The sequence below is a fragment of the Eleutherodactylus coqui genome, chromosome 4, assembly GCF_035609145.1.
Source record: "Eleutherodactylus coqui strain aEleCoq1 chromosome 4, aEleCoq1.hap1, whole genome shotgun sequence".
Classification (NCBI taxonomy): domain Eukaryota; kingdom Metazoa; phylum Chordata; class Amphibia; order Anura; family Eleutherodactylidae; genus Eleutherodactylus; species Eleutherodactylus coqui.
Window position 1 is genome coordinate 298,500,773 of NC_089840.1, and position 72,089 is coordinate 298,572,861.

Consider the following 72,089-nt stretch of genomic DNA (forward strand, 5'->3'; position numbering starts at 1 on the left):
CCTGTAATGTAAGGAGCTGTAAGACCTGCTGACATGTATGGACCGCGGACAGGATACATAATCCCAACACACAGCAGGACTATAAGATCCCTGTAATGTAAGGAGCTGTAAGACCTGCTGACATGTACGGACCGCAGACAGGATACATAACCCCAACACACAGCAAGACTATAAGATCCTGTAAGGTAAGGAGCTGTAAGACCTGCTGACATGTACGGACCACAGACAGGATACATAACCCCAACACACAGCAGGACTATAAGATCCTGTAAGGTAAGGAGCTGTAAGACCTGCAGACATGTACGGACCGCAGACAGGATACATAACCCCAACACACAGCAGGACTATAAGATCCTGGGGACATTCACATGTTCCACGTCTGATGTTGTGTACCTGATTCGGGGCAGTAAATGTCCTGTTAGGGGGGCTTTATATTGGGGAAACAGGACAAAAACTGAGAGCGAGGATGAGATCTCATCGCCACACGATTACAGAAAAAAAAGAATTCCCTGCGGCCGAGCATTGCTCTAGTCATGGACACGACACCTGAAAGTGATTATACTTAAAGGCAATTTCAAATCACAAAGCCATAGAAGAATTTAGGAGTACAAATATAACAACTTTTGACACTTTCAACAGAGGGTTTAATTCTTCATGAGGATTCATGCGTGCCTAAGTATGAGAAATCTTTAGCCCAGATAACACTGCTAGCCTGATGACCCCCTAACACTAATACAGGGACCATAGAACCTTCACATCTATCAGTGGACTATTTAAGTATTTATTTCTCTACTCATCTTGTTGTGGTATTCTTTTAAGTGCAAATTAATCACATCCATGTCTGTGCCTGGTCATATGTGTGTGTGTGTATATATATATATATATATATATATATATATATATATATAAATAATCACTCACATACCTTCTACATAATATATATATATATATATATATATTCATTCATGCCTCTTTGGATGTGTTCCATTATTGCCTGAGGAAGAACCCTGATAGGTTCGGAAGCTCGCTATAACATCATGTATTTTTGTTGGCCATTACAATGTCTCATATCTACCCCTCATTCCCACAGCGTAACCCGCAGCAAGATCCCTGTTCTTTGCTATGGGTGACGATACATACGCAACTCCACTATGAAGTAGAGTGCGAAATATAAAAAAAGACAAAAATCACACCGCGCATGACTGCGTGCATGAGTTACACTGTCAGTGAATTCAAACTAACGTGTCGGAACGCACAACTCGCCGTTCCTCTGCACGGATGGTATAACAGCAGACGGCCAGTTGCAGGTCTAACAGAAACGGAAAGACTCCAGGGGGCAAAAGAGCGCAAAACTTGTATCACTGAGCAGCGGGAAAACATCTCCTGGTCAGATGGATCCAGATTTCTGTTGCCGATGGGAGGTCAGAATTTGGCGCAAGCAGCATGAATCGCTGCCCCCTTCCTGTCAGCTGGTCAGAACACGTCAGCACCGCCATCTAATCTGCAGCAACTACAAGAAGCTTCCTGTCCGCAGGGGCCGAGATTCCTGAAGAACCATTTAATCACCGAGTGGGATCTACAACATGATGTGTTGCTGAGGGCCAAAAGAAGTTGAACGCTACTCGATGGGGGTCTAATAAAGGGGCTGCTCAGTCATTCCCTCGGTGTAGAATTAACAGGATGTTACTTCAGTGCTGCACTCGTTTCTTCTTTCAGCTCTGGGTTCGTTGCGGGTGATCGGTGACAAGGAATCGTTAGCAGGTCAGCGCCAGTAGTCATGTCTGCTCAGACATATAATTATGATTCCAAACCTTCAATAGTTTTGGATGGTTTAATAAAGCCATCATCACAGCGGCCTCCGAAAACCAAATTCCCCCCAAAATGTTGGGGTACCTGGATGGGGGTCAAATAGACCCATCTTGATCCCGTATCTAGTAGGATGGACTCATATCATGAAATGCATGAATCATTTGAATGACAATTACTATAATTCCATATGGCCATGCTCCGCCCCCAGCGACAATCCTGCTGCACGTGCCACTGTCTGCTCATTATATGGGTCGTATAGCCCCAAACTGCAGATTGTTGCTCTCCTGGGTGTAATGTGCTGCTGGATTCCTCTAATTGTGCAGTTCGCTGCTTGTGGCACGTAAACCTGTTATTTGGGTGACATAATAATCACCGGTGTAGTGGCGGCTCGCTCTGCTGAATCGCGGCTCTTCCTGGAAGACTGAAGGCTTTTATTAGTGCCGATTTGTGCCGCCTGGTTGACACGTGACGGCGCATACTGGATTTGTATCATAAATCTGTTATTTGCTTCACCGAGAAATTTGCAAACAATAAACCCAAAAGTTTCCATTTCCAGATCCGTATTGACGCTTCATCTCCTCTCCGTCTGTCCACGTGTGCTGCCTGCCTGCATCTCATCAGAGGCTGCCGTTTCGCCCCCAGAGCTGCGGTTCTGAGGTACACTGATGCCCACTCTTACATCTTCCTTTAAGGATGCTCCACAGGTTCTTAATAGGATTGGAGCCGGGAGAAGATGGCGGCCACACCACAATTATATCTACTTCATGCCCATAGCACCCAAGCAGTCAGTGGTTGGTAGCATTGGTGGGGGTTGGGGGGCACTGGCTCACATTGTTTTATGTCAGAAGGGGTCTTTATATATCAGCTGGGAACCGCACATATCACTCAGTTCATTCTAACCCCCTAACTAAAGAACCATCTCCTTTCCCAATATTCTGGCATAACTTTCATTTCCTGACATCATATCCAGCTGTGATGTGAATCACTCACACATCCTCTATATCCAGCTGTGCTGTGAATCACTCACATATCCTCTACATCCAGCTGTGCTGTGAATCACTCACATATCCTCTATATCCAGCTGTGCTGTGAATCACTCACATATCCTCTATATCCAGCTGTGCTGTGAATCACTCACATATCTACATCCAGCTGTGCATCACTCACATATCCTCTATATCCAGCTGTGCTGTGAATCACTCACATATCCTCTATATCCAGCTGTGCTGTGAATCACTCACATATCCTCTATATCCAGCTGTGCTGTGAATCACTCACATATCTTGTACATCCAGCTGTGCTGTGAATCACTCACATATCTTCTATATCCAGCTGTGCTGTGAATCACTCATATATCTTCTACATCCAGCTGTGCTGTGAATCACTCATATATCTTCTACATCCAGCTGTGCTGTGAATCACTCACATATCCTCTACATCCAGCTGTGCTGTGAATGACTCACATATCTTCTACATCCAGCTGTGCTGTGAATCACTCACATATCCTCTATATCCAGCTGTGCTGTGAATCACTCACATATCTTCTCCCAGCTGTGTTGTGAATCACTCACATATCTTCTACATCCAGCTGTGCTGTGAATCACTCACATATCCTCTATATCCAGCTGTGCTGTGAATCAGTCACATATCTTCTATATCCAGCTGTGCTGTGAATCACTCACATATCTTCCATATCCAGCTGTGCTGTGAATCCCTCACATATCTTCTATATCCAGATGTGCTGTGAATCCCTCACATATCTTCTATATCCAGATGTGCTGTGGATCACTCATATCTACATCCAGCTGTGCATCACTCACATATCTTCTATATTTAGCTGTGCTGTGAATCACTCATATCTACATCCAGCTGTGCATCACTCACATATCTTCTATATTCAGCTGTGCTGTGAATCACTCATATATCTACATCCAGCTGTGCTGTGAATCACTCACATATCTTCTATATTCAGCTGTGCTGTGAATCACTCATATATCTTCTATATCCAGCTGTGCTGTGAATCACTCATATATCTTCTACAGCCAGCTGTGCTGTGAATCACTCACATATCTTGTACACCCAGCTGTGCTGTGAATCACTCACATATCTTCTATATTCAGCTGTGCATCACTCACATATCTTCTATATCCAGCTGTGCTGTGAATCACTCACATCTACACCCAGCTGTGCTGTGAATCACTCACATCTACACCCAGCTGTGCTGTGAATCACTCACATATCTTCTATATCCAGCTGTTCTGTGAATCACTCACATATCTTCTATATCCAGCTGTGCTGTGAATCACTCACATATCTTGTACACCCAGCTGTGTTGTGAATCACTCACATATCTTCTATATCCAGCTGTGCTGTGAATCACTTGCATATCATCTACATCCAGCTGTGCTGTGAATCACTCACATATCTTCTCCCAGCTGTGCTGTGGAATCACTGACATATCTTCTACATCCAGCTGTGCGTCACTCACATATCCTCTATATCCAGCTGTGCTGTGAATCACTGACATATCTACATCCAGCTGTGCTGTGAATCACTCACATATCCTCTATATCCAGCTGTGCAGTGAATCACTCACATATCTACATCCAGCTGTGCTTTGAATTACTCATATCTTCTATATCCAGCTGTGCTGTGAAACACTCATATCTTCTATATCCAGCTGTGCTGTGAATCACTCACATATCTTCTATATCCAGCTGTGCTGTAAATCACTCATATATCTTCTACATCCAGCTGTGCTGTGAATCACTCACATACCTTCTACATCCAGCTGTGCTGTGAATCACTCACATATCTACATCCAGCTGTGCTTTGAATTACTCATATCTTCTATATCCAGCTGTGCTGTAAATCACTCATCTCTTCTATATCCAGCTGTGCTGTAAATCACTCATATATCTTCTACATCCAACTGTGCTGTGAATCACTCACATACCTTCTACATTCAGCTGTGCTGTGAATCACTCACATATCTTCTATATCCAGCTGTTCTGTGAATCACTCACATATCTTCTATATTTAGCTGTGCTGTGAATCACTCATATCTACATCCAGCTGTGCATCACTCACATATCTTCTATATTCAGCTGTGCTGTGAATCACTCATATATCTACATCCAGCTGTGCTGTGAATCACTCACATATCTTCTATATCCAGCTGTTCTGTGAATCACTCACATATCTTCTATATCCAGCTGTGCTGTAAATCACTAATGTCTTCTATATCCAGCTGTGCTGTGAATCACTCACATATCTTCTACATCCAGCTGTGCTGTGAATCACTCACATATCTTCTACATCCAGCTGTGCTGTGAATCACTCACATATCTTCTACATCCAGCTGTGCTGTGAATCACTCACATATCTTCTACATCCAGCTGTGCTGTGAATCACTCACATATCTTCTACATCCAGCTGTGCTGTGAATCACTCACATATCTTCTATATCCAGCTGTTCTGTGAATCACTCACATATCTTCTATATCCAGCTGTTCTGTGAATCACTCACATATCTTCTATATCCAGCTGTGCTGTAAATCACTAATATGTCTTCTATATCCAGCTGTGCTGTGAATCACTCACATATCTTCTACATCCAGCTGTGCTGTGAATCACTCATATATCCTCTATATCCAGCTATGCTGTGAATCACTCACATATCTTCTACATCCAGCTGTGCTGTGAATCACTCACATATCTTCTACATCCAGCTGTGCTGTGAATCACTCATCTTCTATATCCAGCTGTTCTGTGAATCACTCACATATCTTCTATATCCAGCTGTTCTGTGAATCACTCACATCTTCTACATCCAGCTGTTCTGTGAATCACTCACATATCTTCTACATCCAGCTGTGCTGTGAATCACTCACATATCCTCTATATCCAGCTGTGCTGTGAATCACTCACATATCCTCTATATCCAGCTGTTCTGTGAATCACTCACATATCTTCTATATCCAGCTGTTCTGTGAATCACTCACATATCTTCTATATCCAGCTGTGCTGTAAATCACGAATATGTCTTCTATATCCAGCTGTGCTGTGAATCACTCACATATCTTCTACATCCAGCTGTGCTGTGAATCACTCATATATCCTCTATATCCAGCTGTGCTGTGAATCACTCACATATCTTCTACATCCAGCTGTGCTGTGAATCACTCACATATCTTCTACATCCAGCTGTGCTGTGAATCACTCATCTTCTATATCCAGCTGTTCTGTGAATCACTCACATATCTTCTATATCCAGCTGTTCTGTGAATCACTCACATCTTCTACATCCAGCTGTTCTGTGAATCACTCACATATCTTCTACATCCAGCTGTGCTGTGAATCACTCACATATCTTCTACATCCAGCTGTTCTGTGAATCATTCACATCTTCTATATCCAGCTGTTCTGTGAATCACTCACATATCTTCTATATCCAGCTGTTCTGTGAATCACTCACATATCTTCTCTCAGCTGTGCTGTGAATCACTCACATATCCTCTATATCCAGCTGTGCTGTGAATCACTCAAATCACTTCTATATCCAGCTGTTCTGTGAATCACTCACATCTTCTACATCCAGCTGTTCTGTGAATCACTCACATATCTTCTACATCCAGCTGTGCTGTGAATCACTCACATATCTTCTACATCCAGCTGTTCTGTGAATCATTCACATCTTCTATATCCAGCTGTTCTGTGAATCACTCACATATCTTCTATATCCAGCTGTTCTGTGAATCACTCACATATCTTCTCTCAGCTGTGCTGTGAATCACTCACATATCCTCTATATCCAGCTGTGCTGTGAATCACTCAAATCACTTCTACATCCAGCTGTTCTGTGAATCACTCACATATCTTCTACATCCAGCTGTGCTGTGAATCACTCATATATCCTCTATATCCAGCTGTGCTGTGAATCACTCACATATCTTCTACATCCAGCTGTGCTCTGAATCACTCACATATCTTCTACATCCAGCTGTGCTCTGAATCACTCATCTTCTATATCCAGCTGTTCTGTGAATCACTCACATATCTTCTATATCCAGCTGTTCTGTGAATCACTCACATCTTCTACATCCAGCTGTTCTGTGAATCACTCACATATCTTCTACATCCAGCTGTGCTGTGAATCACTCACATATCTTCTACATCCAGCTGTTCTGTGAATCATTCACATCTTCTATATCCAGCTGTTCTGTGAATCACTCACATATCTTCTATATCCAGCTGTTCTGTGAATCACTCACATATCTTCTCTCAGCTGTGCTGTGAATCACTCACATATCCTCTATATCCAGCTGTGCTGTGAATCACTCAAATCACTTCTACATCCAGCTGTTCTGTGAATCACTCACATATCTTCTATATCCAGCTGTTCTGTGAATCACTCACATATCTTCTATATCCAGCTGTGCTGTGAATCACTCACATATCTTCTCCCCGCTCAGTCTTTAGTTTCAGTGTAATATCAGTGGCTTTCAGCCCTTCGCAGACATCGGACTGCTTCCCGCTTGTCATCTTCAGGTCTTCCTTTCTCTCAGTAACTTTCCCTTTAACCAACTTCAGCCGACAATCTGCCCTCTTTAGGAGATAAAAGCCCCCAGAAGTTGCTGTGTGACTGCAGACCCGGCATGCGGCTCCATCTCAGGCAGATGAGTTGTGGTGATTGGATGAACGCTCACCGGAGGCCCAATGTCCACGGACGGACGATTGGCAGTTCAAGCCGCCCGTGGGCCATGATGGGCGCCGCAGCTGAGATTAAGCATGCGGGTTTGATTTACGGACGGCTTGAACTGCCAATCGTCCGCAGGGGTGCGGCGCGGAGTCCACAATTCAATTCTGGACATTTGGCCTCCGGCGAGCGTTCATCCAATCAGCACAACTAATTATCTGCCTGAGATGGAGCCGCATGCCAGGTCTGCAGCGACGCCATCTTCTGGGGCGGGCGGTTTCTGACAAATATATATATATAGGCGCTGCGGGACGGTTCGCGCTGCCAACATTTTCCACGCCGCATGGAAGGTTTGTTGTAACACGTTGTGGATTTTTTTGCGGCTGAGAACCTGCGGCGCCCCCGTCAGGCGTGAACCGCCCCTCGTCACGGCGTCTGCATGGGGGCGCTGTGTAGCAGCTGAGAACCTATAGCGCCCCCGCCAGGCGTGAACCGCCCCCTGTCACGGCGTCTGTAGGGGGCGCTCCGTGTAGCGGCTGAGAACCTGCGGCGCCCCCGTCACGGCGTCTGTATGGGGGCGCTCTGTGTAATGGATGAGAACCTGTAGCGCCCCCGTCAGGCGTGAACCGCCCCTCGTCACGGCGTCTGTATGGGGGCGCTCCGTGTAGCGGCTGAGAACCTGTAGCGCCCCCGCCAGGCGTGAACCGCCCCCCGTCACGGCGTCTGTATGGGGGCGCTCCGTGTAGCAGCTGAGAACCTGCGGCGCCCCCGTCAGGCGTGAACCGCCCCCCGTCACGGCGTCTGTATGAGGGCGCTCTGTGTAGCGGCTGAGAACCTGTAGCGCCCCCGCCAGGCGTGAACCGCCCCCCGTCACGGCGTCTGTAGGGGGCGCTCCGTGTAGCGGCTGAGAACCTGCGGCGCCCCCGTCAGGCGTGAACCGCCCCTCGTCACGGCGTCTGTATGGGGGCGCTCCGTGTAGCAGCTGAGAACCTATAGCGCCCCCGCCAGGCGTGAACCGCCCCTCGTCACGGCGTCTGTATGGGGGCGCTCCGTGTAGCGGCTGAGAACCTGCGGCGCCCCCGCCAGGAGTGAACCGCCCCCCGTCACGGCGTCTGTAGGGGGCACTGCGTGTAGCGGCTGAGAACCTGCGGCGCCCCCGCCAGGCGTGAACCGCCCCTCGTCACGGCGTCTGTAGGGGGCGCTGCGTGTAGCGGCTGAGAACCTGCGGCGCCCCCACCAGGCGTGAACCGCGGCGTCTGTATGGGGCGCTCCGTGTAGCGGCTGAGAACCTGCGGCGCCCCCGCCAGGCCTGAACCGCCCCTCGTCACGGCGTCTGTAGGGGGCGCTCCGTGTAGCGGCTCATAGCACGGTGGGCGCGTTGCAGGAAGCTCCGGCGTCCCCCAATAACACTGGGGTGCAGGCGCCGCGCTGCCCCCTTGGGGCAAACCTGACAGGATGCAACTGTAACAAACCCCCAGGTGTGCAAGGAGAAGCTGTTTTCTGTCAGGGCATGCTGAGAGCTGTAGTGCCTCTGACACACTCCCCGTGCTATCTGCATATTACACAGGCCGCATGCTGAGACTTGCGGTCCGCCAGCTGCTGCGGCCTACGGTACCTCCGCCGGCTCCTCCGCCGCACGCTGTGGACAAGCAGCCACCGCGGTGCATGCCGGGATACGTAGTTCTCGCTCCTCATTGGCAGGCGACGATGGGTGGGAGGAGGACGAGTCCGGACTACAACTCCCGGCAGCCCCCGCGTCCTCGGTCGCGCAGCCAGCGGCTCCATTCAGCTGAGAGGAAGTCGGGGTGTCAGTTGATGGTGAGGACGGGGTGCGGGTCATGTGACCGGGGGTGATGTGTGGGGGAGGGGAGCTGGGTGTCAGGTGACGGTGTCAGTGTCAGAAATGGATGTTTTGGGGGTTTCTGCGCCCACAGCCTGTATTTTAGGGCGTCAGCGGCGGCCCGTCTTGCCGCAGTCACATGACGCCTTGTTCACGCGCTCCATCAGTAGTTGGCGCTTTGCCTGACCCTTCGAGCCCGTTCGCCTGCAGCGTGACTGTCGTGTCCTACAATGCGGCTGACCTGCGTGACTGCGAACGGCGGCGGGGGTTCTGCGGTGACCTCCGGATGCTGGTGGCCGCGTTCCTTTAGTCCGGCATCTGTTAGTCTGGAATCGCGTGTCTCCGCTGTGATAAGCGCGGCTTCTGTTAGATTATTTTCCCAGCAGGGATGAGCGGACGAAACGACTGATCCGGCGCCGCGGACATAAAGACGGTTCGTCCTGCAGCTTCTGCTGGACGTTTTCAGTTCCTCAGGATCTCTGCTGGCTGTCAGTGAATGAGACCCTCGTTTATACCGAGGCCCAGTGAGGGGTCGCTCCGTTGTGTCCGCAGGCCGCGCCGGCCAACGCTTCTCTTCACATTTGCGCTCTTTCATCTGTTTTTTTTTCTCTATTCAAAACGTAGGAAAGTGAAGTGCGACAAACGGAAGGAAACGGCAAAACCGTGAGCCGCGGGTTGTTCGCTCCTGGTGCGTCCGCCTCTCGGCGCTGCCTGCGGCTCCGTTCTCCGTCTCCTGCCTTTTGTAGATGGAGATAAACTGATTTTCCGTGCGGATTTTGCTCGCAGTTATCGTATTTTACACACAAAATTTCGCCTCAAGGAGCCTCGTGCCGCGATGTGCGAATCCGTGTGCGACAAAAGCCGCGGTGCGGTGGAGTGTGATGGTTCTTTTTAGGCAGATTTCCCGCGGACAGTCCTGCGGTGACCTCGGCGGTGGGACCTGCTCTCAGGCGCTGCGCTAATCTTGTGTATTACCGTCACGTCCCGCAGCGTACGAACACAAAGCGCGTGACTTCCCTGCGGATTTCGCCTTTTTGGCGCGCAGTAACGCTGTTGATTTATGTCTACACAAATACTCCGGGAGGCGAAGCAGATTTCTCGTTCCTCGCTGCGCATTTTCCCGCCGCCCATAGACCTGCCTGCGCCGTTTCACTGCGTATATGGATGACAGCGGGGCGCGCTGCGTGTACGTGCGCAGGTCTGTGGGGGTCAGCCGCTGTTAACTGCCGGTGAGCCTTTATAGCGGCCGCTGCAGGAAATAGCCTGCACTAAGTCAGTGCCAACTGAAATCCGTGGCGCGGCGCTGAATACTCGCGGATTTCCGCCCTAGACGTCACTCGAGTGGCCAAAATCTGTGACGATCAGCGGCGCCGCGGAGCAGCGAACGGCGAATACACAGGTTATCTGTAGAGAATGCGCAGCGGCGGATTTACCCCACAGAGACGCTGGAGGTTCTCCCCGCGGACAATGTGTGGCGCAGCTCCCCGCGGGACCCTCACATGTGCGCGGTGCGATGTGACTGGAACCCCGCGTACAAATACAACCGTTTCCGTTCGTGTCTGTGCGCCGTAAACAGCGTAACAAACAACAATAATTTGGAAGTCCGTTCCCAGTATGGTGTCCGTCCGGAGGTGCGGCCTGGATACAATGTAATGAGCCTCAGCCAAAACGTGTTCTGGATATAAACGTGTTCTCATTCACTGACAGCAAGCAGAGGTCTGGCGAAGCACAAAGTCTGAGAGAAGTTGTAGAACGTTCCATTGTTCAAAGAGGAAACCTTCTTTCCATAAAACCCCACGTTCCGGTTTGGCGGCGGAGGGGATGTCATGGCCGCACAGCGGCGTGTCTGCAGATCCGGACCGCAGGCGTCTAGCCGCTCGTTAGCGTCCGTTTCCATGACTACATATTTGTTATAATATTTACTTAGACTGCTGCGTATTTACGGCAGAATTCCGATAATCCGGCATGTTCCAGTCGGTTGTAGAAGTCCCGCATTATTGTAATCTCCCAGCAGGGTGCGGTGTGTAGCGGGCAGCGACGGACTATCAGGGTGCGGTGTGTAGCGGGCAGCGCCCGACTATCAGGGTGCGGTGTGTAGCGGGCAGCGCCGGACTATCAGGCTGCGGTGTGTAGCGGGCAGCGCCCGACTATCAGGCTGCAGTGTGTAGCGGGCAGCGCCGGACTATCAGGGTGCGGTGTGTAGCGGGCAGCGCCGGACTATCAGGGGATGCCCACTAATCCGCACTGCTGACTGTGTCTGCAATTAACAGGATTTTGGCGCCATTCGATGCCGGATTAAAGGAATTTCTCCGTGTTTTCTCTGTATAACGGGTGTCCTGTGCGCTGAGATACGGCTGATTATCTAGAGTCGCTCTCTTTGGCGCTGCGCCGGGCGGATCTGGCGAGTTTTATATCAGCAGACAAATGGGATTATTTCCGGGGTTTTCGGTTGTCGAATTCTCTTATCGGAAACGGCTTTTATTTATTGCAGGCACTAAGAATGGCGCCAAAGATAACGACGGAACTCCTGCGCCAGCTGCGCCAGACGATGAAGACCTCCCAGAGCATCACGGAGCCCATCCAGGCCTACATCGTGCCATCAGGGGACGCACATCAGGTGACTCCGCCTCCCGCCGGCAGCGGCTGCTGCGGCGCCTCGTTTCCAGCTCATCTGATACATTTAGGGAGTTCGCCCCAAAATAATTAAGTCTGTCTCACTGTAAAGCAGCTTCTCTGTAGGCCGCGTTCACACGGCGAAACCTGCAGCGAAGTGCCTATCTCACTGCGGACACGGCACGCGGATTTATACTGGGCGAGTCTGCGTGCGAACTTCCTGCGGCAGATTCTGCGTCTAGAAGTCCCGTATCGCTGCTCGTGGCGTCCGCTGCCGCCAGGGGATTCAGATGTGCGGCGGATTCTGCGCTGACATTCGCTGTATTATCGAGGCCGCGCTTGTTTCGCCTCAGACGTCGGACGCGCCGATATAAAGATGTTGGTGAAGTCGTCCTCCTAACATTGCAATAAAATAGAAAACCAGTAAAACCGGTACGAGATGCAAGGAGAGGACGCCAGGGAGCGGCGCGGAGCGGCACCGCCGGGAGAGCGAACCTCTGCAACGTGTTGTACTTCTAGGGGGAGAGGCTGCTAATCCAGCACAGCGGGGACAGTGCAGCCGGATTATGGGAGAGTCTGCTAATCCAGCACAGCGGGGACAGTGCAGCCGGATTATGGGAGAGTCTGGTAATCCAGCACAGCGGGGACAGTGCAGCCGGATTATGGGAGAGTCTGCTAATCCAGCACAGCGGGGACAGTGCAGCCGGATTATGGGAGAGTCTGGTAATCCAGCACAGCGGGGACAGTGCAGCCGGATTATGGGAGAGTCTGGTAATCCAGCACAGCGGGGACAGTGCAGCCGGATTATGGGAGAGTCTGGTAATCCAGCACACCGGGGACAGTGCAGTCGAATTATGGGAGAGGCTGCTAATGCAGCACAGCGGGGACAGTGCAGCCGGATTATGGGAGAGTCTGGTAATCCAGCACAGCGGGGACAGTGCAGCCGGATTATGGGAGAGTCTGCTAATCCAGCACAGCGGGGACAGTGCAGACGGATTATGGGAGAGTCTGGTAATCCAGCACAGCGAGGACAGTGCAGCCGGATTATGGGAGAGTCTGGTAATCCAGCACAGCGAGGACAGTGCAGCCGGATTATGGGGGGAGTCTGCTAATCCAGCACAGCGGGGACAGTGCAGCCGGATTATGGGAGAGTCTGGTAATCCAGCACAGCGGGGACAGTACAGCCGGATTATGGGAGAGTCTGGTAATCCAGCACAGCGGGGACAGTGCAGCCGGATTATGGGAGAGTCTGGTAATCCAGCACAGCAGGGACAGTGCAGCCGGATTATGGGAGAGTCTGGTAATCCAGCACAGCGGGGACAGTGCAGCCGGATTATGGGAGAGTCTGGTAATCCAGCACAGCGGGGACAGCAGTGCAGCCGGATTATGGGAGAGTCTGGTAATCCAGCACAGCGGGGACAGTGCAGCCGGATTAAGGGAGAGTCTGGTAATCCAGCACAGCGGGGACAGTGCAGCCGGATTATGGGAGAGTCTGGTAATCCAGCACAGCGGGGACAGTGCAGCCGGATTATGGGAGAGTCTGGTAATCCAGCATAGTGGGGACAGTGCAGCCGGATTATGGGAGAGTCTGGTAATCCAGCACAGCGGGGACGGTGCAGCCGGATTATGGGGGGAGTCTGGTAATCCAGCACAGCGGGGACAGTGCAGCCCGATTATGGGAGAGTCTGGTAATCCAGCACAGCGGGGACAGTGCAGCCGGATTATGGGAGAGTCCGGTAATCCAGCACAGCGGGGACAGTGCAGCCGGATTATGGGAGAGTCTGCTAATCCAGCACAGCGGGGACAGTGCAGCCGGATTATGGGAGAGTCCGGTAATCCAGCACAGCGGGGACAGTGCAGCCGGATTATGGGGGAGTCTGGTAATTCTTCAGCACAGCGGGGACAGTGCAGCCGGATTATGGGAGAGTCTGGTAATCCCGTACAGCGAGGGCAGTGCTGCCGGATTATGGGAGAGTCTGGTAGTCCAGCACAGCGGGGACAGTGCAGCCGGATTATGGGAGAGTCTGCTAATCCAGCACAGCGGGGACAGTGCAGCCGGATTATGGGAGAGTCTGGTAATCCAGCACAGCGGGGACAGTGCTGTCGGATTATGGGAGAGTCGGGTAATCCAGCACAGCGGGGACGGTGTAGCCGGATTATGGGAGAGTCTGGTAATCCAGCACAGCGGGGACAGTGCAGCCGGATTATGAGAGAATCTGGTAATCCAGCACAGCGGGGACGGTGCAGTCGGATTATGAGAGAATCTGGTAATCCAGCACAGCGGGGACAGTGCAACCGGATTATGGGAGAGTCTGGTAATCCAGTACAGCAGGGACAGTGCAGCCGGATTATGGGAGAGTCTGGTAATCCAGCACAGCAGGGACAGTGCAGCCGGATTATGGGAGAGTCTGGTAATCCAGCACAGCGGGGACAGTGCTGTCGGATTATGGGAGAGTCGGGTAATCCAGCACAGCGGGGACGGTGTAGCCGGATTATGGGAGAGTCTGGTAATCCAGCACAGCGGGGACAGTGCAGCCGGATTATGAGAGAATCTGGTAATCCAGCACAGCGGGGACGGTGCAGTCGGATTATGAGAGAATCTGGTAATCCAGCACAGCGGGGACAGTGCAACCGGATTATGGGAGAGTCTGGTAATCCAGTACAGCAGGGACAGTGCAGCCGGATTATGGGAGAGTCTGGTAATCCAGCACAGCAGGGACAGTGCAGCCGGATTATGGGAGAGTCTGGTAATCCAGCACAGCGGGGACAGTGCAGCCGGATTATGGGAGAGTCTGGTAATCCAGCACAGCGGAGACAGTGCAGCCGGATTATGGGAGAGTCTGGTAATCCAGCACAGCGGAGACAGTGCAGCCGGATTATGGGAGAGTCTGGTAATCCAGCACAGCGGGGACAGTGCAGCCGGATTATGGGAGAGTCTGCTAACCCAGCCCAGCGGGGACAGTGCAGCCGGATTATGGGAGAGTCTGCTAATCCAGCACAGCGGGGACAGTGCAGCCGAATTACGGGAGGTTCTGCTAATCCAGCACAGCGGGGACAGTGCAGCCGGATTATGGGAGAGTCCGGTAATCCAGCCCAGCGGGGACAGTGCAGCCGGATTATGGGAGATTCTGACCCGGTGGGCATATATGGATCTATATACAAGACCCCGACCACCCCGTTATTACCCCCCCCCCCCCCCATCTAGCGGCGTTGGACTCCTTTGGCCTTCAGTAGTTGGTCGCGGTGTCTGTTCCTCCAGGGGATGAAATGGTTCTGCAGCGTCTGAGGAGCGGGCCCCGGCCTAGGAGACAGCGGGGTGGAGTAGTTCACGTGTCACGGTGGCCCTACTGTCTCCCACCCGGAGGGTAACCAGAGGCAAGTCCAAGGGGCGCGGGAAGGCTATATTAAATAGAGGAACCCACGCCCATCTCTCCCCGTTTCCACGGCGGCCGCTCTCCTCTCTATGGGGAGAGATGGGCGCAGTGGAATGCAGGTGGCGAGGTCGGGTGTTTTGAAGCTTCATTTCGCCTGCGGAAATCTTGCGGTCATTCCGCAACAGTGCCAACAATGCCAGTCCACGTTAGATCCCCGGCAGTACAGCAGTGCAGAGGAACACGGAGGGACTTACACAGGCCATGTTATCTGTGGTTCTGTGGCCCGGGACACCGACTCTTGTAACTCCACCAACACTCCACCGCTCCGCACTCACGGGATTCTGTAGAATTGCACTTCGCGCCACACGGTGGAAAACTGGCACTGATTGCGGCCCTCCTCATATACTCCAGTCCACACGGGGAAAGAAGAAGGGGTTCACGGCATTAGCAGTCTATCCGCTCAGCCTCTTCATCTCCTCTAGTACTCCGGCTGAAGGTGTCCGAGTACAGGCCGGGCTCTCTGTACTACTTGGCCAACCAAGACCAACTCCAACAGCAGCAGCTCCGCTCTCATGCACCAACATATATATCACAAGGTCACATGACAAACAGATACATTTCCAGACATAACCCAGACAGTAACCCATTCAGTGCTGCAATACACATTATATTCATACACAAAGACAGTGGAAATACACGTAAGATAGGACTACATAGATCATGCAGAAACTTCCAGAACACATGTGCATCAACTTCTCTACACTACACAGGAATACCGGCCCCTGCGGACAGGAAGCTTCTTGTAGTCCCTACAGATTAGATGGCGGTGCTGACATGTTCTGACCGGCTGACAGGAAGGGGTCAGCGATTCATGCTGCTTGCGCCAAATTCTGACCTCCCATCAGCACATAAATCTGGCTCCATCTGACCAGGAGATGTTTCTCCGCTGCTCAGTGATACAAGTTTTGCGCTCTTTTGCCCGCTGGAGTCTTTCTGTTTCTCTTACACACAATGGCGCTGGGACTGGTCGCCCGCTGTTATACCATCCGTGCGGAGGAACGGCGAGTTGTGCGTTCGGACACGTTAGTTGGAGCTCCAGCGTTGTATTCAGCTGACTGTGCAGCCTGTTGGTCAGACCGATTCCTGACATCCTCCTCCGACCCCTTTCAGTGATGAGTTGTTTCCATCCGCAGGATCCTTTTCGCTGGATGTTTTCCTCGATCGCGCCATTCTCGGTATACTCTTTGTTACACGACATAACCCCACAAGGCTGGCAGTAAAGTCCTGACCCCGGCTAGTCTAGCACCGATGACCTTGCTGGAAGTCGCCCCGATCGCTGGATGTGAATTCACACTGAAACTGATCCGCAGAAAACTTGTCACGTGACTTTATGCCGCACTCCGGGGTCACGGGGGTAATTACCGTACAGGGAAGCGCTGATTGGGAGAGGGCTGGGGGTCTAATATAAATCTAGGGGTTCTAATAAAGGGGTCATCGAGTGTATAGGTAATGGCGCCCTTGACGTCACTTCTCAGCTTATGTGTGCGTATGAGCAGGGACGGCCCACTGACGGATGACTCCAGGCTCCTTCTGGGGTTTCTCTTATGCGTGTTTTGCATCATTGACTCCTTCCTGCGACTCTGCTGCTGAATGACCCCCCCCCCCCCCCTCCACGGTCGGTCGCAGCAGATAATCTCGCGGTCGGCTGCATTCCAGTGTCTAACGTCTCCATTGTTTTTTTTGCAGAGTGAGTACATCGCCCCCTGTGACTGCAGACGGGAATACATCTCTGGGTTCAATGGCTCGGCAGGTGAGTGAAGGAAGGGTTGTCCTCACACTGTAGAGCTTAGCCAGGGGCAGGAAGCTGAGATATGAGGAGCTGTTTGCTGGGGCTCCTCACACTTATCTGTTCCTTGGTCATGGAGGGACCACAGCGATCTCTGAGGATCTTCCTTCTGTATGGCCGCTGACAGATGAGGATACACCATCCGTAATATGGATGAGGGTCCCGGCCTGACTGTGGGTCTCTTAAAGGGGTATTCCGGCCTTTTACAACTGATGACCCATCCTCAGGTGATCGATGGGGATCTGCTGCTCGGGATCCCCGTCCATCGGCTGATCGTCCGGCAGTGTAGCGGGCCGGGTGTCGTCCTCAGTGGTCAGGGGTGGAAGTGTACTAGCCAACGGCCTTTCCATTGAACTCAGTGGAGTGATGCCTCCTGTTACGCCTTCAGCTCCCCTTGTGGTCGGATGTCCGCAGCACTCCTGCTGACTCCCCTGCTGTCCCCGCCGCACTGACAGCGGCCGGAGGGGCAGATCCTCCTACTAAGCTGATTACTAGTTGTCAATGTCCAGAAGACCCCAGTAAGCCGTATGGAGAGCATCGCGCCACATTTACATGGACCGATATCGCGCCTGTGCTTCTGCGATTCTCAATACGAATGTGCTGCGTTTTGCCAGAAGATTCCCTCTCCTCGGTGAACATTCAGTTTTCGCGCTCCTGTAAATCACGCTTTATTTTTGTAGGAAAAATACAAATCGCAACTGCATGAAAATCGCCGCGCAATTGTTTTATTGCTCCAATGGAAAGAATGAGTGATATCGCCCAAAAATGGGACGTTCTGTGATTTGGATGAGAGAAAAATCAGACATATAAATACGGCGCGCGAATAGTGGGTTGTGCTGTCGTGCGTCTTGTAACACGCAAAACTGGTGTGAGAATATTCTCCGTGTGAATAGGACCTCCTAGTTTGGGCCCGGAGACCCGTCGTGTCGGACTCCACATCATTATCAGCCGAAACAACAGTTTTTTAACCCTTTAGAGATGCCATATTGTCCGTAAGAATAACCTGACGGCCCTCCGTGTAATGGGCTGCACAGGTCAGCTGCAGCAGCGCCACCCTGCAAACAGCTCCTCCTATCTCAGCCTCCTAATCTTATGTGTATCTGATATCGTGGCTCTGTGGCCGTCTGATGGGTCTCTTTGTCCATGTAAACAGGCACAGCGATCGTCACAGAACAGAGTGCGGCCATGTGGACGGACGGGCGCTACTTCCTGCAAGCGGCGCAGCAGATGGACAGTAACTGGACGCTCATGAAGATGGGTGAGGGGCATCGTTGTTAAAGGTCATTCCCTAAATGTACTTCTGTCACCTACCCACAGAGAAGGGGTCCCGTGTGCCCCTCTTACTCACTGTGGGCTCACAGAAGATAGGAGCGACGGCCGGGCTCGTGTGATGCGGCACCGTTCATGTTCTATGGGACTGGCAGAGATCACCCAGCGCTTGTACATCTCCGGCAGTCACACTGAAGTGAATAGGATGGTGCTGCACACGTGTGACCGCCACCGCCCACACGTGTGACCGCCACCGCCCACACGTGTGACCGCCACCGCCCACACGTGTGACCGCCACCGCCCACACGTCAGGACTTGGCCTTAACGATCAGTGGAGGTATCAGCGGTCGGATCCCCCTGATTACTATGTTATTCTCTGTCCCATGGATGGGGGATAACGTTCTTTCGTGGAACGAGCGGTTTAAAGCTTGGACCCCTTTAAACTTACATCGCTGCTACCTGGGCTCTGTGCAGCGTAATCTACGTTCTGCTGTCAGCGGGTGATCGCTGCCCCCCAGCCTGTGGTCTGAGTGCTGTCATTGGGACCTGATTGCTGAGCGCTCTATGAACAGCTGGGGTATAAAGAACAAAGCGGTTCAGCTGTGTTCTGCATACCCCGCTCGGAGCGCTCAGCTGTATAACAGACGGGCATTTAGAGCAGAGAACAGCTGGATGCAGAAGACAAGCGGCCCCACTTGTCTTCTGCATCCCCCGCTCGGAGCGCAAAGTGAGCGCTCAACGTTTGAGCGATCACCTTGTACTTAAAGGCACACAACAATTGTCGCTCGAAAGACATCTTTTGAGTGATAATCGTCTAAACCAGGCTTTAGACTCTTTATACAAGCCTTGTAACAATTACTGGGAATTAAAAGCAAAGCCAGACTCCATGTACAGACAGCTGTTTTAGCGTATTTGCCCTGAAACAGCTGCCTATAGGTGGCGCTGTGGAGGTATTATTCCATCTCCCTTATTTGCATATTTATAATGCATTCAGTGTCCTCTATATACTGTGCCCTGTATATAGTCATAGCAGGGACTGCCTGTATATAGTTACAGAGGGCACTATACTGTATGATGAGATTGCAGGGGGGCGCTATACTGTATTCAGTGTCCTCTATACTGTGCCCTGTATATAGTCATAGCAGGGACTGCCTGTATATAGTTACAGAGGGCACTATACTGTATGATAGGATTGCAGGGGGGCGCTATACTGTATTCAGTGTCCTCTATATACTGGGCCCTGTATATAGTCATAGCAGGGACTGCCTGTATATAGTTACAGAGGGCACTATACTGTATGATAGGATTGCAGGGGGGCGCTATACTGTATTCAGTGTCCTCTATATACTGGGCCCTGTATATAGTCATAGCAGGGACTGCCTGTATATAGTTACAGAGGGCACTATACTGTATGATGAGATTGCAGGGGGGCGCTATACTGTATTCAGTGTCCTCTATACTGGGCCCTGTATATAGTCATAGCAGGGACTGCCTGTATATAGTTACAGAGGGCACTATACTATATGATGAGATTGCAGGGGGCGCTATACTGTATTCAGTGTCCTCTATACTGTGCCCCGTATATAGTCATAGCAGGGACTGCCTGTATATAGTTACAGAGGGCACTATACTGTATGATGAGATTGCAGGGGGGCGCTATACTGCATTCAGTGTCCTCTATACTGTGCCCTGTATATAGTCATAGCAGGGACTGCCTGTATATAGTTACAGAGGGCACTATACTATATGATGAGATTGCAGGAGGGCGCTATACTGTATTCAGTGTCCTCTATACTGTGCCTTGTATATAGTTACAGAGGGTGTTGCACTGTATGATAAGATTGCAGGAGGGCGCTATACTGTATTTTATTCCATCTCCCTTATTTGCATAATACCCAGAGGAGCGTGCATGGCCATTTGAGTCTCCTCATCCACCGTCTAGGTGCTCTCCCTAAGGAGAAAATATAATGTTTCTGACCCCCGTCCCAGGCCTCTCACTAGCAAAGCCAGACTCCTACTGTACACTGATGAAGGGCGAATACCCTGAAACAGCTGTCTGTACATGGAGTCTGGCGTTGCTTTTAATTCCCAGTCATTGTAACAAGGCTTGTATAAAGAGTCTGACTTTGGCTTGAAGGAATGCTGCCTTCCAATAGGTGGCGCTGTGGAGGTATTATTCCATCGCCCTTATTTGCGTGTTAAGATGACACATGCCAGATTTGACTTTGTGATTAAGGCATGAGCACTTGGCCCTGAAGGGGTTAAAGTGGATTTCCAGGATTATAGTGTTATAGTACATCACTGGGGGCCCAGCAGGCTGATGAGGTGATTGAGGGGTACGGTGCTGTGACAGGTAAGTGACATTTGCTGGTGTGCTTCGGCCCCTTCAGCCAGCTGGCCAATGGGGGTGCGGCGAGTCGGAGCCCCTCCAATCTGCTATTGCCATCTACTCTGTGAATTTGCATGAATCTCATAAATTTGGTGCAATTTCTGCAAAATTTCATTTTTTTCCCCAACGCATCAGAAAAGTCCTCAGCCGGAAGACCCCTTTAATTAGGACCACTCCCCTGTTTATCCCTTTAATAAGTTCCATGTTGGATCTGCATTCTAATCTGTCTTTTCCTTCTTGCAGGCCTGAAGGAGACCCCCACGCAGGAGGACTGGCTGATCAGCATGCTCCCTGAGGGCGCCCGGGTTGGCGTTGACCCGTTCATCATACAGACGGGTAAGGAGCGGCTGTAGTGGCACCAGTACTAACAGTATAACGGTCTCCAGTGACTGCAGGACTGCGCCTCTCCTCTGGCATCTGGCAGGACCCGCTGGGGGTTGCAGTTTGCAGAAACCGGTGGTTTTATACTGGAATAACCCTCGTCAGCCGCACCCATTCTGCAGGCTGATGGTCTCCTGCCGGAGGTGAAGCTCCGCGGTATACGACCACTTCTGGCACACAGCGTCTTCCGCTGACTGACTGCTTGTGTCGGTCGTATCCCCGGCGCGGTGCCATCACGCTGTTGGGAAAGTTTAAAGGCTAAAACCATTGATGCCCTGTCCTCCGGAGTTCTGCGTGTGCCGAGGAAAGCTGGCGACTGCCCACAACAGGGCCGAAAAGACCGGGCAGCAGCGTCCTCTGCCCATGATCAGACGTAACGAGGGGCTTGTGGATAATTGGCTGCAGTTTGACGTCCCCCATCAACAGATGACCCACAGCGCCTATATATGCTGTGAAGGTCGCCGTGACTCGCTGCCGTTGCGGCTCACCGTTGGCGCTCTCTGAATGCTGCTGGAACGTTTTGCACCCTGCGTGGACGAGATTTTAACACCCAAGGGTGCAGCTGGCAGACCTGGGACCGATTAAAGTGTCAGCCGTCCTCCACAGTGTAACACTTACTATGTGTCTCACAGGCTGGGGGTCCGTGTTATGGGCTGTGTGCTCTTGTGCCCTTTAACCCCTTCGTGACGGCCTGTTTTGGACCCAAGGATGCAGGATCTTCTGGGGATTTTCATCTCCACTTTTCAAGGTTTTTCCTCTTTTGACAAATCTATATTTTGTCTGCACCGCTGCGTCCGCGCTCTCCTCCATGACCTTTTTTATGTTTCCACGGATGGAGCGCAGTGCGTTTTTTGCATGACAGGCTGTAGTCTTTATTGGTGCCGTTTTGGGTACATGAGGCTTTTTTGATGACTTTTACTGTGTTTTTTGGGGAGGTCAGGAGGGGTTACATCACTCCTTAGGGAGAGCACAAAGTAGGTGAGTGAAGAGACTTATAAGGCCATGCGTGCTCTTCTGGGTAATATGCAAATTAGGGAGATGGAACAATACCTCTGCAGCGCCACCTATTGGATGGGAGCATTCCTGCAGATCAATGCTTGACCCTCTATACAGATCTATAGAGCAATGATTTGGAATTGAAAACCAAGCCAGACTCCATCCACAGACAGCTGTATCGGGGTCTTTGCCCGTCATCAGTGTGCAGGTGGGGCTGCAGAGGTATTATTCCATTGGCCTTTTTTGGGAGGTGAAATGAACACAAAAAACACGTTTTGGCTCCGTTTTTCCCCCTTCTTTGTAGTGTTTACTGTGGGGGATAAAATAAGTTTATTTTATTGTATGGGTCGTTACAGATGCGACAAACGTGCCATCCATAGGACGTGAGCTGACACCCTGTAGCCCTAAGGGGTTACATCTCATCTACACTGCTTGTACTATAAATGCTGCGGACCGAATGATCACACGGAGGATCCGCAGCATGCGCCCTGTGTCAGCGTGCCCTAACTGGTTATTCTGCTGTGCTGCCCCTCAGATCAGTGGAAGAGCATGGCGCTGGCCCTGAAGAATGCCGGGCATCTCCTGGTACCGATCCAAGAAAACCTTATAGACGCCATATGGAGCAGCCGACCCGAGAGACCCTGCCAGCCGCTCATCACGCTGGAGCTCAGCTACACAGGTCAGTATGGAAGCCGCCCGCCTCTCCTTACCTCCCTATTTCTGATTTCTCCCAACATGAATATATGGACATTGATTTGGGATAATGGATTCACTGCCTCCTGCTAGTGGCATATTATGCGCTGAATAGATGATGGCAGAGATCTCTGTACTGCCCCCTAATATATATACATAGTTATTAGAGCGCCCCCTTGTTACAGCCCTGGGTATAATACATGATGGGGGAGATCTCTGTACTGACCCCTGATATATCTGTACATAGTTATTAGAGCGCCCCCATGTTACAGTCCTGGGTATAATAGCTGATGGGAGAGATCTCTGTACTGACCCCTGATATATCTATACATAGTTATTAGAGCGCCCCCTTGTTACAATCCTGGGTATAATAGATGATGGGAGAGATCTCTGTACTGACCCCTGATATAGCTATACATAGTTATTAGAGCGCCCCCTTGTTACAGTCCTTGGTATAATAGATGATGGGAGAGATCTCTGTACTGTCCCCTGATATATCTATATATAGTTATTAGAGCGCCCCCTTGTTACAGTCCTGGGTATAAATAGATCATGGGAGAGATCTCTGTACTGATCCCTGATATATTATATATAGTTATTAGAGCGCCCCCTTGTTACAGTCCTGGGTATAATAGATGATGGGCAAGATCACTGTACTGACCCCTGATATATTATATATAGTTATTAGAGCATCCCCTTGTTACAGTCCTGGGTATAATAGATGATGGGAGAGATCTCTGTACTGACCCCTGATATATTATACATAGTTATTAGATCGCCCCCTTCTTACAGTCCTGGGTATAATAGATAATGGGAGAGATCTCTGTACTGACCCCTGATATATTATACATAGTTATTAGAGCGCCCCCTTGTTACAGTCCTGGGTATAATAGATGATGGGAGAGATCTCTGTACTGACCCCTGATATATTATACATAGTTATTAGAGCGCCCCCTTGTTACAGTCCTTGGTATAATAGATGATGGCAGAGATCTCTGTACTGACCCCTGATATATCTATACATAGTTATTAGAGCGCCCCCTTGTTACAGTCCTTGGTATAATAGATGATGAGAGAGATCTCTGTACTGACCCCTGATGTATCTATACATAGTTATTAGAGCGCCCCCTTGTTACAGTCCTGGGTATAAATGATGAGGGGGGAGATCCCTGTACTGACCCCTGATATATTATACATAGTTATTAGAGCGCCCCCTTGTTACAGTCCTGGGTATAATAGATGATGGGAGAGATCTCTGTACTGGCTCCTGATATATCTATACATAGTTATTAGAGCGCCCCCTTGTTACAGTCCTTGGTATAATAGATGATGGGAGAGATCTCTGTACTGACCCCTGATGTATCTATACATAGTTATTAGAGCGCCCCCTTGTTACAGTCCTGGGTATAAATGATGAGGGGGGAGATCCCTGTACTGACCCCTGATATATTATACATAGTTATTAGAGCGCCCCCTTGTTACAGTCCTGGGTATAATAGATGATGGGAGAGATCTCTGTACTGACCCCTGATATATCTATACATAGTTATTAGAGCACCCCCTTGTTACAGTCCTGGGTATAATAGATGATGGGAGAGATCTCTGTACTGACCCCTGATATATCTATACATAGTTATTAGAGCACCCCCTTGTTACAGTTATGCCAGAATTATGTGCCAGGCTGTACCCGGTATACATGTCCGTGTCGGCGCACGAGAGCCTCTTCATGTATTGGGTGATTTTGTGCACCAAGGAAAATTAAGACCGGCGTTCGAAATCCACTCCTAGGAATTTCCCCCAAAGTCTGTTACAAAGTAGCAGAACGTTTAGTATTAAAGGGTAACTAAACCCTAAAAAAATTGTTTACAAGCTTAGCAACACATCGGAAGTATTGATCGGTGGGGTCCAAGTGCTGAGACCCCATGAATCGCTAATACTAAGAGGCAGAAGCGTGGCACCTCCCCCTCTGGTATCAGCAAGTGGCCGACAGGCTCCATAGACTTTTCATGGACTCCATAGACTTCTATGAGCAGGGATGGAGGCGGTGCGGCCGTCTGTTTTGCCCGCTCCTTTGAGTCATCTGTGGGGCACCCGGATCTCCACTGATCAGTACTTCTGACACGGTACTGCCGGTACGACACGTCAGAAGTTTAACCTTTAGTTCCCCTTTAAGATTCAACGTAATACAGAGACCCCGCTGGAAGGTTTGTGACGGCAGCGGCCACCATGGCTGCTTTACTCTCACCATGGGAGGTCTAGATAGTGCCTCTACACTGCAGCTAATGTTTCCCTTTATCCATAGGGGTGTCATGGCAGGATAAGATCCTGGCACTTCGGGCGAAGATGGCGGAGAGGAAAGCCTCGTGGATCATCCTGACTGCGTTGGACGAGGTTGCATGTAAGTGATGCTTTGCTCTCTACTACATGTCCCATGACGCTTTGCTCTTTACTACATGTCCCATGATGCTTTGCTCTTTACTACATGTCCCATGATGCTTTGCTCTTTACTACATGTCCCATGATGCTTTGCTCTATACTACATGTCCCATGATGCTTTGCTCTATACTACATGTCCCATGATGCTTTGCTCTATACTACATGTCCCATGATGCGTTGCTCTTTACTACATGTCCCATGATCCTTTGCTCTTACACTACATGTCCCATGGTGCTTTGCTCTTACACTACATGTCCCATGATGCTTTGCTCTATACTACATGTCCCATGGTGCTTTGCTCTTTACTACATGTCCCGTGATGCTTTGCTCTTTACTACATGTCCCGTGATGCTTTGCTCTTTACTACATGTCCCGTGATGCTTTGCTCTTTACTACATGTCCCGTGATGCTTTGCTCTTTACTACATGTCCCGTGATGCTTTGCTCTTTACTACATGTCCCGTGATGCTTTGCTCTTACACTACATGTCCCGTGATGCTTTGCTCTTACACTACATGTCCCATGATGCTCTGCTCTTTCACTACATGTCCCATGATGCTTTGCTCTTTCACTACATGTCCCATGATGCTTTGCTCTTTCACTACATGTCCCATGATGCTTTGCTCTTTCACTACATGTCCCACGGTGCTTTGCTCTTTCACTACATGTCCCACGGTGCTTTGCTCTTTCACTACATGTCCCACGGTGCTTTGCTCTTACACTACATGTCCCACGGTGCTTTGCTCTTACACTACATGTCCCACGGTGCTTTGCTCTTACACTACGTGTCCCACGGTGCTTTGCTCTTACACTACGTGTCCCACGGTGCTTTGCTCTTACACTACGTGTCCCACGGTGCTTTGCTCTTACACTACGTGTCCCACGATGCTTTGCTCTTACACTACGTGTCCCACGATGCTTTGCTCTTACACTACATGTCCCATGGTGCTTTGCTCCTCCACTACATGCCCCATGGTGCTTTGCTCCTCCACTACATGCCCCATGGTGCTTTGCTCCTCCACTACATGCCCCATGGTGCTTTGCTCCTCCACTACATGCCCCATGGTGCTTTGCTCCTCCACTACATGTCCCATGGTGCTTTGCTCCTCCACTACATGTCCCATGGTGCTTTGCTCCTCCACTACATGCCCCATGGTGCTTTGCTCCTCCACTACATGCCCCATGGTGCTTTGCTCCTCCACTACATGTCCCATGGTGCTTTGCTCCTCCACTACATGTCCCATGGTGCTTTGCTCCTCCACTACATGCCCCATGGTGCTTTGCTCCTCCACTACATGCCCCATAGTGCTTTGCTCCTCCACTACATGCCCCATGGTGCTTTGCTCCTCCACTACATGTCCCATGGTGCTTTGCTCCTCCACTACATGCCCCATGGTGCTTTGCTCCTCCACTACATGTCCCATGGTGCTTTGCTCTTTCTCGGTCGCAGAATGCTGATGTCCCAGTGTAAAGGGATGTACATGACAAGAATTGTATTAACGCGGGCGATATTCATGCATGACCACAGAAGTCACACATGAGGAGACCCCCGTATTTTCAGTGTTTTGGGTGATCTTGCCCGTTATTTTCCATCTCCCTCACATGTAGATACAATTATGTGACTGAGATGCAATTTTTATATTTTTCCTATTGAAACAACCTGCAGTCCTCCAGAGTGTGAAAACAGCGTCTGCGACAATGTGATGAGTTACCTGCAAGACAGCAAAGTCACTGGGAAATCACTGGTGTACAAGTGCATTATTGGTCCAATGTTCGTGGACTGATATCGCGCTCGCCCTTGTAATACGTCCGAAGGCGCAGGGGAGCCTGCAGAGTGAGTCCTGTGCCGCGGCATGCCGTAGTAACAGGCTGCGTACAGACGGCACCCAACCGCAGGGAGCAGCGCAGATGTTTGGTTGGTGACAGACTCAAGCCGATGACTGAGCACCAACTTTATAACTTCCCCAATCATTGGGCCGCGTGAATCTGCCTCTAATCAGCAAGCGCTTATTGGTCAGCCCAATGGGTCAGTATGCAGGAAACCCAGGAGTTGTTAGCAGTGCTTCCCCCATGTGAGCAGCAATGATCTTACTGAACGGGCAGCAAATGGGGTATTAAAGACACAGGATAGGGTATAACTTTATGAAGAGTGGGGGTCTGACTGCTGTAACCCCGACTAATCGCAGGAACTGGGACCCTGAAGAAATGGAGTGGAGGTCACGTGTCCCTTCAGCATCAATAGATCTTGTTATTTGTATAGCGCCAACTTATTCCGCAGTGCTTTCAGGTAAGTTATTATTTATTACCCCCACCAAGCTGTTCAATCGACCTCGGATGGTTGGAAGGCCAAGTTGACTTTGAGCCGGCTACCTGAACCTTTCAGGGATTGAACTTGCAACCTTCAGGTCGTGAGTGAGAGCTTACACTCTGCACCACACGAGGCTCCTACTACGAGGATTCGGCAATCTCCGCTGCTGTCCTTGAGATGAGGGATCATCTTACAGGGATCATCGGGGATACAATCCCAATACATCCAGCATCAGCCTAGGGAAGGGTCATGTAAATGTCATTGATCGGCACACATCTGCTGTCGGCTCGTGTAAAAGGGCCTTTACATCGTCTACAGGATGCAGGGAGCGTCCTGCAGAACCCTTCCAACACGCAGGGATGTACTGATCCATGGTACTCGCCCAGCACATGTCTGGACCGGTGCTGTACGGCGGCCCGGCAGACTCGCCCGCCTGCAGGTAACGCTCCGCTTGTTGGGGGGTGAGATTGTTGTTGGCTTTAAGCAGTGAAAGCCAACCAGTCCGCTGACGGCAGATATATGCTATATACTTAGTAGTACCAGCAGCCCTTATAGAAGCAGTGAGGTCTCCTTGCTATATAAGAAGTGGCTTTGACCAGACTGTTCTTCCTCCATGTTTAGGGCTCTTCAATCTCCGAGGCTCAGATGTGGAATATAATCCGGTCTTCTTTGCTTACGCCATGGTCGGCACGGATACGATCAGGTGAGCTTACTGCACCATTCTCATCACGCTGCTTAACCCTTCCCATATACATGGCTATATAGTTACTAACTGCGTATGCCCTGTGTATAGGATGTATATAGACATCTAATAACAATCTTTATTTGTATAGCGCCATCTTATTCTGCAGCGCTTTCATTCTTGGGAGAATGCAGATGTTAGCGCAGTTTTCCCTATTCGATATACTGTGGGTGCCATATTGGATGGGGATAATGTACAGGCCCGGAGCCCCTCTAAAGGACCACACGGTCACATCATGGGCACCAAGAAGGTTCTACTTGTATTTAGGCGGGTAAAAGTTTATATGAGGTTTCAAACACAGGAAGTTGGGTAGTTACAGCCTTGTGTGCTGATAGGCCACTCTGAGAGCGAGGTAGCTGTGACATCATTCACCGGGAGGAGCTTCCCTTCAGCACGCTCTATTCCGTCTTGACTTGTTGTCCAGAGGAGATACTTCCAGTTTCCTCCAGCCATTTCCTGTCCTTGTATAAGTTTTTCACTGGTCAAGAAACCTGCCAGCCCGGTTTTTGGACACAATGCCCTGCTCCTTCAATTCTTGTGAAGGTGGGGGGGTGGGGGGGGGGCGATGTTCCCTTCCCCCAGAGGTTTAGATTGTGCACACAAAAATCATCACAAAAAATACAGACAAGAAGGCGAACCTCTCAGCCACCTCCCACACAGACAATCCAGCAATTACATGGGATATACAAGCAGTTTGAAACAAACAGGGGGGGGGGGTTGTACGGGGGGGGGGAGGTACAGGGGGGGGGTGGAACAGGGGGAGGGGGTGCAGGGGGGAATGCAGGCAGTAAGGGATTCCAAATGGAAATCAGTTATTATAAAGCAAGCGGGGTGGGGCGGTAATGAGATGCAGGGGTAGCGGTCATATGTGATAGGCAGGGTTGAAGGTATGAGAAGCCATAGGGAGGGGTCTGAAGTTCCGTGCGCTGGATGCCTTGGGGTAGAATATTCCAGAGGATGGGTGCTGCTCTAGAGAAGTCATGTAGGCGAGCGTGTGAGGTTTGTATTAGAGGGGTGTTTAGTCTGGGTGTGGTAGTGGATTGGAGTGTGCGGGCTGGGTGGTGTATGGACAGGGGTGGGGGGGGGCGATGTATGCTGGCGCGGCGCCATGGAGAGCTTTGTGGGTGAGGAGTGTGAATTGAGTTCTGTAGTGGATGGGCAGCCGGTGCAGCGACTGACATAGTGCAGAGGCGTCTGAGAAGCAGCTGGACAGGAAGATGAGCATGGCTGCTGTATTTAGAATGGGTTGGAGAGGAGCGAGTCTGGTGCGGGGAGGCCGATGAGTAGCGAGCTGCAGTAGTCGAGTCAGGGCTGGATGAGGGCGACCACGAATGTCTTTAGCGCGTCCGTAGTGAGGAACGGACGGATTTTAGCAATATTCCTGAGGTGCAGGTGGCATGGTCGGGCCAGAGATTGGATGTGGGGGGTAAAGGAAAAGTCAGAGTCCAGTGTGACCCCAAGGCAGCGGGTGTGCGGTCTATGTTCTATGGTGGTGCCAGACACTGAACCTTTACAGTTCATGCTGACACCTGAAAGCAATAGAGAAAATGACGTTTGTGGCTTTTAACCCTTTAAGTGCCACTGTCAATTCTCACAGCGGCATTAAAATGTACCGATCAGTCGAGAATTAAATGTCCCAAACCCCCTCCACCCTTCCCTAACTCCGGGATGAGATTGCGGGGTGCCATCTAGTGGTCATGGCAGCCTGGGGCCTCCTAGGGTCTCCCAGGGCTGCCATGACTGGTTGCCTATTAAGATGTGCCAGTGGAAGGAAGCCTGTTAAAACACAGAGTAGTACAGTACCAGAGTATCGCATTCTACTGTGTAAGCGATCAAACGATCACAAGTTTAACTTCCCCCTGGGGACTAAAAAAATCAGAAAGTAAAGATGAGTAAAATGAAGATTTAAATTATTATAGAAAATTATTAAAAGTAAAAAAAAAACAACCCAAAAACCCCGTTTCCCGGTCGTTGCATTAGAAAATAAATAAATAACAGTCCATTTCAGGCCTCCTTCAGACGGGCGACACGACATCGCCACGATATTACATCGGCGGTCCGTGCCATATGGCTGTAGTTTCCCGCAGTGATACTGCAATTTTGTAGCGCTACTAAGTCACACGATTTGTATCACCACTTCCAGGATTTTTTTTGGAGGGGGGGGGGGAGTGGGGCTTCTTAGGTGAAAGTGTGAATGATAAATGGTGAAACCACACGGGATCCCCCGAGCCACATATCCAGGGGGTCCTCGCACCGCGTCCCCCCATCCTGACTGCAGCGGTCCGCAGTGATTGCACTCCTGTTACTTCTCTTACAAGGATGATCTTGGATAAAACAAGTCTGTTTCTCTTCTGTTTTAGGCTGTTCATTAACGGCGAGCGCCTTGCGTCCCCCGCGGTCAGACGTCACCTCCTGCTGGACTCCTCCCCTCCTGCAGAGTTCAGAGTTCAGCTGGAACCCTATGAGTCCATACTGAGTGCGCTGCAGGGTGTGTGCACCGCGCTGCCCCCGAAGGAGAAGGTGTGGATCAGCGACAAGGCCAGCTACGCGCTGTCGGAGACCATTCCTAAGGTACAGTCACCGTGTTACACAGAGAAGGTCGGGACCTGGTTTACACATTAATGGACAGTTATGGCATCCTGGACCGTAGCTCCATTCATTTGGGGTATTACGGATGCCCTGCTCTCCTAACAGGTCGGAGTTCGGACACCGAGACCCCCACCCACCGATCAGAAAGTTAGCCACTGTGTAGGGGATAACTTTCCATCGTGGCACAACCCCTTTAACGCCTTCTTTCCTGCTGATATACATGTAGGTTGCAGGAGGGAAGGGTTTTAAACGCCTTACATGTATGGCACAAGCTCAGCAGGATTGGGCTGTGACTGACAGCCAGGGTCCTGCTGCAATGGCGGGGATCGGAGAGAACACCAATCTCCACCATTAACCCCTTACATGCCACAATCAATGTTGATTGTAGCATCTATAGAGTTAACAGAGAGTTAGAGCTCCCTCAATGACATCATCAGCCCTCCACCATCCAATTGGCTGTGGGTCTGCCACATCAAGTACTGGCAAGGAAGCCACATAAATACACTGCAGTACAGAAACACTGCAATGTATTATCTGAACAGTCATAAGATCGCAGGTTCAAAACCCCAAGAGGGAGATAGAAAGGGTGAAAAAAATAAAATTAGGAAAAAATATTCACTTAATAATCGAATAAGAATTAAATTACATATTTGGTATCGCCGCATTCCGTAACGGTGCGTACAATAACTGGAACACACTTTGTAACTTGCATGGCAAACGCTATAAAAAAAAAGGGGGTGAAAATTCTCCCTTTTTTTTTTCCATCTCGCCTCCCAAAAAATGCAATAAAAGTGATCAGTATGTAACCCAAGATGAAATGACCACCGCTCTCCGCTGAAGAGATAAGCCCTCACCGAAGGAAAGACATTCTAGGTCTGTGAATGCAGAAATGCTGAAACATGATTTCTGTAATCGTACTAAACTGCACAAAAAGTCACCGTGTCGCCACTTCATCAATGCTGTAAAAACAAAAAAAAGGCAGAATTAATCCGTCCTTCACCCCGCCCCAAAAACTAATCAAAGTTCTACAATACATTATATGTATCCCAAAGTGGTACCAGTGAAAACTACAACCCTCATCCGGCCGCGTGGGCTCAAAAATAAGGAAAAGTGGAGATGAAAATTCAAAAACATTGTCGTCTTTAAAGGGGTTTTCTGGTCACAAAATGAAAATAGTGAAATCTAGGCGGCCCAGCTCGGTAGCGGCAGCCTGCACCCTTCATCCGCCGCTCTGGACCCTCTTCTCCATCCCGTGCAGCCGCTGATCCGCCGCCTGTTTACATGCATCACGTCCGCAGTAAACACAACAGACTGTTACCTACAACTCCCAGCATGCATAGCGCTTGTCACCCAGCCAGCACTGTAGCTCCGCCCACAGCTCGCGGGTCCTGCAACTTACCAGCACCAACCTCCCTGTCACTGAGAGAAAGCCCGCTGCAGCCGGGAGACCGGACCGTCCGGCACTCTGTACAGCGCTGGGCTGCCACTCCTGTCCTCCCATCATGCACTGCTCACAGGATGGTGGAGGCTGCGGACAGGGGTGGGAGTAGCAAATGCGGACAAGATGTCGGAGGAAGCGGGGATATTATTCAGGTGGAGGGTCATGTGACAATCATACAGTAGCTGGAGGGTCCAGAGAGCCGATTACAGAAGGGCTTATTGTGAGGATGGACATTAGATTTACACTGTTAGTCGGCGCCCAGAAGAGCCCTTTAGGGCCCAAAGTAGGCCGCATCCTTAAGGGGTTAACAGCCCCACACCCCCTGTCTACCTCTGACTGCGATGTAAATCCACATTGTAGTCTGTTTGGCGCTGATGTTAACCCCGCGTGTGGGGAAAGAAAGAGCCGACGTGCCACTTCCTGATGCAGAAGTTACTTTGGGGAGTCGGCACTCGGCTTTGTGCCTCCTGGGAAATGGCTGAAACTGCATGCAGAACCGCAGAAAACTGAAAGGCGAATCCACTGTGGGTTCGGCCTTGTGAACCTGCCCTAAGGGGGGCTTAGGAGACCCCAACTTGTGGGGGACATCAGAGCGGGGGGGAAGGAGCCAGATGGGTGTCAGCAGAAATCAATATGGCTGCAGCATGGGGGCGACTACTGAGAAGAGGGGCACGAGTATAAATGCTGCGAGGGTTGTTGATGTTTGCTCTATTCTCTGTCTTCTCCGTACTTCCTGCAGACGCAGCGCTACTTGTCTCCTTACACTCCGGTGTGTCTCGCCAAAGCTGTGAAAAACGCCAGAGAGGTCGAAGGCATGAGGAGAGCGCACGTGAGTACAGCGGGGGTTAATATTACTACTCGGGTATTGATCCGGTCTCCTCCGGACCGCTCATCAGTCCCGGCTCCCAGCAGGCACACCACTCTGTGGCATGAAGGGTCCTCATAGACCTGTGATGTCATCCATCGGTCACATGACCCAAGAGCAGCTATAATAAGGGGGTATGGTACTGTGCCAGGAAGAGGGCACCACGCTCACCCGAATGCAGTGGCATGGATGCTGATAGGATATGGATGACTGATGCTGAGGATGGCTAATCGATGTAGACCCCTTGACGGATGTATTTACACGCAGTGGATCTTGGTGCGGATTTTGCAACAGAACAGCAGCAGATTTAACCCTTTCAGTTGAAGAGTTGACATCGTCTGCGGATCGTCGTCAGATTCTGCACCAATTCCGCTACTTGTGAGAATACCCCGAGTCCGGACCACCGCGCTCTTAGTTGGGTCATAAGGACATCATTAAGAGGTTCCTCCCACTAGGATTCCCTCGGCGTGAGCCGCTGCGGAGGGCAGGTGACCCACAACACTTGCTCTGGCTGTCCCACATGGAATACATGTATTTCCTGCTCCAGAACATGAAGGTACTTTTTAACCCCATGTGTGCTGAGTGTTTATCTGCGGTGCCAACGCCTGTGTCCCGCTAGCTGCTCCCGGCTCTAAAGCCCGGACAGTAAACCTTCTTGCAGTGGCACGTGTGGATGACGAGCCGGACCACTGCTACAACCTGATGGGGCTGCAGGTAGCATCTCGGGTACCGGTAGTCAGAAGGACACCAGAACTAGTCAGGAAGGAGGAGGGAGGAGTTGCATCTCTTTTTGAGGTGTCTTGCTGACGCCTCTCCAGAGCTTCTATTGTCCCTCTCTTGCTTCTGCTTCCTGGCCGGACAGATTGATGTCCCTGAAGTGTAAGTGACTTGGAGTCTTAAGGCCCGTTTACACGGGACAATGATCACTCAAAATTCGCTCAAGCGAGAGTTTGACTGACAGTTTTGAGCGATCATCTTTGCATAGTCTATAGTAGTTAATTAGCCACTAAAGAGTTAATGCAGGCGGAGCGGGACCCCTCTGATAGCTCCAAGAACAGCAGCTGCTTTGTATATGCAAACAGCCGCATTGTTCTCAGAGCTTTCAGCTGGTGTCCCGCAGAGAACTGCCAGCGGGATACCAGCTGTAAGAATACTATCAGCGCTGCCTGCTGAGAAAATCTGTGTGCGGCGCTAATAAGTCATCGTTGATTTTAGCTTGCTAGAAACCACCGATGAATGAAAAGTGTACGATGGCCGCACGTTTAGACGCAACGATTATCGCTCAAAAGATGGCTTTTGAGCGAATTTTGAGCGATAATCGTTGTCTAAATGGGCCTTTTGCTGGGAGCTTCCAGGGGTCGTCCAAGATAGTTAATTTGCAAATAAACCGGCTCACCGTGTGTAAAAACCACACAGTAACTTCTCCTCCGCTCTCCCGGCTCCCCGATGTGTCGGCGCCATCGCTCCGAGTCTTCCCTCTGATGTAATGTTACATCCTGCAGCAGCCCGTCTACCGGACGTCACAAGCTGCTGCAGCCAATGGCAGAGCTCAATGCTTGATGGCTGAGTTCTGTCATTGGCTGCTGCAGGCTGTAAACATTATGTGAGGGTGGGAGTGGGCCCATGCCACAACGGAAAGCACACAGACCAAGAACCCGTCCGAAGGGGCTCTTACTGGGGGGCGTAGGAGAGCGGTGCGTCACCCTTCGTATATATTCTGCTGAGATTGGGAGTCGCCATCTTGAATCGCAGCGGCTGATGATGTTGTGCTTCTCAACTAATATAGGAACTGATTAGCTGTAAGTGAAGGCTTCATCCAGCGGGGGGCGCTCAGCCTCTATCCTTATGAAATCTGTGTTTCCTCTTGTAGGTGAAGGACGCCGTCGCTCTTTGTGAGTTCTTTAACTGGCTGGAAAAAGAGGTAAAAATCCCAAATTGCTGCCTGTTGTATTCGGTCGCACATTAAAGGGGTATTAAGACCTCTGTTCTCAGGAGTATCGAGACCCCGGGTCATAAGACCCGTCCGGGCGGTCTCCTAGTGTATAGGATATAGCTGGATCTTACTGGAATAGCGTTTATCCCTTTAATGTGGAGACCCTTTTTTTTTTCTTTTTCCTCCCACCTTCAGTAAATCCTAACCTGTTGCTGTCTGAGCGCTGGGGGCCGCCGTCTGAGCGCTGGGGGCGCTCTTGGCTCTGGGGGTCGCGTTCTATCTGTCAGTGATGTTGTTTAATGTACCGTATAATGGACAGAAAAACTTCTGAAACGTTCTAAGGGAAATGGAGAAAGAACCAGTTCCGCCATCTTTGTGTGTGGGGGGGGGGAGGGGCGGTGTTGTTTCATTGCGTGGCTCGCTACAATTACGAGGCGACTGAGTTTTATCGTCTCTTTTTCTGAGCCGCTTTTAAAAATTACAATATCTTTAGAAATAACCGACGTCCTGCCGCCATGACTGTTTATTTGTCCGCGGGTCTCGCTTCCTCACGGGACGTCCTGCCGCCATGACTGTTTATTTGTCCGCGGGTCTCGCTTCCTCATGGGACGTCCTGCCGCCATGACTGCTTATTTGTCCGCGGGTCTCGCTTCCTCATGGGACGTCCTGCCGCCATGACTGTTTATTTGTCCGCGGGTCTCGCTTCCTCACGGGACGTCCTGCCGCCATGACTGTTTATTCGTCCGCGGGTCTCGCTTCCTCACGGGACGTCCTGCCGCCATGACTGTTTATTCGTCCGCGGGTCTCGCTTCCTCACGGGACGTCCTGCCGCCATGACTGTTTATTTGTCCGCGGGTCTCGCTTCCTCATGGGACGTCCTGCCGCCATGACTGTTTATTTGTCCGCGGGTCTCGCTTCCTCATGGGACGTCCTGCCGCCATGACTGTTTATTTGTCCGCGGGTCTCGCTTCCTCATGGGACGTCCTGTCGCCATGACTGTTTATTTGTCCGCGGGTCTCGCTTCCTCATGGGACGTCCTGCCGCCATGACTGTTTATTTGTCCGCGGGTCTCGCTTCCTCATGGGACGTCCTGCCGCCATGACTGTTTATTTGTCCGCGGGTCTCGCTTCCTCATGGGACGTCCTGCCGCCATGACTGTTTATTTGTCCGCGGGTCTCGCTTCCTCATGGGACGTCCTGCCGCCATGACTGTTTATTTGTCCGTGGGTCTCGCTTCCTCACGGGACGTCCTGCCGCCATGACTGTTTATTTGTCCGCGGGTCTCGCTTCCTCATGGGACGTCCTGCCGCCATGACTGTTTATTTGTCCGCGGGTCTCGCTTCCTCATGGGACGTCCTGCCGCCATGACTGTTTATTTGTCCGCGGGTCTCGCTTCCTCATGGGACGTCCTGCCGCCATGACTGCATATTTGTCAGCGGGTCTCGCTTCCTAATGGGACGTCCTGCCGCCATGACTGTTTATTTGTCCGCGGGTCTCGCTTCCTCATGGGACGTCCTGCCGCCATGACTGTTTATTTGTCCGCGGGTCTCGCTTCCTCATGGGACGTCCTGCCGCCATGACTGCTTATTTGTCCGCGGGTCTCGCTTCCTCATGGGACGTCCTGCCGCCATGACTGCTTATTTGTCAGCGGGTCTCGCTTCCTAATGGGACGTCCTGCCGCCATGACTGCTTATTTGTCCGCGGGTCTCGCTTCCTCATGGGACGTCCTGCCGCCATGACTGCTTATTTGTCAGCGGGTCTCGCTTCCTAATGGGACGTCCTGCCGCCATGACTGCTTATTTGTCCGCGGGTCTCGCTTCCTCATGGGACGTCCTGCCGCCATGACTGTTTATTTGTCCGCGGGTCTCGCTTCCTCATGGGACGTCCTGCCGCCATGACTGCTTATTTGTCCGCGGGTCTCGCTTCCTCATGGGACGTCCTGCCGCCATGACTGTTTATTTGTCCGCGGGTCTCGCTTCCTCACGGGACGTCCTGCCGCCATGACTGTTTATTCGTCCGCGGGTCTCGCTTCCTCACGGGACGTCCTGCCGCCATGACTGTTTATTCGTCCGCGGGTCTCGCTTCCTCACGGGACGTCCTGCCGCCATGACTGTTTATTTGTCCGCGGGTCTCGCTTCCTCATGGGACGTCCTGCCGCCATGACTGTTTATTTGTCCGCGGGTCTCGCTTCCTCATGGGACGTCCTGCCGCCATGACTGTTTATTTGTCCGCGGGTCTCGCTTCCTCATGGGACGTCCTGTCGCCATGACTGTTTATTTGTCCGCGGGTCTCGCTTCCTCATGGGACGTCCTGCCGCCATGACTGTTTATTTGTCCGCGGGTCTCGCTTCCTCATGGGACGTCCTGCCGCCATGACTGTTTATTTGTCCGCGGGTCTCGCTTCCTCATGGGACGTCCTGCCGCCATGACTGTTTATTTGTCCGCGGGTCTCGCTTCCTCATGGGACGTCCTGCCGCCATGACTGTTTATTTGTCCGCGGGTCTCGCTTCCTAATGGGACGTCCTGCCGCCATGACTGTTTGTTTATTTGTCCGCGGGTCTCGCTTCCTCATGGGACGTCCTGCCGCCATGACTGTTTATTTGTCCGCGGGTCTCGCTTCCTCATGGGACGTCCTGCCGCCATGACTGTTTATTTGTCCGCGGGTCTCGCTTCCTCATGGGACGTCCTGCCGCCATGACTGCTTATTTGTCCGCGGGTCTCGCTTCCTCATGGGACGTCCTGCCGCCATGACTGTTTATTTGTCCGCGGGTCTCGCTTCCTCATGGGACGTCCTGCCGCCATGACTGTTTATTTGTCCGCGGGTCTCGCTTCCTCATGGGACGTCCTGCCGCCATGACTGTTTATTCGTCCGCGGGTCTCGCTTCCTCATGGGACGTCCTGCCGCCATGACTGTTTATTTGTCCGCGGGTCTCGCTTCCTCATGGGACGTCCTGCCGCCATGACTGTTTATTTGTCCGCGGGTCTCGCTTCCTCATGGGACGTCCTGCCGCCATGACTGTTTATTTGTCCGCGGGTCTCGCTTCCCCATGGGACGTCCTGCCGCCATGACTGTTTATTTGTCCGCGGGTCTCTCTTCCTCATGGGACGTCCTGCCGCCATGACTGTTTATTTGTCCGCGGGTCTCGCTTCCTCATGGGACGTCCTGCCGCCATGACTGTTTTTGTCCGCGGGTCTCGCTTCCTCACGGGACGTCCTGCCGCCATGACTGTTTATTTTTCCGCGGGTCTCGCTTCCTCACGGGACGTCCTGCCGCCATGACTGTTTATTTGTCCGCGGGTCTCGCTTCCTCACGGGACGTCCTGCCGCCATGACTGTTTATTTGTCCGCGGGTCTCGCTTCCTCATGGGACGTCCTGCCGCCATGACTGTTTATTTGTCCGCGGGTCTCGCTTCCTCATGGGACGTCCTGCCGCCATGACTGTTTATTCGTCCGCGGGTCTCGCTTCCTCATGGGACGTCCTGCCGCCATGACTGTTTATTTGTCCGCGGGTCTCGCTTCCTCACGGGACGTCCTGCCGCCATGACTGTTTATTTGTCCGCGGGTCTCGCTTCCTCACAGGACGTCCTGCCGCCATGACTGTTTATTTGTCCGCGGGTCTCGCTTCCTCATGGGACGTCCTGCCGCCATGACTGTTTATTTGTCCGCGGGTCTCGCTTCCTCACGGGACGTCCTGCCGCCATGACTGTTTATTCGTCCGCGGGTCTCGCTTCCTCATGGGACGTCCTGCCGCCATGACTGTTTATTTGTCCGTGGGTCTCGCTTCCTCATGGGACGTCCTGCCGCCATGACTGTTTATTTGTCCGCGGGTCTCGCTTCCTCATGGGACGTCCTGCCGCCATGACTGTTTATTTGTCCGCGGGTCTCGCTTCCCCATAGGACGTCCTGCCGCCATGACTGTTTATTTGTCCGCGGGTCTCTCTTCCTCATGGGACGTCCTGCCGCCATGACTGTTTATTTGTCCGCGGGTCTCGCTTCCTCATGGGACGTCCTGCCGCCATGACTGTTTTTGTCCGCGGGTCTCGCTTCCTCACGGGACGTCCTGCCGCCATGACTGTTTATTTTTCCGCGGGTCTCGCTTCCTCACGGGACGTCCTGCCGCCATGACTGTTTATTTGTCCGCGGGTCTCGCTTCCTCACGGGACGTCCTGCCGCCATGACTGTTTATTTGTCCGCGGGTCTCGCTTCCTCATGGGACGTCCTGCCGCCATGACTGTTTATTTGTCCGCGGGTCTCGCTTCCTCATGGGACGTCCTGCCGCCATGACTGTTTATTCGTCCGCGGGTCTCGCTTCCTCATGGGACGTCCTGCCGCCATGACTGTTTATTTGTCCGCGGGTCTCGCTTCCTCATGGGACGTCCTGCCGCCATGACTGTTTATTCGTCCGCGGGTCTCGCTTCCTCATGGGACGTCCTGCCGCCATGACTGCTTATTTGTCCGCGGGTCTCGCTTCCTCATGGGACGTCCTGCCGCCATGACTGTTTATTTGTCCGCGGGTCTCGCTTCCTCATGGGACGTCCTGCCGCCATGACTGTTTATTTGTCCGCGGGTCTCGCTTCCTCATGGGACGTCCTGTAGTTTGTGTGACTCTCTTCATTACATTTTATCTTGGAGACCTTGTGTTTTTGTTTTGTGACGCCGCTCGCCGTGCCGGATAAATAACGCGTCACAGTGATAGATCAAACGTCTGCGGACGCAGCGATACCAAATATGTTTTTGAGTTATTTTGTTTTTCCTTGTAAATATGGAAAAGGGTGTTTTTGTTTTTTTTTTTTTTGGGGGGGTTCCTTTTTTTTAGCTTTTTATTTTTTCTAATAATTAGATTTTTATTTTTCGTCCTGAAGGGGACCTGCGATGGTTGGAGCTCTCATACTCTACACTGTAATACCATAGTATTGCATTATACTGCATTCTGACAGGGAGCCCATCAAGCCAATCCACAGTCACATCTTGATATGCAGTCGGTCAAGGCAGCCCTGGGGATCTTCAGGTACAGTGACAACCAAACGGCATCTTGTGATCTCATCACAGGGGGCCGTCGGGACATTTAAAGGTCCCTGTCAAAATTGACATTTGAAGGGTTAACAGTCGTGAGCCACGTGACTGCTGGTCGTGGGTGTTGCGGGCTGGTGTCAGCTCTCAGACAGCCGGCACCCACCAGGCATGGAGCAGGATTGGGTCCTGATCCTGTTCCATACAAACCCTGCAGCTTGAAGGGGTAAAACTGTGAATGTTGTTCTTCCAATTGAGGTCCGTTCGTGCGCCGCCTTCTACACAGCAGCCCGCCTGAACAAGCAGAGTTGCAGTGTAAAGCATGGGGCAGGGAAGCTCAGCCGTTGTTAGTCAGTTACCCATCTGGCTGCCTGGGATGTCTGGCATTGTGAGGAACGGTCAGATAGAATTACTTTCCTTCCTCGCTTTGTACTGATGCTTTGTTACTTTCCGATCGCAGATCCAGAAGGACACGGTCACAGAAATCATGGCTTCCGACAAGGCAGAGGACCTCCGCAGGTAAGACGCCTGCAGGGGGCGCATTCACATCTGCACTAGTTTTTCATCATAGGAATCCCTGGACAAAACCAAACGCTGAACGAACCCCTCGGACTTTAACCCCTTAGTGACGGGGCCTAGTGTGGTACTTAAAGGGGTTAGGTCATTAAAGCAAAACCCCATTCCCCAGCTGAGCCTGGCCTAAAATAACAACGGAGAGTATACTCCCCTCTAAGACCCCCGGGGCACACTGACAGCATCAGCAGTGGGTAGACGGGCTGGACGGAAGCATGTGACCACTGCAACCAATCGGAGGCAGCAGCGTCTCATCCCCACACTCCTGGCATCATGGTGGCTTCTCTCTAGTCTCTGGCATTCTAGCAGGATCCCAGCTATTAGTCATGGCCGGCTCCCCCGGTGGTTGGGGCAGGCTCGGATCATGCATGCTATAAATGTACGGCCTTGTGCGGGAAACTCTTCCCTCCATGTACATTGCTGCAACGGAAGGGCTTAATGGAGTCGTTGGGCTGCCATTGTGCCCCCCGGCAGCTTACAGGGTGACCCAGCGCTGTGCGCTCCTCTGGTGCGGAGAGATGATGTGTTACAATGTATCGAAGCCCTCTGACCCTTCTGTCCTCTTCTCTCCCTCAGCCAACAAGAGGATTTTGTGTCCTTGAGTTTTGCGACCATTTCCAGCTCCGGACCCGACGCCGCCATCATTCACTACAAGTAAGATCCCTTCTGGCAGTTAGCCATAAAGGTGAGGTTCTGTATGATTAGTAACGGTGTTGTGCGTCCCGCAGGCCGGTGCCGGAGACGAACAGGAAGCTGAGTGTCGGCGAGATCTTCCTCTTGGACTCGGGCGCTCAGTACAAGTAAGGAGGGCGCACAGCCCTGGAGAATAGAGGGGGCTGTTATCCCTCCCAGCGACGGCTATCGCTACGTTTACTTTCTACTGCTTTTAGAAATGGTGGCGACCGTATCTGCCGCCATATTGATTGTCACTTTTGCAGTAGGTTCTCGGCAGTTGACAACGAGTTCTAACTTTGTTCTAATCAGGCTTAACCCCTTCACGCCCCAGAACATAGAGTTGCATCATGGGGTGCGGAGTTTGCATGGAGCGGGATCCGATGCCGATCCTGCTCCATACAATATGGGTCTTGAACGGTGATGAGACTGCAAGAAGCTGTTCGGTTGCCATGGCAGCCTTGGGGCTTCTGAAGACCCCCAGGACTGCCATGGCTGACTGCCTGTGGTGTGCTTGATATATTATTACATTATACCGTATGAGTGATGAGTCGCAGGTTCAGATCCCTCTGAGTGATGGAAATACTTGGCGATGTCCTCGAGGCCTGAAAGAGCAGCTCCTTAAAATGAAATGTATGTAACGGACAAGATTTGTCCCCTGACCAGCGGGGGGCGCAGTAATATTATCTTCCCTTGGGCTGTTGTTCCCTGGATATGGCCGTTCCAGCGGCCGCTCTACCATTTTCAAGATGGCGGCCCTGCTTCTGTGACTACCCTGTGCCCTCCTGCTCTGATTGGCCGACGCTGCTCGCGCCAGTAGAATGTATTGTCTTAGATCTGTTCTCACAGCGCCTTGTGCTGCGGATTCTGCAGTGACATTCACGCCACTTTGACCCTCCATTGAATTCTATGAAACCTATAATGTACTTGGCCTGTAGGGCGTACGGCGCACATTCTGTAATGTGCGTTACAGAAGAAGGGAATTGACCTGCCCGTGCGTCACGCTGTTTCCACTTTGGGCAGTGTGCAGATTCACCCCATTGACTGCGCCTGCGGATCTGAATGAAAACCCGCAGAGCTGTGAGGCCGCAGGCCGCTGCTGACGATTAATCAGATCCGCGCTGGAGAGATTCAATGTGGATCTGATGCCGCTTGTCCCGTGTGATCGAGGCCTCGTACGAGCGACGCACTGGAGCGGCGGCCATCATGAAAGACGAGCCGTAGGAACGGGTGTATGCGAGGGAGAAGGAAGAGCGCCGGGTAATATTACTCTCCCTCCAGTCATAGAAGCAGAGGGGCGAATGGTGTGTGTGTGGGGGGGGGGGGGGCGTCTGACAAGAATGTAGAAAAGCTGCAAGGAGGTAGAGCCTAAATTCTGGGTCCGGGTATTACACGTCCGTCCAGATGCTGAAAAAATGAATTCGCGTTTTTGACGCCATCTTATACAGAACAAATATTGGAAACGCACTTAGAGGTGAGTGATGGATTCCTGGTTATCTCTCCTCAAAGGGATGGAACGACAGACGTCACCAGAACCGTGCACTTCGGGACGCCGACAGACTACGAGAAGGTGAGCGCATCCTCCATGTTGCATTGAAATGAAGGAGGTAGAGGTCATAAATGTTGCGATGCATCATGTGACCCGAGCCTGACTGCCCTCCATGCCCTGGTGTATGCCCTGTCATACGTGTTCTCTCTTCCACCCTGTAGGAGTGCTTCACGTATGTTCTGAAAGGACACATTGCCGTCAGCGCCGCCGTGTTTCCCAACGGAATTAAGGGTAAGTCTAGTACGCCGTAGTGAGCTCCCTGCTGGGGTTATATCCCTCGCTGCCCCCCGCTGGGGTTAGATCCCTCGCTATCCCTCGCTGCCCCCCGCTGGGGTTAGATCCCTCGCTGCCCCCCCCCCCCCCCCCCCGCTGGGGTTAGATCCCTCGCTGCCCCCCCCCCCCCCCCGCTGGAGTTAGATCCCTCGCTGCCCCCCCCCCCCCGCTGGGGTTAAATCCCTCGCTGCCCCCCCCCCCCCCGCTGGGGTTAGGTCCCTCGCTGCCCCCCGCTGGGGTTAGATCCCTCGCTGCCCCCCCCCCCCCCGCTGGAGTTAGATCCCTCGCTGCCCCCCCCCCCCCGCTGGGGTTAAATCCCTCGCTGCCCCCCGCTGGGGTTAGGTCCCTCGCTGCCCCCCGCTGGGGTTAGGTCCCTCGCTGCCCCCCGCTGGGGTTAGATCCCTCGCTGCCCCCCCCGCTCGGGGTATATCTCTCTCTGCCCCCACTCAGTTTGTACCCCTCAGTGCCCCCAGGAGGCAGGACTTCTGCTCCGTCACGTGTCGTTGTGCCGCTGTATAAGCTTTCTGTGGTGCGCAGGCCCGTAAATCTCCTGATCGCCCTTTAGGGTCCTTTTACCCTCCGCAGTATCATTCAGATAACCAGCGCCAATCAGCGAGGCCTTCACGTAGGCGATTCACTCAGTGGGAGGGATGATCAGACATGGGATTATCCATCCCCCATACAGGACCGGCAGCATATCCCCCATTCACACGGTCATCAGGGGTCTACCTACCTGATGGCGATCTGTCAGCAGACACTCTCCGGGGGGGGGCAGTCCAGGCTGGGTGCTTCAGTCTCTGACAGCTCATGAAATGGCGTGGCGGCCCCGCCCATCATCGACCGATACTCCCCCCTCTGGGACAGAACCTAGAGGTAAAACTCCTCCCTACCATTTAGACTCCACCCCCAGTGTGGCGCTGCCCCCTGCCCCCCCACCCCCACCCTACTGAGCTAGCTTGCCACGGACTGTCCCTAAAGCCATTGGGGATGACAATCCTGCCGGACTACGTATAAAGCAGTAAGTACGGCTCCTGAGAACGGAGGCCACTGCTCAGCCAGTCCATAAATCCCGCCTCCACGGCATGATGCAACCAATCACAGCCATCGCTTTGTGGACGCAGAATTTATGAACCCCGTAACCAGGAAGTGATCTTCCAAAAAACACAAGCCCCCCTGTAGCCATGGAAAAAGGGAACATTGAAAAGTGGAATTTTTTGAAAGTTGGAAGGAGAAAACAAAAGATGTTTGTGTAGCGAATCTGGGGCCAATCTGGTAACGATAAATGAGGATCCTAGCCCAGACACCCTGCTGGAGTGTACGCGGCGTCCGCACCGGCCAACACAAGGTCCCTGCAGGGACTGTAACCTGGGTCTGGGAGGAGGAGGCTGATCTTACAGCGGTTGGCTGCCAGGCAGAGCTAACAGAGGGACACAGACTCACGGTGGGGGACAGGACAGATACGGGTTCCTCACTTTCGTCTGGATGCGCAGAAGGCTTCTCTGACAGTTTTTTGTTTTCTCCTTCATCCTGTTACTTTTTGACTTTCACGCCTTTCGCCTGCGGCGTTGTAACTATTTAAAGAAATGGCGTGAAAACCATTAAGACGGCGGCTGTTAACTAATTATTTCTTAATTAGGCTGCGAGTCTTGTATACAGTGTATCTCGGAGGAGCTAATTAGATCCATTCTTCAGAACGCTACCTTTATTGCCAATTATTGTAGCGGTAATTCATCTGATTATAGTACGTCGCGCTCGGCGAGACGTAACGTGCGGCCGGGGCCTAATCAGCCGCTCGGTGTGCGCGCCTGTCACCACCCATCTGTAGCGGGTGAGTGCCGCCGCCTTCCCATGTGACTGACGCTGACTTAAAGGGCAACTGCACCTCATGGCGTAACTGTAGAGGACCACAGATGTGCACTGTGACCCCACACCATTTATAGGATCTCCACTTGCTGCCAGTGAATGAAAACTATGGTTTATACCCCTGAAAATCTCTTCACACCTAATACGGCTCACAGCTGAGGGTTTGTTACAGTGTATCAGTGCAGACATCTCTCTCCTGCACTGGTAGTTTGTTACAATGTATCGGTGTAGGTAAAATGTATCACTTCAGCCTCCACAACGTTATTCACACGGCAGATTTTGCAACGGGAATCGCATCAACTCTGCAATGAAACTCCCATCACAAAGCATCCAGTTGAATTGAATGAGCGTCTGTCCCAGCGGTCCGTGCGGCGCCGATTGTAACCCTTACATGTACCTCACGGGCGGGGACTCTGGAGCTGAGCTTGTGCTACCCGCAGTAGGAGCCGGCTGTGACCGGAAGCAGGGATCGGAGAAAACACTGATCCCCGCCATTAACCCCGTACATGTGGCATGTATGAAGGGAACTCTATCTGTGATGTCATTGGCCCTCCGCCATGAAATCTCGGAGGGTGGGTTGTCATGGCAACCGGAGGCTTAATAGTGATCTTTGGGCCTGCCACAGAAAGTACTGGCAAGTAAACCACATGATGCACTGCAGTAGAAAAGTACTGAAGTGTATTATCTGCGCGATCAGAAGATCACAGATTCAGTTGCCCTACAGGGACATCAAAACGGGTCAACAGAAAAACTATTTTTAAAACTCCCACTTTAAAAAATAATCACCTATTTCTGCAACTTTATTTCCCTTTTTTTTATTAGCAATGAACGTTCCATGATTGGCCTAGCGCCCCGTAACGACCCCCACAGTGATCCGCACTGATCGTCCCGCACGGCAAACTCAAAACAGAGAGATTTTTTCCTTTTATTTCACCTCCAAAAAAATCGCAATAAAAGTAATCGGACTCTGAACGGTGCCGATAAACTGCGGCCCCGCAGAGCGCCGACTGCGGGAACAGACTGGGCGCAGCGAGGCCAAAAATACTTTCATTTATAGAAAAAAGGGTTTTATTACGCAAAAGTAGAAAAACCTAAAAAAATATATATAATTTTGTTATCATAATGGGAACAGCGTGCAAAAAGAATGTCGTGGTTTGTACCACGAAGCGAACGCTGTGAGAAACGTCCGGATTCATGCGTTCTTCCACCAAAGCTACTTACAAGTTCTACAACACATCAAATGACCCTCCAGATGAGCGGAGGAAACCGCAGCGAGCGGCGCAGCGAGCGTCCCTCCTACGGACGCCGAGAAATGGGAGATGAAAATCTGCAAAAATCATCTCGTCCTCAAGTACCGACCGAGGCCGCAACCGTAGAGCAACCCTCCAGCCCTGGCCAACCAAGATGGCCGCACCGCTTGATGCCCGCTGCGCATTATTATGCTACACGCTGCTCTGGCCAATCACAGCAGCTGCAGCAGGCAGTCAGAGAAGCCGTGCGGCCATCTTTATTGTCCAGCATCGGACAATCTCTTTAAAGGGTTAAATGAATGATAGAGGAGTGCGTGTCGCTTTTTGTTTACCGCGTGCGGATCCGCTCCATTGAATTGCGGTTAATCCGCGTACAGATTGCGGTTGTACGAATGTAAATCCGTGGCAGAAATCTGCACTGAAAGCTCGCCACTATCTGGCGTGGATCGCCATTGAAATCCGTTTCAGAAAGACTTCCCACATATTGCCGTGTAAACATCCACGACGTGTCCCAGAGCTGCGGGGGCGTCGGTGGTCTCTCTGGCCACGCTCCGGGGCACGGCGTGGATGTTTACACAGCAATATGTGGGAAGTCTTTCTGAAATGGATTTCAATGGCGATCCACCCCAGACAGTCGGATCAGGCTTCAGTCTGTGGTATGTATTCACTGACAGCAAGTGGAGATCTTGAACTGGCAAGAGAGGTGCAACAAAATCCATAGTGGAGGTTTTTGCGCGCTGGCGGAGTTTCTCCGGATGAGGATTGGGGCAGGTATCGCACAATCTATCTGGAATGGCGCAGCTGGCGCCCGCTCCTGCCAGTTACTGATAGCCCGCCGTTAGGGACCTTCTAGGGTCTGCTGTCTTGTCTTTTGCATCATGTGACCTCTTCCTGTTTTGCAGGCCACCTCTTGGACTCTTTTGCTCGCGCTGCATTGTGGGAGTCGGGTCTGGATTACCTGCACGGCACCGGGCCACGGCGTGGGCTCCTTCCTCAACGTCCACGAAGGTCCCTGCGGCATCAGCTACAAGACGTTTGCAGACGAACCTCTGGAAGCTGGGATGATTCTGTCTGACGGTGAGGTCTGCATACACCTCCAGTCACATCCATAGCTGCACTCCGTTCTGCTGCCATCACCCCTGCGGATTCAGTGTGTGTGTACAGAACATGCTCGGCTGATCGGTAGTGCGGAGCTTCACATCAGTCGCCGACTAATCAGGCAGAAAACTACGACTGCCAAAATGCAAAGCAGCCGCTGGATTACTTAATGGAACCTCAGCTACAATGTCTGCAGTGTGGAGGGGCTCGATATACAAATAGCAGAACTGTGAATGCAGCTCTGGATGTGACTGGAGTAGAAGGCAGGATGCTCAAAGTAACTGCACAAGAATAGAGATGAGCGAACGTACTTAGTAAGGGCGATTTCGCAATCGAGCACCACGATGTTCGAGTACTTCACTACTCGGGTGAAAAGTACTCGGGTGCGCTGTGGGTGAGCGGGGGGTTGAAGCGGGGAGAGGGAGAGAGAGAGGGCTCCCCCCTGTTCCCCGCTGCTACCCCCCACTCCCCACCTCCTTCACTACCCGAGTAGTGAAGTACTCGAAAATCGCGGTGCTCGATTGCGAAATCGCCCTTACCGAGTACGTTCGCTCATCTCTACACAAGAAGTAAGATTAGGGGGGGCACACTACCGTCATACAGTGCATTGTTCACTAGGTTTTACTCCTTAAAGGGTCTGTCTATGGAGGCAAAATCCTCACCAGAGTCCCTGTCTTTTAGCATCCACTTCCAGGCTGGTTGTGACATTCGGTCGTCTGGTACGGACTGTCTACGCCTGTCACGTCTTCACGGGGGCTGGCTGTTCAGCTGATCTTAAAAACTAACACAGCCCCCTTCTCTGTTATTGCGGATGCAGGGGCTGGGGTTAGTTAGTTAAGGGAGCAGGCTCATAACATAAATACAGTACCAGAACCAAACTCAGTACATTAATACAGCACCAGAACCAAGCTCGGTATATAAATACAGTACCAGAACCAACTTCAATACATAAATGCAGTAAACAGAACCAAGCTCAGTATATAAATACAGCACCAGAACCAAACTCTGTACATAAATACAGGACCAGAACCAAGCTCTGTACATAAATACAGGACCAGAACCAAGCTCAGTATATAAATACAGGACCAGAACCAAGCTCAGTATATAAATACAGGACCAGAACCAAGCTCAGTATATAAATACAGCACCAGAACCAAGCTCAGTATATAAATACAGCACCAGAACCAACCTCGGTACATTATACAGTACCAGAACCAAGCTCAGTATATAAATACAGCACCAGAGCCAAGCTCAGTACATAAATACAGTACCAGAACCAAGCTCAGTACATAAATACAGTACCAGAACCAAGCTCAGTATAGTAAATACAGCACCAGAACCAGCTCGGTATATAAATACAGTACCGGAACCAAGCTCGGTACATAAATACAGTACCAGAACCAAGCTCGGTACATAAATACAGTACCGGAACCAAGCTCGGTACATAAATACAGTACCGGAACCAAGCTCGGTACATAAATACAGTACCCGGAACCAAGCTCAGTACATAAATACAGTACCGGAACCAAGCTCAGTACATAAATACAGTACCGGAACCAGCTCAGTACATAAATACAGCACCGGAACCAAGCTCAGTACATAAATACAGCACAGGACCAAGCTCAGTACATAAATACAGCACAGGAACCAGCTCAGTACATAAATACAGCACCAGAACCAAGGTCAGTACATAAATACAGTACCAGAACTAAGGGTCCGTACATAAATACAGCCACAGGAACCAAGCTCTGTGCATAAATACAGCATCAGAACCAAGGTCAGTACATAAATACAGCACCAGAACTCAGCAGTTATATTGTGGGGGCGTTGATGGACTGACAGCAGCACCTTGGAACATTAGAGTGGAGGATGTGAAGCCTGGAGGCGGATGATTCATGTAGCTCACAAGATGCTGCTGCAAAGAAGAAGATCATTTGGCCAGGCGGACCTAAGGGGGCAATCTCTGCCAACCTCTGTCTACCTCTGCCCAAACTGCAAGCTGATGGCTGGTGTCCTGTCCCACCGCACAGGTCGCACATAGCCAGCCATGGTTCTGACACCTAAGGTTTGGTTAGGAATTTCTCCTCCCTTGACATCCCTTTAAGAGAAACATTTGCACCCGATTGAGTTAGCTGAGGCAGGAGCATCACTGGTTTTCTCTCCTCTCCAGAGCCGGGCTACTATGAAGACGGCGCGTTTGGGATCAGAATAGAGAATCTGGTTCTGGTGGTTCCTGCCGCCACCAAGGTGAGGCGCTACACACAACCTTGTGATTGACCCCACGTCCGGATTCTGGACTCTGTGTATTTGTGGTTGTTTTCTGTGTCTCCTCTGTGCAGATGAGACGTTCTCTGCCGCACTCTTGAGATTTAACAGTCCCTCATGCGTTCAGATCCGTAGCTTGTCACGTTGCTCCTGGGCTTAAGAGAATCTTGTCCTACCCTTCCAATAAAACATTAAAGGGGTCATCCAAGGAGAGCTAAGGATAGGCCATCAATAGCAGATTAGGGGGTGCTCTGGACCCCCAGCGGCCATCTGTTTGCACTTGGGCACTGAACTGATTTCGGCAGGTAGCAGAGAGCTCCATTCTCACTGTAGAGGCCAGGTTTGGTATTGCAGGTCAAGTTTCCTTTAAAATTAATGGAATGTAATACCAAACTTTTTGCTTAGTGCCCGAGTGCAGCGGGGCGGCATAATAGCTGATCGATGGGAGTCCTGGGTGGCGGACACCCCCCTGATCTGCTATTGATGGCGTATCCCAAGGATACGCCATCAGCAGCTCATAACTGGACGACCCCTTCTAAATGGGCATCTCCAAAGAACCGCCTGACGTCTTCCTGTAGTACGAGGTTTAAGATGGTCTCCTTTTTTTCTTTTAGTACAACTTCCGGGATCGGAGGAAGCCTAACCTTTGAGCCAATCACACTGGTGCCTATCCAGACCAAGATGATTAACGTACGACCTCCTGACTCAGAAGGAGGTGAGCCGCTGCCTGTAGTGTATATCAAATAGCCCTCTGGTCCTGGGACAAAAAGTATGCCCAGGCACTACAGGGGGTAAATGCCCGTTGTCGCCTCCTATGTGCCATTGTCCCTTGGTCTTCCAAGATGACCACCACAATCTTCTGACTATTGAAGCAAACTGCATTGGTGGTCGTTAGACTGCGATACAGCAACCTGCCCTGATTGGCCGACGCTGCCTCTGGGATCACAGAGTGTGCATTAGGTAGAAGATGGCGGCGGTCATCTTGGAAGGCCAAAAATGGGGCCCAGGAACTGGCGGATCCGCTCGGAGGATGGACGAGCAGCTAATATAAGAGACCCCCGGACTAGAGGGTCTCATTAATGAGCTCAGTACCTAACCAGTATACAGTGAGCTCCTCGCCCCCCCTGGTGGTGGTGCAGGTAACTAGAATGCGGTCATTTAACCCCTTAGTGATGGGGCCTATTTTGGACCTACAGACAAAATGATTTTTGAAGGGATTTTCATCTCCACTTTTCAAAACCCAGAACCTTCATGGACTGCTGCTTCCTTTTTCTCTGGCCGTACATTTGTGTTTATATTTATTTGTGTTTATATATATATATATATATAGAGATAACAACCAATCACAGCGCAGCTTTCATGTTACCTCAGTATAATATATAACAACCAATCACAGTGCAGCTTTCATGTTACCTCAGTATAATATATAACAACCAATCACAGTGCAGCTTTCATGTTACCTCAGTATAATATATAACAACCAATCACAGCGCAGCTTTCATGTTACCTCAGCAGTATAATATATAACAACCAATCACAGCGCAGCTTTCATGTTACCTCAGTATAATATATAACAACCAATCACAGCACAGCTTTCATGTTACCTCAGCAGTATAATATATAACAACCAATCACAGCGCAGCTTTCACGTTACCTCAGTATAATATATAACAACCAATCACAGCGCAGCTTTCATCTTACCTCAGCAGTATAATATATAACAACCAATCACAGCACAGCTTTCATGTTACCTCAGCAGTATAATATATAACAACCAATCACAGCACAGCTTTCATGTTACCTCAGTATAATATATAACAACCAATCACAGCGCAGCTTTCATGTTACCTCAGTATAATATATAACAACCAATCACAGCACAGCTTTCATGTTACCTCAGTATAATATATAACAACCAATCACAGCGCAGCTTTCATGTTACCTCAGTATAATATATAACAACCAATCACAGCGCAGCTTTCATGTTACCTCAGTATAATATATAACAACCAATCACAGCGCAGCTTTCACGTTACCTCAGTATAATATATAACAACCAATCACAGCACAGCTTTCATGTTACCTCAGCGGTATAATATATAACAACCAATCACAGCACAGCTTTCATGTTACCTCAGCGGTATAATATATAACAACCAATCACAGCGCAGCTTTCACGTTACCTCAGTATAATATATAACAACCAATCACAGTGCAGCTTTCATGTTACCTCAGTATAATATATAACAACCAATCACAGCGCAGCTTTCACGTTACCTCAGCAGTATAATATATAACAACCAATCACAGCACAGCTTTCATGTTACCTCAGTATAATATATAACAACCAATCACAGCACAGCTTTCATTTTACCTCAGTATAATATATAACAACCAATCACAGCGCAGCTTTCATCTTACCTCAGCAGTATAATATATAACAACCAATCACAGCGCAGCTTTCACGTTACCTCAGTATAATATATAACAACCAATCACAGCGCAGCTTTCACGTTACCTCAGCAGTATAATATATAACAACCAATCACAGCGCAGCTTTCACGTTACCTCAGTATAATATATAACAACCAATCACAGCGCAGCTTTCATGTTACCTCAGTATAATATATAACAACCAATCACAGCGCAGCTTTCATGTTACCTCAGTATAATATATAACAACCAATCACAGCGCAGCTTTCATGTTACCTCAGTATAATATATAACAACCAATCACAGCGCAGCTTTCATGTTACCTCAGTATAATATATAACAACCAATCACAGCACAGGTTTCATGTTACCTCAGTATAATATATAACAACCAATCACAGCACAGCTTTCATGTTACCTCAGCAGTATAATATATAACAACCAATCACAGCGCAGCTTTCATGTTACCTCAGCAGTATAATATATAACAACCAATCACAGCGCAGCTTTCATGTTATCTCAGTATAATATATAACAACCAATCACAGCGCAGCTTTCATGTTACCTCAGTATAATATATAACAACCAATCACAGCGCAGCTTTCATGTTACCTCAGTATAATATATAACAACCAATCACAGCGCAGCTTTCACGTTACCTCAGTATAATATATAACAACCAATCACAGCGCAGCTTTCATGTTACCTCAGTATAATATATAACAACCAATCACAGCGCAGCTTTCATGTTACCTCAGTATAATATATAACAACCAATCACAGCACAGCTTTCATGTTACCTCAGTATAATATATAACAACCAATCACAGCGCAGCTTTCATGTTACCTCAGTATAATATATAACAACCAATCACAGCACAGCTTTCATGTTACCTCAGCAGTATAATATATAACAACCAATCACAGCGCAGCTTTCATGTTACCTCAGTATAATATATAACAACCAATCACAGCACAGCTTTCATGTTACCTCAGCAGTATAATATATAACAACCAATCACAGCGCAGCTTTCATGTTACCTCAGTATAATATATAACAACCAATCACAGCACAGCTTTCATGTTACCTCAGCAGTATAATATATAACAACCAATCACAGCGCAGCTTTCATGTTACCTCAGTATAATATATAACAACCAATCACAGCGCAGCTTTCATGTTACCTCAGCAGTATAATATATAACAACCAATCACAGCGCAGCTTTCATGTTACCTCAGTATAATATATAACAACCAATCACAGCGCAGCTTTCATGTTACCTCAGCAGTATAATATATAACAACCAATCACAGCGCAGCTTTCATGTTACCTCAGTATAATATATAACAACCAATCACAGCGCAGCTTTCATGTTACCTCAGTATAATATATAACAACCAATCACAGCGCAGCTTTCACGTTACCTCAGTATAATATATAACAACCAATCACAGCGCAGCTTTCATGTTACCTCAGTATAATATATAACAACCAATCACAGTGCAGCTTTCATGTTACCTCAGTATAATATATAACAACCAATCACAGCACAGCTTTCATGTAACCTCAGCATTCCCAATATGCGGCACACGTTCGGTGGATGCATCATCTTGTGGTTGTCACTTATCCCGTTACTCGTAATGCCTTTTTCTTTCGTGCTTGAGATGGAAATCGAATGATTTACAACTGGGGGGCATAACTGTAGCCGACACCCAATGTGTGCCATTTATCGTAGGATAGTTGTATTATGCCAGTAATCTTCCCAAAGTTTCATGGCGATCGGATGAATGGTGTAGTAGCGCATAAAGGACAGACAGTCATTCATTTATATATATAGACCAGCCTGCCTGTTGCTGCGAAGACAGACCTTTATATACAGATAAATGACGACTTGATGCGTTTTCTCTGCCATACAATTACAATATATAAATAGACAGAAATAGTTTTTTCTACTTTTGCACAAAGAACCTTTTTTAAAGCCTATTTATGTAGTATATAAGCTTTTCCCCCTTTTCTGTCGGCACGCGGGTTACATCGTGGAAACTGCAGTGTAGGTTTTGGTTTTTTTAATCATGTCTGTAGTGATCCTGAGCCTGCGATGCTATCATCACACTGGTAATACACCGCAGTACTTCTGTACTGCAGTGCTTTATTGCTAATCCTAGCGATTGGACCCGGACGCTATTGTCTGACAGTATCCCTGATGAACATTGAATGTGGTATATAAGGGGTTAACAGCGGGGATCGGTGTTATTACCAACTCCCCCCGCAGACGGCGTGGGCTGAGCTTCTGAACCTGCAACATCCACCGGTTGTAAATATATGTCGATTCGCAGGAACTGCTTCCCACCCATGACCTCCCTTTACATACTGGGTGGGAAGGGGTTAAAGAGGTTTTCTGACAGTTGAGAAAAAAATTGGCCGAAGGTTGAGGATGAGGGGAGAGGAGCCGAACCATCGGTGTAGGATGAGCGGCTGCGCTGGACCTGGGGACGTCTCACCGGTGACTACAGCTTAGCTTGAGGTTTTGTGCCAAACCCAGCACTCTCAGGAAACCCCTTTAACTCCGTTCATGCGGGGGGCTAGGAGGTCGGACCCCCACAAGGATAGAAGAAATGAATTCTCAGCGTACATGAGGGGATCCCTCTATGTGCCCTATAAAGGTCCCCACTCAGTCATTATCTCATATTCACAGGTCAACTGGGTGAACGACTACCACAAGAAGTGCAGAGACGTAGTTGGAGCCGAGTTGGAGAAGCAGGGACGCCAAGACGCCCTCCAGTGGCTGGTGAAAGAAACGCAACCAATCTGCAAATTTAATTAATATTTTTTACACTCTGCTGTTTTTTAAGCTCTTTCATCGACCGTTTTGGGATCGGAGCCAATCATGGACAAGCTTTATTACGGTTTCATAGATAATGTTTGATTGACTTTCCAAGCTCAGGGAAGCCGGCGGCGCGGTCACTATACTGTGTGCTGACAGTTCTGCGCTGTATTACTACAGTCTGGGTAATTAAAGGAAAAAGAATGCTGTGTTCTCCTCGCTCTGTTCGCGGCCCGTGAAGCGCAGGCGCCATGACTCACAGTTTACAGACCGTATCTTCATGACTATAAGGTGCAGTTTTCAACAAGATAAAATCTTACTGAGAAGGGTCTACGCCTTCTGGTCCAGTGCAGGGGGGTCTGACAGATCCAGACACCCCTCACCGCTGCTGATACTGCAGCTGCACTGTCCTCCCCCTCTCTGCAGATGGCGCTGAAGATACCTCACATATCTTCCTGCAGGTGCTCTTCTGGACATGGGGACAGACGACAGCTAAAGTCAAAGGGCTTGTAGTAGCAGCAGGACCTCTGATGTCTTGAGCATGTGACCAGGAGCAGCTAGAGGGGTCTTGTTTTACTGCACTTGTATGGGGGGATTTATGGTAAAACAGTCATGTGTTTGACATGCCAGCTGCAGCCGTGTGCGCCCATGTATGCAGCAGAGCTGTGTGTGTGTGCGTACAATCTGCGGGCAGCAGAGCTGTGTGTGTGCGTACAATCTGCGGGCAGCAGAGCGGTGTGTGCATACAATCTGCGGGCAGCAGAGCGGTGTGTGCATACAATCTGCGGGCAGCAGAGCTGCGTGTGTGTGCGTACAATCTGCGGGCAGCAGAGCTGCGTGTGTGTGCGCGTACAATCTACGGGCAGCAGAGCGGTGTGTGCGCGTACAATCTACGGGCAGCAGAGCGGTGTGTGCGCGTACAATCTGCGGGCAGCAGAGCGGTGTGTGCGCGTACAATCTACGGGCAGCAGAGCGGTGTGTGCGCGTACAATCTACGGGCAGCAGAGCGGTGTGTGCGCGTACAATCTACGGGCAGCAGAGCGGTGTGTGTGCGTACAATCTACGGGCAGCAGAGCGGTGTGTGCGCGTACAATCTGCGGGCAGCAGAGCTGCGTGTGTGTGCGTACAATCTGCGGGCAGCAGAGCTGCGTGTGAGTGCATACAATCTGCGTGTAGTAGAGCTGTGTGTGTGTGCGTACAATCTGCGGGCAGCAGAGCTGTGTGTGTGTGCGTACAATCTGCGGGCAGCAGAGCTGTGTGTGTGTGCGTACAATCTGCGGGCAGCAGAGCTGCGTGTGAGTGCATACAATCTGCGTGTAGTAGAGCTGTGTGTGTGTGCGTACAATCTGCGGGCAGCAGAGCGGTGTGTGTACGTACAATCTGCGGGCAGCAGAGCTGTGTGTGTGTGCGTACAATCTGCGGGCAGCAGAGCGGTGTGTGTGTGCGTACAATCTGCGGGCAGCAGAGCTGCGTGTGTGTGCGTACAATCTGCGGGCAGCAGAGCGGTGTGTGTGCGTACAATCTGCCGGCAGCAGAGCTGCGTGTGTGTGCGTACAATCTGCGGGCAGCAGAGCTGCGTGTGTGTGCGTACAATCTGCGGGCAGCAGAGCTGCGTGTGTGTGCGTACAATCTGCGGGCAGCAGAGCTGCGTGTGTGTGTGTACAATCTGCGGGCAGCAGAGCTGCGTGTGTGTGTGTACAATCTGCGGGCAGCAGAGCGGTGTGTGTGTGCGTACAATCTGCGGGCAGCAGAGCTGCGTGTGTGTGCGTACAATCTGCGGGCAGCAGAGCTGCGTGTGTGTGCGCGTACAATCTACGGGCAGCAGAGCGGTGTGTGCGCGTACAATCTACGGGCAGCAGAGCGGTGTGTGCGCGTACAATCTGCGGGCAGCAGAGCGGTGTGTGCGCGTACAATCTACGGGCAGCAGAGCGGTGTGTGTGCGTACAATCTACGGGCAGCAGAGCGGTGTGTGCGCGTACAATCTGCGGGCAGCAGAGCTGCGTGTGTGTGCGCGTACAATCTACGGGCAGCAGAGCTGCGTGTGTGTGCGTACAATCTACGGGCAGCAGAGCGGTGTGTGCGCGTACAATCTGCGGGCAGCAGAGCTGCGTGTGTGTGCGTACAATCTGCGGGCAGCAGAGCTGCGTGTGTGTGCGCGTACAATCTACGGGCAGCAGAGCTGCGTGTGTGTGCGTACAATCTGCGGGCAGCAGAGCTGCGTGTGTGTGCGTACAATCTGCGGGCAGCAGAGCTGCGTGTGTGTGCGTACAATCTGCGGGCAGCAGAGCTGCGTGTGAGTGCGTACAATCTGCGTGTAGTAGAGCTGTGTGTGTGTGCGTACAATCTGCGGGCAGCAGAGCGGTGTGTGTGCGTACAATCTGCGGGCAGCAGAGCTGCGTGTGTGTGTGTACAATCTGCGGGCAGCAGAGCGGCGTGTGTGTGCGTACAATCTGCGGGCAGCAGAGCGGTGTGTGTGTGCGTACAATCTGCGGGCAGCAGAGCGGTGTGTGTGTGCGTACAATCTGCGGGCAGCAGAGCTGCGTGTGTGTGCGTACAATCTGCGGGCAGCAGAGCGGTGTGTGTGCGTACAATCTGCGGGCAGCAGAGCGGTGTGTGTGTGCGTACAATCTGCGGGCAGCAGAGCTGCGTGTGTGTGCGTACAATCTGCGGGCAGCAGAGCGGTGTGTGTGCGTACAATCTGCGGGCAGCAGAGCGGTGTGTGTGTGCGTACAATCTGCGGGCAGCAGAGCTGCGTGTGTGTGCGTACAATCTGCCGGCAGCAGAGCTGCGTGTGTGTGCGTACAATCTGCGGGTAGCAGAGCTGCGTGTGTGTGCGTACAATCTGCGGGCAGCAGAGCTGCGTGTGTGTGCGTACAATCTGCGGGCAGCAGAGCTGCGTGTGTGTGCGTACAATCTGTGGGCAGCAGAGCTGCGTGTGTGTGCGTACAATCTGCGGGCAGCAGAGCTGCGTGTGTGTGCGTACAATCTGCGGGCAGCAGAGCGGTGGGTGTGCGTACAATCTGCGGGCAGCAGAGCGGTGTGTGTGCGCGTACAATCTGCGGGCAGCAGAGCGGTGTGTGTGCGCGTACAATCTGCGGGCAGCAGAGCGGTGTGTGTGTGCGTACAATCTGCGGGCAGCAGAGCGGTGTGTGTGCGTACAATCTGCGGGCAGCAGAGCGGTGTGTGTGCGTACAATCTGCGGGCAGCAGAGCTGTGTGTGTGTGCGTACAATCTGCGGGCAGCAGAGCTGCGTGTGTGTACGTACAATCTGCGGGCAGCAGAGCTGCGTGTGTGTGCGTACAATCTGCGGGCAGCAGAGCGGTGTGTGTGTGCGTACAATCTGCGGGCAGCAGAGCTGCGTGTGTGTGCGTACAATCTGCGGGCAGCAGAGCGGTGTGTGTGTGCGTACAATCTGCGGGCAGCAGAGCGGTGTGTGTGCGTACAATCTGCGGGCAGCAGAGCTGCGTGTGTGTGCGCGTACAATCTGCGGGCAGCAGAGCTGCGTGTGTGTGCGTAAATCTGCGGGCAGCAGAGCTGCGTGTGTGTGCGTACAATCTGCGGGCAGCAGAGCTGCGTGTGTGTGCGTACAATCTGCGGGCAGCAGAGCGGTGTGTGTGCGTACAATCTGCGGGCAGCAGAGCTGTGTGTGTGTGTGTGCGTACAATCTGCGGGCAGCAGAGCGGTGTGTGTGTGCGTACAATCTGCGGGCAGCAGAGCGGTGTAATGTGAACCTTTGTACTTGCGCCATTGTTTGATTCGGACACACTGGATTTAATTAACCTTTTCTATGCTGGACCCAAAGCTCCTGACGGAAGCCCCTCCACCTTGTTGGACCCCAGAGACGTTTAAATCAGTATGAAATGTCTAAACCGATCCAAAAAATGGTGACCTACATAGAAAGTGGAGCCACATTACCGATCCTGCATGAGACTTCAGAGCTGACATCTGCCAGGAATTCCTCCTTGCTCTGGTGATGGGCATTCTGGGAGGAGCTGTCTGTGCCCCGGTCGCTCGATTGTCATCTGATGTAGAGATAACTAACTGCCCCCTTCACAAGCTTGCTGACTGTTTCCAATAACAGTATGTGGGGGGAGGGGGCGCCCATGTGGAGTGGCAAGAGGGGGCACGTGTGTAGTGACCAGAGGGGCTGGTGGGGGAGAGGGGGCACACGTGTGCAGTGACCAGAGGGGGGCGGTGGCGGAGAGGGGAAGCCCGTGTAGTGACCAGAGGGGGGTGGTGGGGAAGAGGGGGCACACGTGTGTAGTGACCAGAGGGGGCGGTGGGGGAGAGGGGGAGCCCGTGTGTAGTGGCCAGAGGGGGCGGTGGGGGAGAGGGGGAGCCTGTGTGTAGTGACCAGAGGGGGCGGTGGGGGAGAGGGGGCGCCCGTGTGTAGTGGCCAGAGGGGGCGGTGGGGGAGAGGGGGAGCCCGTGTGTAGTGACCAGAGGGGGAGAGGGGGCGCCCGTGTGTAGTGACCAGAGGGGGCGGTGGGGGAGAGGGGGAGCCTGTGTGTAGTGACCAGAGGGGGCGGTGGGGGAGAGGGGGAGCCTGTGTCTAGTGGCCAGAGGGGGCGCCCGTGTGTAGTGACCAGAGGGGGCGGTGGGGGAGAGGGGGAGCCTGTGTGTAGTGACCAGAGGGGGCGGTGGGGGAGAGGGGGAGCCTGTGTCTAGTGGCCAGAGGGGGCGCCTGTGTGTAGTGACCAAGAAGGCTCTGGAGGCGTGGGTGCCACTCATTCTGTGGACTTGAATCATTGTAAGGGCAGTATTCACAAGCGAGGAGGAGTTACACTGGGGAAGTCATTCTCTGGGACAACGGGGGTTAATTTTGCCCCTTATTTAATGTAGGAGGGCAGCCCATGTGGCACCCATGTGGCGCGGTTGGTTATAGCGTCGGTTCTGATGCAGGACGAACTTTGATTTTAAAAAGTTGATTGGAGAAGTAAAACCATTTAACCCCTTAGTGACTGCAATCCGCCTGTTTATGGCGCTCACTAACGGGCTTTATACCTGCACAGACATTGGCTCAGCCGACTACTGACAGCGGGGCTCCTGCTCTAACCTCAGATCCCCGCAGTTTAACCCTTTGCATGCAACCATCAATGCCAACTGCAGCATGTAAGCAGATGGATGGGGGAGGGGTCTCCTGTCACCCACCGGCACCTCGCAGTGCGATCACAAGGTACTAATGGGTCCCCCCCGGCAGCCGGAGGTCTAACAAAGGCTTCTGTGTCTATTTCACACAGGTGAGTGCGGTGTCCCCGCGGGTGCGAGGCGGGTTTGTATCAAATGCCTTGTATCACTTTAGGAAAGTAGCAATCCGCTGCCGACACCGAATCACGGAGCGTCTCCTGTAGTATTCAATGAGGAAACCTCGTATGGCACTCGAGTGCAGCTCGCCGCAGTGCAATGCTGCGCCGGCCCCATTAAAAACAATGGGCGATGCGAGCACAAAGACCGGACACGTGCAAATCCTGCGTGTGAAACCAGGCCAACGCAGCCTAGTAAGCCCCGCCTCTTGCAGCGTCTGATAGGCTGCTGTCATAGGCTTAGTAGAATGCACAAGTAATGCGGTGTACTATTCCAACGATCACATCTTCAAGTCGCCTTCAGGGACTAAAAAAAATTGATAAAGTTTAATTTTAAAGAAAAAAAAATCCAGTTTTAAAAAATCTGCATTATTTTCCCTCAAAACCTTTTAAATGGATAAAATACAAAAAAAACCTAAAAGCAGCCCATAATCGGCCTTTTACTGGTATTTGTAAAGCGGGTCTGGTGCCGGAGACAGTATGGCTGCTACTGTAGTACTGCGCAGATCGCTCATACGGACCGGCGCAGTGCGACTCTTTTCTTGTTTCTTCCCCCCTCTGAAGCAATGTGTAACGTACGAACCGCGCCTGCGTACGCCGGCTAGACTGGCGGTGCGATCTCTTCCTCGTGCGTACCGTTACGCAGCGTCCACACGCCGGGGTGCATTGACTCCATTCACCGTGTATCACACGGCCGCACAACGCACACAAAATACACGGTGAAAACCATCCGTGGACACGCGTCCTCAAAGCTACAGCTCTTCCCACACAATACCGGCCCCCATGGACCGCCGCTGCCAGGAAATAATGTTCTGGGCCGCACAACGTGACGATGCAGTCAGGTGGTTTTCTTTAAGAATATGTTGGTTTTTTGGGACAAAAGTAGTAAAATCTATAAAATCTCCCTAAACTTGTGGCAGTGATCGTGGCGATCAGGTTACTACTGAAAATAAAAGCTCTACAAGACATCACATGGACCCCGGAGGGCGGGCACTAACACCCACAACTCCTCCCATAAATGACGAGCCGTCACACGGCTGGCCGACCATTACGGCTCGTACAGCAGGATGATGAAAACCGCTTGATCATTAACCCCTTAATGCTCCACGACATACAGGTGAGTCAGGGGGGTAGCGGGCTGCTATGGAGTGGGATTGGGGGGGGGGGGGGGGGGGGGGGGGTTGATGGTGTTCCATACAATGTGGGTGCCGGCTGTCCTTGCCGGCCACCACCTGCCCACAACGGCTGTTATCAGCCCTCACACTGAGCGTGGCTTTAACCCTTTAAATGCTGCTGTTGCCCTATTAAAAAAATAATGAGGCTAAAGAGAAACCTTCGTCAGATTTATAATATGAAAATAAAACCCCGAACACCTATTTGGTATCGGTCCGTCTTACAAGGTCCGATCTGCCAGCGCTAAACATTATTTATTCCACACGGTGAAGGTCGTCAAAAAAAATACACGCCGCTGGAATTGCACTTTTTTGGTAACCCCAAGGGAAAAAAACATAATAAATGGTACAAACGAGAAAACGAAGAGGACGTCCCACAAAAAGCGAAAACACAACTGTGTCTGCTGAGAAATAAAGGAAGCGACGGCGGTCAAAGATGGCGGCAGAAGTTAGTTTATTTTTTTTTTAGTACAGCAGGAAAAAAACCCAAAACAATATAAATTTGGTGTCATCATAATCGGACTGACCCACAGAATAAAGTCCGCATGTAGTCGCTGCTGCAGTGTGTGCAACGTGGAAACAAGCCCCGCATGGAGTACTGCGCACAGTTCTGGTCACCGGGGCTCAGGAAGGATGTTACAGTGCTGGAGGGGTACAAAGATGGGGCAACTAAACTAATACATGGAATGAAGGGACTGGAATACCCAGAGAGGCACCAAAACTGGGATTATTCACCCCGGAAAACAGACGGCTAAGAGGCGACCAAATAACTCTGTATAAATCCATGGGGGGACGATACAAGGATCTCTCCAGGATCTGTTTATACCCAGGACTGCAACGGTAACAAGAGGGCATCCGCTACGTCTAGAAGAAAGCAGGTTTCATCGCCAACACAGAAGGGGGTTCTTTACTGTAAGAGCAGTGAGACTGTGGAACTCTCTGCCTGAGGACGTGGTGATGGCAGGATCCATAGAGGAGGTTAAGAGGGACTAGATGTCTTTCTGGAGAGGAATATAAATCTTAGGTTAATTGTTGATCCTGGTATACAGGCAGGTAGGAACTATTAGGGGTTGGTCCAGGGAACAGTCTGATTGCCATTAGGGAGTCGGGAAGGAATTTTCCCCCAAATGGACTAATTGGCTGCTGCCTTTTGGGGTGTTTTGCCATCTTCTGGATCAACAACACAGTAGGATAGACAGGCTGGACTAGATGGACATTGTCTTCATTCAGCCTTACATACTATGTTACTATATAAGCCCCCCCCCCCAAGATGGCGGAATTACAGTTTTTTTTCCATTTTACCCCACTTACATAGTACCAATGAAAAAAACAACACGGCCGCAATAAAGCGATGAGCCTTCAGAATGTGAAATAGATGGAAAAATAAGAGTAAGGCCTCATGTCCACGGGGAAAATCGGGCCCGCTACGGATTCTACATGGAGAATCTGCAGCGGGTCCCTCCTGCCCCGCGGACATGAGCGCTGAAAATAAGAATTTAAAAGCATTTACCTATCCGTAGCGGGCGGCGAAGCTCTGCTCTTCCTCACGGCCGGATCTTCTCTTTCGGCCGGCGGATGAATTCCTTACGCCGGCGGCACGTCGTCGACGTGCTGTGCGCATGCGCCGGGCACATCCGCCGAGCCGAAGCAAGGGAGATGCGGCCGTGAGGAAGAGAAGAGCTTCCCGGCCCGCTGCGGGTGAGTAAATTCTTTAAATTCCTATTTTAGGTCTCCCGCGGATCCGGACGGCTTCCATAGGCTTCAATAGAAGCCCGCGGGAGCCGTCCCCGCGGGAGACCCGCACGAAAATGGAGCATGGTCCAGATTTTTTCATGCTCCATTTTTTTTAAAATGCCTTTTATTGACGATCCGCGGGTATTTATCTACCCGCGGGTGGTCAATGCATCCCTATGGGGTGCGGATCCGCGCGCGGGAGATCCGCTGCGGATTTTAAATCTCATTTTGCCCGTGGACATAAGCCCTTAGGATTTTTCAAAAATGGCGGGGGTAAAAACGAAAATGAGGAGGGGGGGGGGGGGGGGGAGCTGCGTCATTGAGGCGTTAGAGCACAAACCAGGCTGCCTACTAAGGGGATAGAGAAATGCAGCAAATCCCAGGCTGCTCAGCTGAAGTGACCTCAGAAGCCTTGAAGGGCGACCCAAACCTGAAGGAAGCGGGAACTGCTGCTCGGATGGACCGCAGAACAGCTGAAATCCTCAAGACTCCAGCAGTGATCGCCTCCAGGGAGATCCAAGAAGGTGCGATCAGCGCTACAAGCAGGGGACTAGTGAACCTAGGCCTCCAGCAGCCACGCTACAAGCATAGGCCAAGTGAAGCCACGCCTCCAGCAGCCGAGCTACAAGCAGAGGACTAGTGAAGCCAGGCCTCCAGCAGCCACGCTACAAGCAGAGGACTAGTGAAGCCAGGCCTCCAGCAGCCACGCTACAAGCATAAGCCAAGTGAAGCCAGGCCTCCAGCAGCCGAGCTACAAGCAGAGGACTAGTGAACCCAGGCCTCACGCAGCCACGCTACAAGCATAAGCCAAGTGAAGCCACGCCTCCAGCAGCCACGCTACAAGCAGAGGACTAGTGAAGCCAGGCCTCCAGCAGCCACGCTACAAGCAGAGGACTAGTGAAGCCACGCCTCCAGCAGCCACGCTACAAGCAGAGGACTAGTGAAGCCAGGCCTCCAGCAGCCACGCTACAAGCAGAGGACTAGTGAAGCCAGGCCTCCAGCAGCCACGCTACAAGCATAAGCCAAGTGAAGCCAGGCCTCCAGCAGCCGAGCTACAAGCAGAGGACAACTGAAGCCAGGCCTCCAGCAGCCGCGCTACAAGCAGAGGACTAGTGAACCCAGGCCTCACGCAGCCACGCTACAAGCATAAGCCAAGTGAAGCCACGCCTCCAGCAGCCACGCTACAAGCAGAGGACTAGTGAAGCCAGGCCTCCAGCAGCCACGCTACAAGCAGAGGACTAGTGAAGCCAGGCCTCCAGCAGCCACGCTACAAGCAGAGGACTAGTGAAGCCAGGCCTCCAGCAGCCACGCTACAAGCATAAGCCAAGTGAAGCCAGGCCTCCAGTAGCCGAGCTACAAGCAGAGGACAACTGAAGCCAGGCCTCCAGCAGCCGCGCTACAAGCAGAGGACTAGTGAAGCCACGCCTCCAGCAGCCGCGCTACAAGCAGAGGACAACTGAAGCCACGCCTCCAGCAGCCACGCTACAAGCAGAGGACTAGTGAAGCCAGGCCTCCAGCAGCCACGCTACAAGCAGAGGACTAGTGAAGCCAGGCCTCCAGCAGCCACGCTACAAGCAGAGGACTAGTGAAGCCAGGCCTCCAGCAGCCACGCTACAAGCATAAGCCAAGTGAAGCCAGGCCTCCAGTAGCCGAGCTACAAGCAGAGGACAACTGAAGCCAGGCCTCCAGCAGCCGCGCTACAAGCAGAGGACTAGTGAAGCCAGGCCTCCAGCAGCCGCGCTACAAGCAGAGGACAACTGAAGCCAGGCCTCCAGCAGCCACGCTACAAGCATAAGCCAAGTGAAGCCAGGCCTCCAGCAGCCGCGGTACAAGCAGAGGACTAGTGAAGCCAGGCCTCCAGCAGCCGCGCTACAAGCAGAGGACAACTGAAGCCAGGCCTCCAGCAGCCACGCTACAAGCATAAGCCAAGCGAAGCCAGGCCTCCAGCAGCCACGCTACAAGCAGAGGACTAGTGAAGCCAGGCCTCCAGCAGCCACGCTACAAGCAGAGGACTAGTGAAGCCAGGCCTCCAGCAGCCGCACTACAAGCAGAGGACTAGTGAAGCCAGGCCTCCAGCAGCCACGCTACAAGCAGAGGACTAGTGAAGCCAGGCCTCCAGCAGCCACGCTACAAGCAGAGGACTAGTGAAGCCAGGCCTCCAGCAGCCACGCTACAAGCAGAGGACTAGTGAAGCCAGGCCTCCAGCAGCCACGCTACAAGCAGAGGACTAGTGAAGCCAGGCCTCCAGCAGCCACGCTACAAGCAGAGGACTAGTGAAGCCAGGCCTCCAGCAGCCACGCTACAAGCAGAGGACTAGTGAAGCCAGGCCTCCAGCAGCCACGCTACAAGCATAAGCCAAGTGAAGCCAGGCCTCCAGCAGCCACGCTACAAGCAGAGGCCAAGTGAAGCCAGGCCTCCAGCAGCCACGCTACAAGCAGAGGCCAAGTGAAGCCAGGCCTCCAGCAGCCACGCTACAAGCAGAGGACTAGTGAAGCCAGGCCTCCAGCAGCCACGCTACAAGCAGAGGACTAGTGAAGCCAGGCCTCCAGCAGCCGCGCTACAAGCAGAGGACTAGTGAAGCCAGGCCTCCAGCAGCCGCGCTACAAGCAGAGGACTAGTGAAGCCAGGCCTCCAGCAGCCACGCTACAAGCAGAGGACTAGTGAAGCCAGGCCTCCAGCAGCCGCGCTACAAGCAGAGGACTAGTGAAGCCAGGCCTCCAGCAGCCACGCTACAAGCAGAGGACTAGTGAAGCCAGGCCTCCAGCAGCCACGCTACAAGCAGAGGACTAGTGAAGCCAGGCCTCCAGCAGCCACGCTACAAGCAGAGGACTAGTGAAGCCAGGCCTCCATCAGCCACGCTACAAGCAGAGGACTAGTGAAGCCAGGCCTCCAGCAGCCACGCTACAAGCAGAGGACTAGTGAAGCCAGGCCTCCAGCAGCCACGCTACAAGCAGAGGCCAAGTGAAGCCAGGCCTCCAGCAGCCACGCTACAAGCATAAGCCAAGTGAAGCCAGGCCTCCAGCAGCCACGCTACAAGCAGAGGACTAGTGAAGCCAGGCCTCCAGCAGCCACGCTACAAGCAGAGGACTAGTGAAGCCAGGCCTCCAGCAGCCACGCTACAAGCAGAGGACTAGTGAAGCCAGGCCTCCAGCAGCCACGCTACAAGCAGAGGACTAGTGAAGCCAGGCCTCCAGCAGCCACGCTACAAGCAGAGGCCAAGTGAAGCCAGGCCTCCAGCAGCCACGCTACAAGCATAAGCCAAGTGAAGCCAGGCCTCCAGCAGCCACGCTACAAGCAGAGGACTAGTGAAGCCAGGCCTCCAGCAGCCACGCTACAAGCAGAGGACTAGTGAAGCCAGGCCTCCAGCAGCCACGCTACAAGCAGAGGACAAGTGAAGCCAGTCCTCCAGCAGCCACGCTACAAGCAGAGGACTAGTGAAGCCAGGCCTCCAGCAGCCACGCTACAAGCAGAGGACAAGTGAAGCCAGTCCTCCAGCAGCCGCCCCGCGGAGTCCCTTGGTTGGAAAAAAAAGAGGTAAAATTTGCAAAGGAAAACGATTACTGCGCCAAAGTGAAACGGCGCAACATCTTGTGGACAGATGAAAGCGATATTGTTCCCTTTGGGTGTAGCGGCTGCAGACTGGGTGTAAGGTGACCCCCACGCACCGGACTGAAGCCCCCGTACACTGTGCAGACAGTACAGCATGAGGCGGTCCTCAGAGCGTGGGACTCTATCACAACGGAGGGATCAGTTTATGATGCCGAAATGTCCTTGAAATGGCGGTTACAACACGACAAAGACCCAAAACACAGCAGTAAGAGAACAGCATCTTGGCTACAGGCAGGACTGAGGTGATCGAGCGGCCCGACCCCCCCCAACCCCAGAGAGCTGGTGGGACGTCAGGATGCAGGTCTGTGGCAGAAGCTGGCGGACACTACAAGATATCAAGCCCTTCTCAGAAACCATGCCAACGCAACAAAGTATCAGCTCAGCCATTCCAAGCAAAGACAAATCTGACACATGGTTTCAGTTTAGACCTTTTTGACTTTTTATAGAAGCTGCTATTTCTTTCGACAGCCGACGATTCCTTTGTCTTTCTGTAACAGATTCACACAAACTGGATGAATGTTCTTCTTGTTGTCTCTTTAGGATCTCCGGGGCATTTAGGGGCACTGAAGTTATTAGAATTATTGGGCACTTTATTTGCTTTTTACAAACTCGCTGCTACTCTATTTTTTAACACTACTGCGCCCTCGGGCATCTTCGGTACTCAGCACCCTGCTGGTGGGGAGGTGTATGTGCAGCGCTTATACATATAGGACACAAGGGTTGAGGATGATGCCAGAAGATTGGTCAGTGATCTTCTGGTTGATGCAGGGTCTCCTGTCCGCAGCCGGCTCTTCCATCCCCTCCTCGGCAGTCATGGCCGGGTTGTTGTAGATGAAGTACACCTGGGAGTGCAGTCTGGAGCTCTCCCGCTTCCGGATCAGCACAAAGGACTTGTGGATGTCCAGCATCCGCTTCACCCCAGTAATGCTGATAGGCTCTCTGTTCTCATTGCACTTAACAGTGGTCTCGTATTCACGCGCTCTCCTGTACCGCCTGCACAGAGCAGAGAGGACATGTGACTGTCAAAGCCAATGATAGTCAGATATAAGTTGTATATTAGTTTTATACTTGTACATAGGGGGCAGTATTATAGTAGTTATATTCTTGTACATAGGGGGCAGTATTATAGTAGTTATATTCTTGTACATAGGGGGCAGTATTATAGTAGTTATATTCTTGTACATAGGAGCAGTATTATAGTAGTTATATTCTTGTACATAGGGAGCAGTATTATAGTAGTTATATTCTTGTACATAGGGGCCAGTATTGTAGTAGTTATATTCTTGTACATAGGAGCAGTATTATAGTAGTTATATTCCTGTACATAGAGGGCAGCATTATAGTAGTTATATTCTTGTACATAGGGGGCAGTATTATAGTAGTTATATTCTTGTACATAGCAGACAGTATTATAGTAGTTATATTCTTGTACATAGGGGGCAGTATTATAGTAGTTATATTCTTGTACATAGGGGGCAGTATTATAGTAGTTATATTCTTGTACACAGGGAGCAGTATTATAGTAGTTATATACTTGTACATAGGGGGCAGTATTATAGTAGTTATATCCTTGTACATAGGGGGCAGTATTATAGTAGTTATATTCTTGTACATAGGGGGCAATATTATAGTAGTTATATCCTTGTACATAGGGGGCAGTATTATAGTAGTTATATTCTTGTACACAGGGAGCAGTATTATAGTAGTTATATACTTGTACATAGGGGGCAGTATTATAGTAGTAGTTATATTCTTGTATATAGGAGCAGTATTACAGTAGTTATATACTTGTACATAGGGGGCAGTATTATAGTAGTTGTATCCTTATACATAGGGGGCAGTATTATAGTAGTTGTATCCTTATACATAGGGGGCAGTATTATAGTAGTTATATTCTTGTACATAGGAGCAGTATTATAGTAGTTATATTCTTGTACATAGGGGGCAGTATTATAGTAGTTATATTCTTGTACATAGGAGCAGTATTACAGTAGTTATATACTTGTACATAGGGGACAGTATTATATTAGTTATAGTCTTGTACATAGGGGGCAGTATTATAGTAGTTATATTCTTGTACATAGGGGGCAGTATTATAGTAGTTATATTCTTGTACATAGGAGCAGTATTACAGTAGTTATATACTTGTACATAGGGGGAGTATTATAGTAGTTATATTCTTGTACATAGGAGCAGTATTATAGTAGTTATATTCTTGTACATAGGGGACAGTATTATATTAGTTATAGTCTTGTACATAGGGGGCAGTATTATAGTAGTTATATTCTTGTACATAGGGGGCAGTATTATAGTAGTTATATTCTTGTACACAGGGAGCAGTATTATAGTAGTTATATACTTGTACATAGGGGGCAGTATTATAGTAGTTATATCCTTGCACATAGGGGGCAGTATTATAGTAGTTATATTCTTGTACATAGGGGCAGTATTATAGTAGTTATATTCTTGTACATAGGGGGCAGTATTATAGTAGTTATATTCTTGCACATAGGGGGCAGTATTATAGTAGTTATATCCTTGCACATAGGGGGCAGTATTATAGTAGTTATATTCTTGTACATAGAGGGCAGTATTATAGTAGTTATATTCTTGTACATTGGGGCAGTATTATAGTAGTTATATTCTTGTACATAGGGGGAGTATTATAGTAGTTATATTCTTGTACATAGGGGGCAGTATTATAGTAGTTATATTCTTGTACATAGGGGGCAGTATTATAGTAGTTATATTCTTGTACATAGGAGCAGTATTACAGTAGTTATATACTTGTACATAGGGGGCAGTATTATAGTAGTTATATTCTTGTACATAGGAGCAGTATTATAGTAGTTATATTCTTGTACATAGGGGACAGTATTATATTAGTTATAGTCTTGTACATAGGGGGCAGTATTATAGTAGTTATATTCTTGTACATAGGGGGCAGTATTATAGTAGTTATATTCTTGCACACAGGGAGCAGTATTATAGTAGTTATATACTTGTACATAGGGGGCAGTATTATAGTAGTTATATCCTTGCACATAGGGGGCAGTATTATAGTAGTTATATTCTTGTACATAGGGGCAGTATTATAGTAGTTATATTCTTGTACATAGGGGGCAGTATTATAGTAGTTATATTCTTGCACATAGGGGGCAGTATTATAGTAGTTATATCCTTGCACATAGGGGGCAGTATTATAGCAGTTATATTCTTGTACATAGGGGCAGTATTATAGCAGTTATATTCTTGTACATAGGGGTTAGTATTATAGCAGTTATATTCATGTACATAGGGGCAGTATTATAGTAGTTATATTCTTGTACTGAGGGGACAGTATTATAGCAGTTATATTCTTGTACATAGGGGGCAGTATTATAGCAGTTATGTTCACGTACATAGGGGCAGTATTATAGTAGTTATATTCTTGTACATAGGGGCTGTATTATAGTAGTTATATTCATGTACATAGGGGCAGTATTATAGTAGTTATATTCTTGTACATAGGGGGCAGTATTATAGTAGTTATATTCTTGTACATAGGAGCAGTATTATAGTAGTTATATTCTTGTACATAGAGACCAGTATTATAGTAGTTATATTCTTATACATAGGAGGCAGTATTATAGTAGTTATATTCTTGTACATAGGGGGCAGTATTATAGTAGTTATATTCTTGTACATAGGAGGCAGTATTATAGTAGTTATATTCTTGTACATAGGAGGCAGTATTATAGTAGTTATATTCTTGTACATAGGGGGCAGTATTATAGTAGTTATATTCTTGTACATAGGGGGCAGTATTATAGTAGTTATATTCTTGTACATAGAAGGCAGTATTATAGTAGTTATATTCTTGTACATAGGAGGCAGTATTATAGTAGTTATATTCTTATACATAGTGGGCAGTATTATAGTAGTTATATTCTTGTATATGGGAGCAGTATTATAGTAGTTATATTCTTGTATATGGGAGCAGTATTATAGTAGTTATATTCTTGTACATAGGGGGCAGTATTATAGTAGTTATATTCTTGTAGATAGGGGGCAGTATTATAGTAGTTATATTCTTGTACATAGAGGGCAGTATTATAGTAGTTATATTCTTGTACATAGGGGGCAGTATTATAGTAGATATATTCTTGTACATAGGGGGCAGTATTGTAGTAGTTGTATTCTTGTACATAGGGGGCAGTATAATAGTTATATTCTTGTACATAGGAGCAGTATTATAATAGTAATATACTTGTACATACTAACAGTATGATAGTAGTTATATTCTTGTACACAGGAAGCAGTATTATAGTAGTTATATTCTTATACATAGGAGGCAGTATTATAGTAGTTATATTCTTGTACATAGGGGGCGATATTATAGTAGTTATATTCTTGTAGATAGGGGCAGTATTACAGTATTATATTCTTGTACATACGAGGCAGTATTATAGTAGTTATATTCTTGTACATATGAGGCAGTATTATAGTAGTTATATTCTTGTACATAGGGGGCAGTATTATAGTAGTTATATTCTTGTACATAGGGGGCAGTATTATAGTAGTTATATTCTTGTACATAGGGGGCAGTATTATAGTAGTTATATTCTTATACATAGGGGGCAGTATTATAGTAGTTATATTCTTATACACAGGGGGCAGTATTATAGTAGTTGTATTCTTGTACATAGGGGGCAATATTATAGTAGTTATATCCTTGTACATAGGGGGCAGTATTATAGTAGTTATATACTTGTACATAGGGGGCAGTATTATAGTAGTAGTTATATTCTTGTATATAGGAGCAGTATTACAGTAGTTATATACTTGTACATAGGGGGCAGTATTATAGTAGTTGTATCCTTATACATAGGGGGCAGTATTATAGTAGTTGTATCCTTATACATAGGGGGCAGTATTATAGTAGTTATATTCTTGTACATAGGAGCAGTATTATAGTAGTTATATTCTTGTACATAGGGGGCAGTATTATAGTAGTTATATTCTTGTACATAGGAGCAGTATTACAGTAGTTATATACTTGTACATAGGGGACAGTATTATATTAGTTATAGTCTTGTACATAGGGGGCAGTATTATAGTAGTTATATTCTTGTACATAGGGGGCAGTATTATAGTAGTTATATTCTTGTACATAGGAGCAGTATTACAGTAGTTATATACTTGTACATAGGGGGCAGTATTATAGTAGTTATATTCTTGTACATAGGAGCAGTATTATAG

The 72,089-nt window shown here is 50.5% G+C and overlaps 1 protein-coding gene across 1 annotated transcript; it reads left to right on the top strand.

Moving 5' to 3' along the window:
- Positions 1–9,302: 9,302 nt before the first annotated feature.
- Positions 9,303–55,239, top strand: XPNPEP1 (X-prolyl aminopeptidase 1). Its single transcript, XM_066601488.1, is given in 23 exon segments — positions 9,303–9,325; positions 11,839–11,964; positions 17,081–17,144; positions 18,334–18,438; positions 21,082–21,174; positions 22,751–22,894; positions 25,211–25,306; positions 28,273–28,354; positions 30,754–30,964; positions 33,163–33,252; positions 35,159–35,209; positions 40,690–40,748; positions 41,379–41,456; positions 41,531–41,602; positions 42,984–43,044; positions 43,185–43,254; positions 47,312–47,379; positions 47,381–47,486; positions 49,678–49,754; positions 50,387–50,404; positions 50,406–50,465; positions 50,467–50,487; positions 54,902–55,239. Coding segments are annotated over 23 exon segments (1,884 nt in total). The 5' UTR covers positions 9,303–9,322; the 3' UTR covers positions 55,031–55,239.
- Positions 55,240–72,089: the final 16,850 nt, after the last annotated feature.